Source organism: Trachemys scripta, chromosome 5, assembly GCF_013100865.1.
Source record: "Trachemys scripta elegans isolate TJP31775 chromosome 5, CAS_Tse_1.0, whole genome shotgun sequence".
Lineage (NCBI taxonomy): Eukaryota > Metazoa > Chordata > Testudines > Emydidae > Trachemys > Trachemys scripta.
Window position 1 is genome coordinate 88,865,385 of NC_048302.1, and position 72,089 is coordinate 88,937,473.

At 40.2% G+C, this 72,089-nt stretch overlaps 1 protein-coding gene across 1 annotated transcript; it reads left to right on the forward strand.

The window, feature by feature from the left end:
- The first annotated feature begins 7,764 nt into the window (after nucleotides 1-7,764).
- CHIC2 (cysteine rich hydrophobic domain 2) lies at nucleotides 7,765-55,103 on the forward strand. The gene is made up of 6 exons (XM_034771918.1): nucleotides 7,765-8,097; nucleotides 28,009-28,063; nucleotides 28,478-28,633; nucleotides 44,662-44,718; nucleotides 44,885-44,944; nucleotides 48,114-55,103. Exons 1-6 carry the CDS (start codon nucleotides 7,979-7,981, stop codon nucleotides 48,162-48,164), a joined length of 498 nt encoding a protein of 165 aa, XP_034627809.1. The 5' UTR covers nucleotides 7,765-7,978; the 3' UTR covers nucleotides 48,165-55,103.
- The last annotated feature ends 16,986 nt before the right edge of the window (nucleotides 55,104-72,089 follow it).

The window sequence follows — 72,089 nt, forward strand, 5'->3', positions numbered from 1 at the left end:
AGCTAAAGGACGAATACCACGAGCAGTATAGCAAGGCACACCGGGAGGTCAAACGCCTTGTGAGAGCAGACAAACGGCATTATATTGATAATCTGGCAACACAAGCAGAGGATGCAGCTGCTTGTAGTGAACAAGGAACCATCTACAAAATGACGCGGCTTATCAGTGGTAAACGGCAGACACCAACAAACACTCTCATCAGGAACAAACAAGGACACCTACTAACAACTGAAAAAGAACAAGAAATGCTCTGGACAGAGCATTTCAAAGAATTGCTGAACAGGAAGCCACCTAAGGAGGAAGCAAACATCCAGGAGGCAGAAGATCTTGATATCACCACAGGCACCTCAACTAAGGAAGAGATCATTCAAGCCATCAAATCCTTAAAAAATGGGAAAGCTCCTGGCAAGGATAACTCAAATACAGAATTGTTCAAGGTAAATCCTAAACTAGAGTATCTATCCTGGCCCCTCTATTTACAGCAGTCTGGGAAAGGGAAAAAGTGCCAGATGAGTGGACCAATGGGGTTATAGTGAAGATACCAAAGAAAGGAACTCTCAGTGACTGTAATAACTGGCGAGGTATCCCACTTTTATCTGTGCCAAGCTAAGTACTATATAAGATCATAGTCCAGTGTATATCAGAGGCAGCTGATAGCATTCTCAGAAAAGAGCAAGCTGGTTTTCAGAAAGGGCGTGGATGCACAGACCAGATCTTCGCTCTATGAAACATAATAGAACAGTACTTAGAATGGCAACGGCAACTCTACATACATTTCACAGACTTTGAGAAGGCTTTTGATAGCATTCACAGGACCAGCCTATGGCGCATTATGCTGGCATATGGAATTCCTTTCTGTATAATCAACGTAATCAAAAGCTTCTATTTCAACTTTACATGCAGTGTTGATCACAGTGAGCTCAGTCTGGAAGTCAAAACAGGAGTATGTCAGGGGTGTGTCATGTCTGCAATCCTCTTCAACATTGCCAATGACAGGGTAATGTGGCGTACAACAGAAGACAAGCCAAGAGGCATTAAATGGACACTCTTCTCATTCCTTGAAGACCTAAACTTCGCAGATGATGTCGCTTTCCTATCACATACCCAACACCATATACAAGAAAAAACAACTCGACTCAACGCATTCAGCCAGTAAATTGGACAGAAAATCATGCGCGATAAGATAGATATCATGACCTTTAATATTGCCTCACTATCATTAGTACAGATAGAGGATTATGTTCTCACCAATGTAGAAACATTCACATATTTGGGCAGCACCATCAGCCAGGACGATGGAACAAGCCAGGACATCCGGAACAAAATCAGTAAAGCCAGGAACACCTTCAGGAACTTAAATACAGTCTAGAAATCATCAAAATACAACACCAAACCCAAACTCAAGATTTATCAGAGCTATGTACTTTCAACACTACTTTATAGTGAAGAATGCTGGGGAATGAGAAAGTATGACATGTCCAAATTGTCTTCATTCCATACAACCTGCCTCAGAAAAATCGTCCTTATCTTTTGGCCCAGAACAATCTCAAACCAAGATCTATTGACACAGTGCAGCCAAGAGGATCTGAGTACCATCATTGCCAGGAGGCGTTGGAGATGGATTGGTCATGTGCTTCGGATGGAAACTGATTTCATCAACCAGAGTAGGAATAAGCTGGATACCTGAAGGCAAGCGAAAATGAGGCTGCCTCAAAACAACATGGTGAAGAGCTGTGGAAGCCGAGCTGAAAAACCTGGGGAACAGCTGGGGAACCATTGAAAGACTTGCCTCATTTGCTCCAGAAGTTGAAAGGTGCTTCCATAACCCACTAGTGCAGATGCAGCCTACGGCAAGAAAAGCATTTTTTCTGTCAGTGGAAGACCACCACCGCCCCAAATTAAGTTAGCTACATAGACAAACATTCTTCATTGACACAGCTGCATCTATACTCTGGGTTAGGTCGGCATAACTGTGTCAGTCCGGGGTGGGTTTTTTTCACACCCCTGACCAACATACTATGTCAACCTAACTTATAAGTGTAGACCAAGCCTTAGATTCCTAGCTGGTCTTGCATGTGGCCTGTGTTTTGAGCAGTACCTCCTCCTATCAAAGCTATCTATTCTGTAAAGAAGCTTAATATATTTATCCTGAATGAAACGCAGCTGTGTTACACCTACCATTTTACCAAGGTTTCGTGCAACCCCCAGAACAACAATATGATCAGGTTTTACAATGGAACTTATGTCACACCCCAGTGTAGCCTTTGGACAGCAGCCAACACATAAAGAACATTTCTATCAGTGACTATCATAAATGCCTGTTGAAAATAGTAGGTGAAATCCATTTCTGTGAGATACAGGCAGCAAATTGGCAATCAATATTCTCAATCAATTCATGGCAGCCTATTACACAAAGGCTACAGACTCATCACTAAGCACAGGATCTAAACATTTCTGCACACTTCATAGTTTATTAGTTTACTCTGTCCAAACCAAAGATAATTCTCCCTTTCTAAAATGTCATCCTGTTACCACTAAATCCCACACCAGCACAACAGCCAATATTCTGTTACTAAAAGCCTTATTATATTACTAGAATTTTGCACCCTTTACATTAACTTCCAGTTTTGACAAGTGTTAATGGTGCAAAGGAAAAACCAAAAGCTTTTTTTAAAAACAAAAAACCAACAAATGTATCGAGTCCTAAATGTTGTGGGGAGTGGAGAAGGTCTTCTAATTGTTTTGGGGCTTTTCTAAGCACATTATAAATGCAAGTCTTGTCACTAGTGTTCTTCCTGGAAGACACTATGTATTATTGAAGAACTAGTAAGATTATGACATCACCAGTACCAAGAAAGTGAAATCTAAATAACTGAGCGTGGAAGAGATTTTCTGTCAAATTGTATTTTGTTTGCTTTTTTTAAGGCAACTATTTAATCCAAAACCTGATTAAAAAGTTGGGAGAAAAGTTCTCATTGTTTAGAGTTGAAGCAGAAGGGTGCTGAACGAGGACTAACTAAGCTCCAGTTCCATTTCTCTGCTCCTCCAACAAGAAATCCAGCAAAACCAGCGAAGGCAAAAAACTTGATATTTTAAGGTAAAAAACAAACAGGAAAACCCCTGCCCTGCTTCATAAAGAAGAAAAAGAAGGGTGCAAACCGGGCCATTCACCTTTAAAAGAAAAAATGGTGCCTAAAAAAGGCCCTCTCATCAACGTTGCCATGTGGTCCAAAGGTTGCTATAGATAGCTAAAGGGCACAGGCAGAAGCAGATTAAGATTTATGGGGCCCTGGGCACAAAACACCTGGGATCCCTCCACCCCATTAAAAACACAAATGTATCAAAATGCATTAATACAAAGACTCCATGCATGCCCTTAAAATGTCACATTTCTTTTAAAGAGATTACATGTTGGTGTCATTTTGATTCTGTGACATCTACTGAACTGAGAGTAGTTTAGGAAACTAATTACAGCCAGATTTTGCGTATCATTCCCAGTAACATCAGTACATAGTAATGGAAAAAATGTGCTACAAGTAATATATTATAAATGTCTCTCTTTAATGTACCCATTACACTTACATTTTAATAATACCATCTATCACATTGTGTACCCAAAAATAAAAATACAAAACATGTCATAAGAATGTATGTCTTTCCTCTTAAATGACTGTTTGCTTCTGGGTTTTGAGGGAGGAAAAAAATCTTGTATAATATCATCAAAGTCCATTTGTTGAGCCAGTTCTGACTCAACTGCCATTAGAGACAAGGCATTCAGATGCCTTTGATGCACTGTTGATCTCAGTTCATTTTTTATCCTTGCCAGCTTGGAAACCGTACGTTCTCCTTCACAATTTGTAACTGGTAGGGTCATAAAAATTCTGAGAGCAATGTACATATTAGGGAATGTTGATTGAAGGCTGCTTTGCTTTAAAACTTGCAGCAAAGGGGCTGGAGATTTGTCAGGCTCATCCTGTACAAAGAATTTGAATTGTATGAGTCCATCAGGAAAATTTTGTTCCAAGTCATCAGGGTAAACTGCAGCAAGTTCAGCAGCATGCTTGTGAATGTCAGAAATGTCCAGCAAGTTGGACAAATGGTACTTCAAAGTGGTCATTCAGCAACTTATAGGCATCCTGTCAGTGATGAAGATAAGCTACATAAAAAGTCTCAGTGCGAAACTTTTGACTTTCCTCAAGTAAAACCTCAGGTCCTCCTAATTCATCTGCTAACTGTTTTCATTTTCAGTAACAATTCAGATCAGTTTGATAATTCTGTGAAAGAGTCTTGCATGGGTTTGTAGCAGCATTTTCAAAAATCTTGAATTAATCTCATAGAGAAGCCACAAATAATTGTAGTGATTGCAGTAAGTGAACTGCCGTATTCAGGTTGATGTCACTTTTCTGTAACTGCAAGCTGGTCATTTTAAACCGTTGAAGAACGATGTCCCAAAATTGTGCCATAAAGGCTGTTTTCAAATGTTCCATTTTTCTCTGAAGGGAAGCCGCTTCCAGTTGGGTGTCAAGTTATTGGTTCATATCTTTTGACATGCTTTCTAGGGCATGCTGAATTGTATTATAGTTCTGACACGGGGCCCTTGTAGAATCTGTCCAACTGCTCCATCATGTGTCAGGACTTTTGACTGTCAAGAATGAGTGGCTCCTATCATCATGGAAAAACCTATTTCCATTGATATGTAGATGTTGAACAGAAAATATAAAGTGACTGCAGAAACCAGTAAAAATTAACTACATTTGAACAACGGTTATTAATACTGTTGACTCCCACTAAATTTAAAGAATGAGCAGCACAAGGAATGTAGACAATAAGAGGGTTTAGTGGATTTAAATATGCCTGCAGATCATTATATCATCCCAACATATTGCTGACATTGTCATGTTTGTCCATGGCAATTAGGTGTGTCCAAACCCAAGCTGTTTGTCATTGCAAGTACACAATCAGCAAGGCTTGTACCTGTATAAGTCTCTAGTGGCTCAAATCCAATGAATTATTCTACAATTTGTCCCTCTGACTTGACGAATCTGCATACAAAAGTGAGCTGATCAACATGCAACATCAACTGTGTTGAATCCACAATACCTGAAAAATATTTGGCTTGTTGAAGTTCTGCAACTATTTTGTGTTAACTTTCTGGCCCACCAAATCAATGAATTCTTCACAAGTAGTCAATGACAGATAAGAGGTACTGCCTTTTCCCTTCTATCCCAATTTAGCGATCCAATTGGATCCAAAAATGTATCAAATTGAGCAACTAACACCAAAATCCCCAAATAATTACCATTATGTGGTGAACCTAACAGCCTAAGGCTCTGGAAGGGAGTTTGGGTGGGGGGAGGAGGTCTGGGGTATAGGCCTTGGGCTGGGGCAGGGGGGTTGGGGAGTAAGGCTCTGGGAGGGAGTTTGGATGCAGAAGGGGTGAGAGGTTGGGCTCTGGGAGAGAGTTTGGGTGGGGCAGAAGGTCGGGGGTGCAGGCTCCAGGCTGGGGCAGAGGGTGCAGAAGGGGGTGAGGGTGCAGGCTCTGGGAAGGAATTTGGGTGCTGGGTGAAGGCTCTGGACTGGGGCAGAGGTGTAGGAGGAGGTGAGGGGTGCAGGCTCTGGGATGGAGTTTGGGTGTAGGCTCTGAGCTGGGGCAAGGGGTGGGGGTGAGGGGTGCAAGCTCTGGGAGGGAGTTTGGGATGGGAGGAGGTGCCGAGGGAGTGCAGGCTCTGGGAGGGAGTTTGGGGGCAGGAGGAGGGGCAGGGGGAGGGGGTTTGGGAGCAGGAGGGGGTGTGGGAAAGGGGTGGGGGTGCAGGCTCTGGGAGGGGTGCAGTGCTTACCTGGGGTTCCCAGGCAGGGCAGACTGGGGGGCCTCCGTGCACTGCTACCCCCAGGCACTGCCCCCGCAGCTTCCTATTGGCCACAGGGGTGCTTGGGGCAGGAGCAGCGCACGTAGACACAGACCCACCCTGCCCTGGGGCCGCAGGGAGGGGCCGGCAGCCACGTGGAGCGAGCAGGCAGGAAGCCGCTCCGCTGCACTGCCGGTGGGGGCCCTGGGCTGTTTTAAATCTCCCAGGGTATGCACGGGGGTGGGGGGTGTGCCTGGGGGCGGAAGGCAGAGCCGAGGGAGAGACCTGGCCTCAAACATTGCTGGAGCCAGGCCCCGGGCCAGGAATACTGTTTGAAGACACATTTCTGTTAAATGTTTCTGATATAATTAGTGAAAGAAAGGGATGGTGGGGGGTTTTTCTTGGATTTTTTATTTTCTTAGGTTTATTGATGTAATGACATCCTCAATTGCATCTTCAAAGCATGCTCCACTCTCCTGCATCATGTGGGGACCTGGCCATGTTGGAGATGAGAGACAATTTTACCCTATTCATCTTGGTGCAGTGCCAAAAATCTGTACGTTTCTGAGAGCCTGGTGGAGGGAATATCTAAAAAGCTATGAACCTTCATGGTTTGGGGCATGAGTCAACCTCCAACTGTTGCCCCCACTTGGGAACCCCATAATTGCACCTTCCTCAAATCAGGGCACAGCAGGGCAGCGGTCTGTGGAGCGAGGGGCTTGGGATGGGAAATCAGGCGACAGCAGGGTGGACAGGATTCCTCCCACCTTCCCTCGGCACTGTTACCCACCTCCAGAGGTGGATTAAGAGAGGACCCTGGACCCTCCACCTGCCCTGGGGCAGGGGCACGGGCTGCTCTTGGGCTCCCCAGTCCCTCGCCCAGGGCAGGTGGAGGGCCTGGCTCCCCAGTTGCCCAGGCTCCCTAGGTGGCTCTTACCACAGCCAACGGCAGTGGTCCCCAAAGTGTGGGGTGTGCCCCCTAAGGGGGCAGAGAGGAATGTTCAGGTGTGTGTGGCAGGGCCCGAGTCAGCCCCCACAAGGGGGCTGGGGAGGGAGCACCAGCCAGTCCTGCTCTGCCCCCAGCCCCACCCCCAGCCATAGTTTTGCTCCTGGCCACACTCCAGCCGCACCTCTGGCCCCGCTCCCGGCCACAACCCCACTCCCAGCTCCACTGCAGCCCCTGGCTTCCGGGAGGATGGGGGGAAAGGGCACAGACCAGGTAAGGGGGACACACACTCAAAAGTTTGGGGATCCCTGGCTGAGGGTTAATCATACCTTCCATTTTGGCTCTAGATATCCAACCGGTTTGGCAAAACTGGGCATTTGTCTCATTTGCTCTTGCCAACGGATCACCAGTTTGCAAGGGCAAATTATACAAATGCCCATTTTTACCAAAAAGGGGTAGGGGAGGGGTGAGAGGCGGGGCTCAGTTCAGCCCTGTGTGTGGGACAACGGGGCTTGGGCGAGTGGCTCAGGCCAGCTCCAGGGGGTGGCAATGAAAGGGAGAAGAGGCTTGTTCCAGCTCCATACGGGGGACGCAAACCTACCCACTCTACCACAGGCTCCATCACCTTCCAACCTGGCTGGGGGCGGGGCCGCAGACGGAAGGAGCAGCAGGGGGCGTGGCCAGAGTGACAACGCTCCTGAGGGGGCCCCAAATTGGCCGGGCCCGGGCATTAACCCACCACTGGGCAAAGGCAACATTGGCCCATCTCCCCTAATTACCGCCCCAGCCTCCTCCCAGCCCTAGTGCCCCCTCCACACCCCTTTGGCCCCGCCCCTGCCCGAACTATCCCAGCCAGGAGTCACGCCCGCGCCGCTCTTCTCTCTCGCCACTCAGCCACCCCCGCCCCCGCCGCGCGCTCGCCGCCCCCGAGAGAGCCAGGGCCGCGCGCAGCAGCCCGCACCCGCAAGCTCTCGCGAGGCCGCGGCGGCGCTGTTGCTGTGGTTCCCTGGGCTGGGGCGGCGCTAGCGTTGGCGCCGCGGCCCGGCCCGGATGTTGTTGTTTCTCCCCCTCCCCGGATAATGAAGGGCGCTTCCTGCCCCTGAGCCGCAACGACGCCGGCTCAGCCTCGCCGGTGGACCCCGGCCGCCTGCCCGCTCCTTATCCGGACACACAGCGCGGCCCGGCGATGGCGGATTTCGACGAGATCTACGAGGAGGAGGAGGACGAGGAGCGGGCGCTGGAGGAGCAGCTGCTGAAATACTCGCCCGACCCGGTGGTGGTGCGCGGCTCTGGCCATGTCACCGTGTAAGGGCCGCGCCGGGGGGAAGGGAGGGCGGTAGGCCGCGGGCACGCGATGGGGCCGGGGCGCGGGGGGAATGTGCGAGCCTGGGCTCCATGCGGGAGGGGGCAGAGTTATACCCCATCCATCCCCTGCTCTGGGAGCTGGATCGGCCCTGGCGGTGCCCCGTGGGGTGTGATGCGATTGGCGGTGCCTGCTGTCTGCCAGCTCGTTGGAAAGGGCCTGGCGGAAAGCTCCGCTGCTGCAAGGAGCCAGGCTGCGAGTCTGGCTTTGAACTTCCAGCCCGGGTCGGGGGAGTGTAGCTCCTCCCTCCCTGTTGCCTCTTCGTAGCGAACCGTGGGGGCACCTGTGGCGTTTCCCCTGTGCCGCATCTTGCATTTTGTCACGTTGTAAAGCCCTCAGTACTGTTGGCTAGAAACCTTCACAGGCAGATATTTTATTGAGACATTAAGGAAACAAAGCTGACCTGGGTTGTGATTAACAGAGGTATGTAAAGTATGAAATCCAATGATGAGCTGTCAGGAAGTGGGACATTTGGTTGCTATTTTTTTTTTACAAGTACATGACCTGTAGTTGTTTATGCTGTTAGTCACTGTCTCAGCCTCCTCCTTTATCAAGCGTCAACGTTCTCTTGTGGTCTGAAAAGTCTTAGTAAATACAGTAAGAGCAGCCAACCAGTCTGACAAGCACACGCAAAACAATGTCATTAGCTTTTTAGCATGTGATGAGGGTTGCTGTGGCTTCCTTTTTTTTTTTTTTTTTTTTGGCCAGGTATCAGTGGGGATCTGGTGGTGACTAAAATAAAAGTGTATTTAAGTTTTCAATAATTTCACAGGCTAGGCTGTTTTCTGTGATCTGTTCTATTAGGAACTCTATTTAAAACAAATCACTTAGTGCTTATGAATGGTACTGCATATTCTTGAAAACTTAAAAAAAAATCTGCAAAAGATAGAATAGGGGAAGCACAAGCTTCTTCATGTTGTATTCACTACTGAACTGGACTGGATTTGGGGCAGCAGCATAGAAGTTAAAGGCCCTGTATCCTATTATCAGATATGATGCAAAGCTATTCAAGATATTGGGGTTAACTTTTCACTAATATTGTTGTTAATGTCAGGGAAAGTATCAATGCAGAAATACATTGATTTGCTGGTGAGAAATCAGAAAGCATACATAAGGCCTAGGTGTTCTTTGGGAGAGATGTTAGGGGTGAGAAGATGTTGAAAGGAAGGGAATGATTTGTTTGTAGGTCAGTTTGAATACAGCTCTGGTTTGTACTTGTTACCATCCAATAGCATATGTGAAATAGTCCATTTCTAGTGGACAGCTGATCATATACTATATTAAAATCATAACTGTCATTGCTCACTAGTTGGCAACCTTTTCACTGTTCTTATTAAAAAGGCAAAGAACTAAAGGAAATTAAGACACTTCTCTTTTCAGTTCCTTGATTGTGGGTCCTGTGGTCCAAGATCAAGGCACATTGGTGGGAAAGCATGGAAAAGCCTTCACACTTGTGGCTCATAGAAGGGATTTGGCTCTGGGCTGCCAGTCCTGCCAACTATTCATGTGAATTGTTTTAATAAAAAAAAAAAATCTCCTAATCTCTAATACAGCTCTACCTCGATATAACGCTGTCCTCGGGAGCCAAAAAATCTTACCGCGTTATAGGTGAAACCGTGTTATATCGAACTTGCTTTGATCCACCAGAGTGCGCAAACCCCCCCCCCCCCAGAGCACTGCTTTATCGCGTTATATCCGAATATGTGTTATATCGGGTCGCGTTATATTGGGGTAGAGTGTACTTGATCTTTTGGGTGGCCAAAAGAGTGCCTATTTTGAGTGGTCTTCATCTGGTTTGTATATCCCACCCAGTATTAAATATGCTCTGAATGTCCTCAGTTGCCCATTTTCCCTCTCTTCACCCTAAATGACATCTATTTAATGTAATTCCGTGACATCAGAGAAGACTGAAAATTCTTATTGGAGTCTTTCACCTCTTTCCTTCTAATGAAATTGCAACCCGTTTGTAATTCCTACTTCTGTATCATTGTGTTTCCTTAAATGAGGACTTTGACACTAGAGAGACATTTCAAACATATTTTGGATAAGATATAAAAGCTATTTTTCATTTAGATTTTTGTTATGCAAAGCATTCTTCTTCCTTGATTTACAGAAACATGCATTTTAGAGATCTGGAAAATTTTATCACAGATTTAGCAAGCAAAAGGAATATTTATGGTCTTCTCACTGATTCTGCAGTTTAAAACAGTTGCTGATTGTGTTTGTATTTAAATAAAGGCTTCCTCCTTCATAATCTATTGTCTGATCCTTTCTGATCTTGCATTGGAGTCATAATGTTGAATTTGTATTATCAGTCATTTTCATGACTACAGATTAATGTCACAAAGACAGAATTATTACTTGACCATCATCCACCAGGAGGAGAAAATGGGTTATGTGTGAGAGAGTCCTTAATTAAAACTGTTTTAAAAAATAACAAAGGGAATGCAGGTGAATACCCCTGCATTAAACTTTTTATTTGCACAGTAATCAATTTAGTTTTTGTCAAGGTCCAAATTTCTTGGTCAAAATATAGTCAAGGTCCAGACTCCAGAGGAAATGTTGTTATTTTTGTATTAAATCAATAAAAAGATTTTGTCGTCAAAAGTGTGTCTGGTGGTCCAGATTTGGCCCGCGGTTCACCCATTGACTATCCCTGGTTTAATGTCTAAAGACCATTTTCCAAGTTTGCTTTCTGAACAGAGTTCTCCTTTAAAACAAACTAGAACTATATGCAGAATGGCCCAAATAAAGTAAGAGGTTAAAGTCTCTTGTTATTTAAAAACTTCTCTCCCCTCCCACCCCCATTTATTTCAGATCTACAACTTTCAGACCACCAGATTCTAGTTGGTATGGTACCATAGTAAGTGCGCTGCTGGTAACACTCCTACTATTTCATCCTACTACTAAGCGTCCCTCATTTTTAAATATTACACGTTTCTCTAAAGTTCTAATATCTTTAAACTTGACAAACCATAAAAAGTGATTTAAATCAGGGAGTCAACTATTAAAGTACTTATTTTTATATCGGTAGGTCAGCTCCAGTTTTTAGTGGGTGATAGGGATGACATTGCTAGCAAAATATGCATGCTAGAGTGTCTCACCAACTAACAGCTGGTGTTCTCTGTTGGGTATGAAAACTACGTACCTGGAAAAAAGAGGAGAAAAAGTTATGTTTTCATTGACAAATTTGCTCAGTGTTCCTATTCTTTGATAATTTGAGGCATTTGTAAAGCTCAAAGCTTATACGTTATAAAATTGTTTGACTTTTTGTAAAATAGGTGTTTTCAGGTTGTCTTTCAATTAATGGATTTCAGATTATTTGCCTATTATACAGTGTATTTGAAATTGATGTATATATCAGTAACAAAGTATAGAAGGTCAGATGTATTAATTAAAAATGTGATTTAAATCAGTGAAAAAGCTTGATTTTTAAACTTACTTTTGTGTTTCCAAAAGAGAGGTTGGTTTTCATCTGTTGACAAGAGTCAAAACATTTTCATTATCTATTTCATAGAACTGGAAGGGACCTTGAGAGGTCTTCTAGTCCAGTCCCCTGCACTCAAGGCAGGACTAAGTATTATCTAGACCATCCCTGACAGATATTTGTCCAACCTGCTCTTAAAAATCCCCAGTGATGGAGGTTCCACAACCTCCCTAGGCACTTTATTCCAGTGCTTAACCACTCTGACAGGAAATTTTTCCTAATGTCCAACCTAAACCGCCCTTGCTGCAATTTAAGCCCATTGCTTCTTGGCCTATCCTCAGAGGTTAAGAACAACCATTTTTCTCCCTCCTCCTTGTAACAACCTTTTATGTACTTTAAAACTGTTATCATTTCCCCTCTCAGTCTTCTCTTCTCCAGGCTAAACAAACCCAATTTTTTCAATCTTCCCTCATCGGTCATGTTTTCTAGACCTTTAATCGTTTTTGTTGTTCTTCTCTGGACTTTCTCCAATTTGTCCACATCTTTCCTGAAATGTGACGCCCAGAACTGGACACAGTACTCCAGTTGAGGCCTAATCAACGCGGAGTAGAGCCGAAGAATTATTTCTCGTGTCTTGCTTACAATACTCCTGCTAATATATCCCAGAATGATGTTTGCTTTTTTTGCAACGGTGTTATACAGTTGACACATATTTTGCTTGTGATCCACTATGACCCCCCAAATCCCTTTCCGCAGTACTCCTACCTAGGCAGTCATTTCCCATTTTGTATGTGTGCAACTGATTGTTCCGACCTAAGTGGAGTACTTTGCATTTGTCCTTATTGAATTTCATTCTGTTTACTTCAGACCATTTCTCCAGTTTGTCCAGATCATTTTGAATTTTAATCCTATCCTCCAAAGCACTTGCCACCCCTCCCAGCTTGGTATCGTCTGCCAACTTTATAAGTGTACTCTCTATGCCATTATCTAAATCAGTGATGAAGATATTGAACAGAACTGGACCCAGAACTGATCCCTGTGGGACCCCACTCGTTATGCCCTTCCAGCATGACTGTGAACCACTGATAACTACTCTCTGGGAACGATTTTCCAACCATTTATGCACCCACCTTATAGTAGCTCCATCTAGGTTGTATTTCCCTATTTTGTTTATGAGACGGTCATGGGAGACAGTATCAAAAGCCTTACTAAAGTCAAGATATACCACATCTATCGCTTCCCCCCCATCTACAAGGCTTGTTACCCTGTCAAAGAAGGCTCTCAGGTTGGTTTGACGTGATTTGTTCTTGACAAATCCATGCTGACTGTTATTCATAACCTTATTATCTTCTAGGTGTTTGCAAATTGCTTAATTATTTGTTCCATTATCTTTTCGGGCACAGAAGTTAAGATGACTGGTCTGTAATTCCCCGGGTTGCCCTTATTTCCCTTTTTATAGATGGGCACTATATTTGCCCTTTTCCAGTCTTCTGGAATGTCTTGCGTCTTCCATGGCTTTTCAGAGATAATTGCTAATGGCTCAGATATCTCCTCAGTCAGCTCCCTGAGTATTCTAGGATGCATTTCATCAGGCCCTGGTGATTTGAAGATGTATTGGAAGTGTAGGCTTATTTCCCCCAAGACCCCAGTCCTGCCAAGAGAATTGCAGAACCTAATTTATTTTCTGTGAGTCTCTACATTGGTCTCAGGGGTCACCTGCATGCTTCTCTTGGCAAGACTGGGACCTAAAAGGTGAGAGTTTGTCTGATAATGCATACATGCCTTGTACAAGCAGTGTCTTGTTTTAATCAATAAATTATATTTCTTCATAGATTGTTAGTAAAAAAAGGGGAATTATATACTCCTCTACCCTGATACAATGCAACCCGATATAACACGAATTTGGATATAACGCGGTAAAGCAGCGCTCCGGGGGGGGGCGGCTGAGCACTCCGGCGGATCAAAGCAAATTCGATATAACGCGGTTTCACCTATAACGCAGTAACATTTTTTGGCTCCTGAGGACATCGTTATTTCTGGGTAGAGGTGTATTTCTCATTTTCTTGGGAGTAACTTATTCATCAAACTATTGCATATTTCCATCCTATAACATATTTGGGAATACACCCAAACAACCTTAACTCTGCCCTGTGATGCCAGGCAATAACCATTCAGCAATAATTAATGCAGTTTAATGTTGTGATCCCAGATTAACTGGAATTTATTTAAAAAGACACCTTAAGATTGTTGCAGAAGTGGGGGTTCATATTTCCCCCCACCATATCACTACAGGGTACTGTTAAGACTACTTAAGTTCCTTATTTTCATATTTCCATACCCTAATATGTTTGGGTTTCTTTTAAGTTTAACTTTAATTCTGAATTTCCTGGGTATTTAATGCTTGTTTTTTAGATAAATACAATATCCTTGTTGCGTTTAACCTTAAGTTACTGATACATATGCGCCACTTCAACTTAGTTTTAAAGTAGGTTTATTTTTCCCTCTGGAAATGTTTTATGATTTTTTTTTTTTAATTAAAATTTTTACACATGAACATGAACCAAAAAAACCCTTAAAATTTTGCTACAAGGTGATATTTCTAACAATTTGAAAGATGTGTAGTTTTCACCTTCAATAAAAGTTAAAATATTTTTTTTAACGAGGGCCAGATTCAGCAGTACATTCAGTCATCTTTGCACTGCTCTGAAGCAGCGCAACAGCATTAAAAGTTTACTAGCCAGTTAAATTGGGTTTACAGCTGCTTTGCAAAGCAACTGGTGTGTACAGGTGAATGTTCTCCTTATTCTATTGTCTTCTTGGTTTATCTTCTGGGATTCAGGGTAACTTTAAAAAAAAAAAGTGAGAATTTAACAGGTAAATTTACAGGATATGAAACTGTTGAATGTGACTATAGGGGTTGGAAAGAAATAAATATTTACTTGAAAAAAATTAAGTAGTGAAAACATGGAAGCACACTGGGTAGCAAGGGGGCATGAGGTGGGAAGAGAGCAAGACTGTGTGTGAATTATAGAGGGATTGTGATGGGGGATTATGAGGAAATTGAAGGGAGGAAGCATTCAGTGAGGGTTTTCAGCAGAGGAGCAGGACACAGGGATTCAGGGGCAACGTTGAGAGTAGGGAGGACTAGCCAGGTATGTACATGCTCATGGTGGGGCCTCTTCCCCACCGCATCCCAGGCAGGTTCTTCCTCATTACTGTGAGTAACCAGCACTGACCCTAGGGTAAAGTGAGTCTTGTGCTGAGGCAGGGCCAGGGCCCCATCACTGGACCAGCCCCTTGGGCCACCTCCCGGTGCGCTGTCGTTTCATGCTCTTTGTATTTATTTTTTGTTTTATTTCATCCTGTGATTACACTAGAGTTTAGTACGGGGCACCCATTGAATCGGGAGGGTACTTCCACCATTATCAGAATGTGAGGTGGTTAGGGGAACAGAGCATGGGTGGGAGCAGAGGGGGAAACAGGGATGTGTGTGAACCTGCAAGGATGTAGGCTGTGTCTATTTAGGCAGGACGGAGCACCACCTGTTGATAAGGTTACTAGGCATGTCTCATTTTAAGACCCTGTTCTCAGTTGCTCATAAGTTTTCCAGGCTTTAACCATTTGGGATGAATTTTTCCATACTGGATGTTTGCCTTAGGTCAAATTTTTTTTTTTTTTTTTTTGAAAAGTTCAGCCAAAATGCTTCTGCCTTTCCAAGAATGAGGGCTGGGGGAAAATACACTGTGTTGCCAGTGTTAAAATTCTGCCAACCTTTTCTTTTAAAAGCTCTAGTCCCCCTGCTGTAATTTGGAGCAGGGGCTTGAAATTTGGAAGGCAGGTGACCTTTGTGTCAGAGATGTGCTTTGTACCATCCCTGTAAAAAATTGGCCAGTGTCTAAATTTTTAATAAATCTTAATTCACATAGTCACAGTAGAGACTTGTTATAGATCACAGCTAAATTCTCCTGAAGATTACATTATCATGGGGCTGAGCAGGACTTCACTGCATTTGCAGTTCTGAGCTGCTCTGGGCCATGGTGCATTTGGGCACCTGAACTGAGAGCAGGGAAACTGTCCCTCCTGTGCTCTCAATGCTCTCCCTGCTGGAACCAGACAGTGCACGTGAGGAAGCTGCCTTATTTGAATGTCAAGAGGACAAGAACTGTACCTGGGTGGAGGAGTATATTGGGACAAGGAACCTGGAGGTGGGAATGGAGACTGGAAAACAAGGGAAGGAAAACAGGGACATGGAATTGGGGGATGGGAGAATGGGACTGGCTCGGCAAGGAGACGGACCGGGAGTCAAGGAGGGAAATAGGGAGTGGGGACTGGCAGCAAGTAAGGAGGAGGAGACTGAGATTGATTGAAGATCAGAGTAGAAGACTGAAACTGGCCTGGCAAGGATATTGGAACTAGGACTCAGTGGGGTGGGCTGAGGGGATGCTGATCTGAGCTACAGTGCTGGGGGAGAAATGAGATTGCTGCACAAGGAAACAGGGACAATGAGCCTGGAGGTAGGGGAACACTGAGATTGGATGAGGAGCCTGGGGAGGGAGATTGAGACTGGAGCCAGTTGGGATGGAGAATATGGAGGCTGAACATACAATTTGGACAAGGACAAGGAAAATTGGGGTTGGGTGGGAAAGGAGTCTGGGGATAAGGAGTGGCAGGCGGAGGGGATGTGGAATAGCTGGGCAAGGAGACTGCGACTGAGATGAAGAGTCGGGATTGAGACTGGCGCAGAGAATTAGACTGGGACAAAGAGATAAAGGTGGAAAAGAGACAGGACTGGGACAGGGACAGGTTGGAGAGGATGGAGTCGAAAGGATCAAGCTTAGGAGAAATTGGCCAAAGAGTATGCGACCACTAGAGCCTGGAATGGAATGCAAGATTCCCGAGTTTCGCCATTCCTCTGCTGTCAACAACTGTTTGTAAATCCCACTAGCAAAGTGGGTGTCTTATCCACCTTTAGTGTTGGGAATTTAGAGGATAACTTATTATGCTATCATTTACTTAGTCTGCTCAAGTAGCAGAGATCTGTACAGTGGAGTAAAGGTTCCAAACCTGTTGAAGGCAATATGATGCCACATGATGGAATTTCTGGTCTTACAGTTTGCTTTTTAAAAACTTAGGAAATTACACAGAAAAATAACTACATTTAAAGAACATTAAGGTTGCAATGTCGAGTGCTCAGAAGTTAGGAAATGCAGAATTAGTGTTGCCCTTCTAATGTTAATTCCCTCCCCCTTGTGCATATGCACTATGATACGGTCTCTAATTACATGATCACATACCATTTTTTCCACAGAACCCAGCCTCACTCAGTGCAGATGATGGAAGGTGCTCATCAAATGAGCTGCTATTCCATATTTTGTTTTCCCATTGTTCAGTGTGTGGCCATTGTTGTATTGAGGTCAATGTAGGAACACAGCCTAACAATTTTACTGCCAGTGGTTCTAAGGCTACCAGCTAAGATCCCTACTTCTAGGGGAGCATATCATACAGGAGGCTTTGGATTTCATTATGTAGTTAGATTATGGTAGGGGAGAGAATCAAGATTACATCTGAGATTCAGAAAGTTCTTCCTTCTTGGAATGTCAAGTATTTCACTGCTTAGTAATGATTGGTACCATCTTGTTGTTTTGTGTTTGTACAGCACCTTGCACAATAAGGTCTTGATCCATGACTAGGGCTCCTACGTACTATAGTAATACAAATAAATAAATTGAGAACAGATTGATGTAATTCAGAATACTGTTTCAGAGTTTTATTTTTAATCTTTGAGACTGAAAACGTAGTTTAGAGGATCTTTTCCTTTTATATGTTTCTTAACATAGGTGCTAAAAAGGAATCACCCTGCAGCCCCTTTCAGGATGGATTATTTAAAAAAAGAAGAAGTCAGTTTAAATGGGATATTTTAATTTTTAGAAATACATTAAATTTGTTGTAAAATTAACTTTAAGGTTAAACTCACTAATTTATAATTATTTAAATAAATTGAGAATGATAGCTTAGCAAGTTGAAGTGGATTGATATTTTGTAGTATCTACGGTAGATGTAAAAAGACCATTTTCAAAATTTGTATGATGTTTATTTTAATTGAGAAGCTGATCAGTATGGAGAAAGCAGGAAAACTAGTTTTTCCTTGCCAATCAATGCACAAAAAACAGATCTCTCAATGCCAGTTTCTCTGTTTATATAATCAGTTTACCGAAACTTGGTTTTTCTTTTGTTTTGTTTGGTTTTTATGATCTACTACATCAGAAAGTTTGAGTACAATGAAGTGTTTTGTTTTCAACTGCAGCTAATGAAAACAATATTCTGAGGAAGGCAAAGTCAACTAGTAATCTGTACTGACATGAATGCAGTTTAGTTAGTTATTTTGTTATAGATGAAAAGTATTAACCAGTTAAAAACAAACAAACAAAAAAACCACAGGCATGTGACAATGCAAGAGTGTGGAGTATCTTGTTCAATAATTTAACTCTAATCAAAGCAAGAAATTGTTAATGATAGTTGTACCTTTCTTATTTAATTATGATAATAAAGCTTATGTTACAGAGCACCAGTCATGGCTCTAGTTAAGGTTGAATTTAGTTTTGCACTTAAAGGATGTATTCATACCTTTCGGATGAATACAGGATATCCTCCCTAAAATCACAGCACTTACTCTTCAAATACCAAATACATTTTCAAGTACATCAATTTGAGTTAAAATTAATTAAAAATGGGTCCTGTAGGAAATTTAACATTCTGTATTAAACTGTTTTTGTCCCAAATACTTTAACAGAAGAAAGACTCTTCAAACTTATATAGTTAAAACTCAAACACTTGTGCATAGACTACAGTTGATTAAATTAGATACCAATCAAAGTAGATTAAAGAAAAATCAATTAAAAATAAAAATCCAATTTTGAAATCAGCTTTTTAAAATTAAATTATTTTTTTTAAATAAACCTATTTAATTTAAATATGAATTTATGACAATCTCTATTAAGGCATCAGTTCACTATAATCTACTGTAATCACTTAAATTTAAAAAATATTCAAACAGTACATTTTCTGCCAATGTTTTAAACAAAGTCAAACCACTGAACTAAAGAAAGTCAAAGTCAGTGGCTAAGAACTTGAAACCAGAGTTTGTTGAAGGGCTAACCCATTTCTGTTTCTGTAGCTAGTTCAGTTCAATGACAAGTTCATTCAAACTTGAAAAACTGATTGGGAATGAAAAAGGAAAGGTTGATTTCTTCTACCAATCTATGAATAAAAATGACGTGAGAGGATGGGGTCTACTAGATCTATAATCTTGTAGGTCATGGTGACCAGAAACAATCAGTTCAATACACTAACTACAGCTAATGCTACCTTTGTTTGATAAATCAGTTCGTTTTAAGTGCAAAACCTGTTCTGATAAATTTACTTTTTTTTGTTCAGCACATTTAAAGGAGATTTCATTAACAAAAAGCAGTTTTAAAGTGTTGTTTTGTGAATTTAACTGAATTCAAATTTCCATCCAAATGCAGCCTGACACATCACGAGTAAAAAATTTTTTAGTAAATAAGAAGTGTAATCATTTTCTAACACCAAAAAGTGTAAAAATCAAGAATTTGAATAAATGTTTGTTATATACAGTAAAAGCTGTGTTATCTGGCCGTGTGCCAACCGGAAAGCTCTATAAACCAGCATTTCTAATCTTCATAGAAAATCCGGTTTATAGTCTGGTTGGTGTGAGGCCGGCAGGCTCCCTACCTGGCTCCGCGGGGCTCCCCGGAAGTAGCGACATGTCCCTGCTGCTCCTAGGTGGAGGAGTTCGGAGTGCGGGGGGGTGCGGGACTCAGGGTTGGGGCACGGGTCGCGGGTTCTGAGAGGTAGTTTGGGTGCAGGAGGGGACTCGGGGTAGGGGGTTGGGTTGTGGGAGGGGTTTTGGGGTGCTGGATCCGGGCACTGCTTACCTCGGGCGGCTTCCCAGAAGCAGCGACATGTCCCTGCTGCTCCTAGGCGGAGGCATGGCAGGTGGCTCTGCACACTGCTTCCAACCACAGGTGCCGCCCCCTCAGCTCCCACGGGCCGCAATTCCCAGCCAATGGGAGCTGTGGAGCCAGCGCTTGGGGCAGGGCAGGGGCAGCACGCAGAGCTGCCTGCCATGCCTCTGCCTAGGAGTAGAAGGGACAGGTTGCCACTTGCAGGGAGCGGCCCGAGGTGAGCGCCCCCCCATATCCGGCACCCCAAAACCCCTCCCACATCCAAACTCCCTCCCAAGCCCACGCCCCGCATCCCCTTCCGCGCCCAACTCCCTCCCTCTTAGTTAACTGGAATTTTTTACTTACTGGCACCCCCCACTCCCCAAACATGCCAGATAACAAAGCTTTTACTGTAATTACTCAAATGTGTATATGGTGTATCCTCCTGGTTAGCAAAATACCAAATGTAGTGTAAAGGCTATGTTTAATGGCAATTCAACATGTTTTGATGGTTACCAACCAACGGGAATCAACCTTTCTTTAGGAAAATAACTAAAAAAATAAAAAATGCAAAACGAGATAAAAATAGGTGATTTAAATCACTCTGATTTAAATCAATCCAGTCTGTTAGCTACTATGGTAAATTACTAATGGTTGTTGTATCTAATTGTTATGATTATATCTATTTAGATATAATAATTACACACACAACGCTCTACATTAAAAGAGCAATAAGGTTGCAAAGTCACTGCTCAAAAGTTATGAAAAGCCAAAATTAAGGTTGCTTGTGCAACCTTGATTCAGCCCCCTTGTGTGTATGCATTATGAGAGACTTTAATTACAAGATCAAATACTACTTTTTCCACAGGACTCCTATCTAGTTCTGTGTACGTAATGGACCTGCTTTTGGGATGAATCAGGGTTATGTAGATTAAGAGACTTATTTGCCTCCTTTGTTGCAGAAGTTGGAAAGTGTTTAGTGAATAAGCTGGGACTGCAGGAAGAGAGAGGATGAACTCATGATTAAAACAGTTGAATGCTTCCCTGGATAACTGGATTCTATCCTTGCCTCGGTCACAGAGTCCCTATGGGTATGTCTACACTACCCCTGGGAGTAAGTCTCCATGCCCAGGTAGATAGAGTTGATAGTGGGGGTTGAGCACACTTAAAAATAGCAGTGTGGATGTTGCTACTCCAGCAGAGTCTCAGGTTAGTCATCCAGCTGCAGTGTAGACACACCCTATGGGGTAGGCAACCTATGGCATGCATGGCAAAGGCGGCACGCGAGCTGATTTTCAGTGGCACTCACACTGTTCGGGTCCTGGCCACCGGTCCCGGGGGGCTCTGCATTTTAATTTAATTTTAAATGAAGCTTCTTAAACATTTTAAAAACCTTATTTACGTTACATACAACAATAGTTTAGTTATATATTATAAACTTATTGAAAGAGACCTTCTAAAAATGTTAAAATGTATTACTGGCACACGAAACCTTAAATTAGAGTGAATAAATGAAGACTTGGCATACCACTTCTGAAAGTCCCCTATATGATGCTAGGAAAGTCACTGAAACCAAACTTTTTACAGGTGGTCACTAAGGCTTGGTCTACACTACCCCCCTAATTCGAACTAAGGTACGCAATTTCAGCTACGTGAATAACGTAGCTGAAGTTCGAAGTACCTTAGTTCGAATTAGTTCGAACTTACCTTGGTCCACACGCGGCAGGCAGGCTCCCCCGTCGACTCCGCGGTACTCCTCTCGGCGAGCTGGAGTACCGCAGTCGACGGCGAGCACTTCCGGGTTCGACTTATCGCGTCCAGACTAGACGCGATAAGTCGAACCCAGAAGTTCGATTTCCAGCCGTCGAACTAGCGGGTAAGTGTAGCCAAGGCCTAATTGTGGGTGTGAGAGAGATGGCAATTTCTGCAAGATCTTTGAAAAACCTTATTGAATTACGTTTAAGTATCTTTGGAGACCATTCTATTAAATGTGCAAAGCAGGGTGGATTTGATTTAAATCATGATTTAAATCACTAGTCAGGAAGACTTGATTTAATCATTGATTTCTACATAAAAGTGCATTCTTGTTGGTTGTTATAACCTTAATACATATTCGTCACAACTCAGATAGATGTAGGTTTCATTTTTAGAAGGTACACATTATACATTTTTAAAGTAATTTATTTTGAAAACTTTTCAGATTAGTTTTACAGCTATATCAGAAAATGAATGATTGTTTGGTTTTTCATTTACCAAAGGTAAATGAAGCAGATATTTATGAAGGCATTGGGAGGTGAACTATCTCCAGTTCAACAGGTTAATGATTAACATTTGGAAGATTTTCTTGCCATGCTGTATTAGGAGGAGAACATCACCAGACAGACATTTAAATTGTTTTATTTAACTAAAACAACAACGTTATGTATTCTGAATTTTTTTCTTCAACAGCAAACAATATTTTAACAAAACAAGCATATGAATTTTTTTAATTTAGTTAAACATTCAAGTTTAACATCGTTTGTTTTTGTTTAAATTGTTTTTAACTACAAAAGTTAAATGAAATATTAAAAAACAAACAAAAATTAAATTGACTATGTCAGCCAGGTCAACTTAAAATATTGGCTTCTGCAGCTAACTCAGTCATCTTCATTTTCCTGTTTGTTCATAATCTGGAAAAGAAAAACAAGCTTTCCTGCTTTTTCAGGTCCCAAGCGATTTCTCAATTTGGAATGAATTAGTTCAAAGGAAGAAAATATTCTTTCTACGCTGGCAGAAGGAGTTACTGCTGTTAAAAGTGAGATTATTACTTCAACAGTCTCTGAATCCAAGTGCTTAAGTGACTTCCACCAGCTCGCTGGTGTGACTTTCTTTAAAACATCATGAGCAAACATATTTCTTGAATGGTTCACCTTTAGCTCTGCAGTTTATTATAGTTTGCATTATGGAGGGATGATTGCTGGATGTCCATGTCATAGCCAACTCCTCTTCTTCAGCAGTTAAGGTTTGACCCTGGTACTGAGTATTGAGAATATTTGCAAGAAAATGAGCTGGAGATAGTGCTTGTCCCATCTATTTTTTCACAATTTTGTTCACAAACTGTCATCAGATTAGGCCAGTTCTTGCTAGAGGGCTCAAAACAGTCCACCTCTGAGTTCCATTGCACATCTTGTGGGAGAGTTGGTTCCTTCCTCTTTTTTCAGAGCAGCTGCTGCAGAGTGGTTGTTACGGAAGTATTTTGCAATTTCAACAACATTAACCTTTATTTCTGGAACACTGAAGTCTTTGGCTAGGGGGAACATCAAATGAGCACTGCAACCATATGTTTGCTTGGGACTCTTCACTCTCGTCTAAATAATTTCTTCTCATCTTGGATACATTTGCAGCATTGTCTGTGACCAACCTGCGTACTAGACATTTGAATTTTTTTTCAGTTTGTTATAGCTTTTATTGCTACTTCTTGTAAGTATTCTGCTGTGTGTGAGCGTTTCCTGATGTATCAATTGTTTCTGTAAGGAAGACATTCCCTTCTTCTGTTGTCACACAAGCACATACAACAGGATCATTGTGGACATTGCTCCACCCATCAAGACTCAGGTAATAATTTTACCCTCTAGACCTTTTGCACACTGCTTGATTTCTCTTTCATACACTTTATCCAGCAGTTTGCCTGCGACATCTGCTCTGTTGGGTGGACTGTATCCTGGTCTTAATGACTGAACCATGTTAATGAAGTGTGGGTTCTCAATCATATGGAAAGGAGAGTTTGTTGCATAAACAAACCAGGACATTTTTCATCAGTTACCTCTTTTTGTAATCTGCTGGTTCTTATCACAAACTTATCTATGGTTGTTTCTGGATGATGGCAATTATTTTTCTTTTTACTACAGGTGATCTACTACAGCTCTGTAACATACATGATGTGACTGAAACACTATCATTGGCAGATAACTCTGAAACTATAGAAAATGATAGTGATCTTGAAGCTGGATAGTCTTGAGAATCCTGTATGTTGAGGATGGATTCTCCTAAACAAAATAAGTCAATGCAGTTATTTAATTTTTATTACCATACTGCTCATTTAGTATTACTCATTGCATTCACTGACACTCAGTACTACTTTAACGGTGAAATTGTAAAAGGAAGATCTGCCTATTTCAGCTATTTATTTCTTATCACAACTGCATCTAAAATGATAGTACCATAGAGTAACAACTATATTTTTTGCTCAAGCATGAGAATTCAAGAATAGTCCAGAAGGAAGACAGGCAGTCCTTAAGAAAGAAGTATGAAATAAAAAAGTTTACCAACTTGAAGATCCTGCATGTTCGGACATGTTCCTTTCATCATCTTCAACACAACTTCCTCCTTAGAAGGAACACGTCTCATGATGTTTCATTCGGGCAACCAGGCCTTGCATTTCTTTGTTGCGCTGTTTGCATTTTGCACGCATGCCTGTCTTACCCACAGGTAGAGGAACTTAGTTAAAATATTCCCAAATTGGGTCTTTCTTACGGCCTGCTGCCATGATAGGTTTTCCCTTCTAGTGAGAGAATGGTATCAATGAAGGCTACACTCAGAAAGATCAAGACTTCTGGAATATGCTGCTCAAACAGTTTCACTTTTGTTTCTACTACTGACTGTCCCTCCTTTCTCACATTTCTCTCCAGACTTCTTCTCCTTGTCCAGATCTATTCTGCCCCCAACAATCTTCTATTCATTAAACTTTTTGAAACTTTGCACTTTTAGAGAGAGGTAAGGGATTGACTATGTACACAAATTTGCAGAGGGACAATAGGGTTGTGGTCTGTTATTTTTCACCTCTGTGTATTATTTATTCATTTAAAACCATTTTTGCAGTTAACAAGCATGTTATCTCTGGAGACACAAAGCCACAGTTTGAGAACTGCAAACTAAGCATCTCTGATGGTATCTTCTAGACCAGTGGTCCACAACCTTTTTTGTCTGGCAGGCAAAAGAAAGATTAACCTAAATAAGCTATACAGAAGTCCCTGGAACCCCCTAAGATTGGGTCCCTGTAGACGAGCGGACTCACCCCTGCGGCGCCTCCTCTGGTGACTTCTGGGAATTAGCTCATTCTAACTTAGGTACCCTGTCTCTAGCTCCCTGCAGCCAGGCCTTTCTCTCTCTGAACACAAAGAGAGTTGTGTCCTGGCTCCCAGCCTTTATAGGACCAGCTGGGCCCTGATTGGGGCGTGGCCCAGCTGTGGCTGCTTCCCCAATCAGCCCAGGTCTTTCTTTCACAGCCTGCCAGCCCTCTTCCAGGGCTGGTTCCAACCCTATCAGGGCTGGAGTAGGTCACCACCCTGCCACAGTCTATAATCCATGAACTATTGGAACTCATTTACAAAACTTTCCGTAAACATTGTAAGAATATATTGTCTCATACTATAGAATTAGAATTTATAATCCCGGTTCCACAATGAGATATCTTTGAGCTATAATGTATCTTAATTAAAACTATCCTTAGATAGGTTTTTTCCTCAAAAAGCATTTTAAAATCCAATTTAAAGAAATCATTGATTTTTATCCACCCTGATCCCAACCAATACCACTGTAGAACAAGAGCCTAGGTTACAGAACAGCAGACCAAAGGAGTTTTTGACTATGGATTTCCAGTTGGGTTATGTATAGTAAAACTTCTGGATCAAGGTACAGACCTATTTTTAAGCACCTTGTTCTATTCTGTATCTCTCTGTAACATTTATTTTTTCCATATTATTTGTGTAATCCTCTGGCCATTTCAGCCCACTTAGTAGGGATGTTAATCATGTGAAGTAGCAGCCATTGAGCAGATGTACTGTCACAAAGTGACCTGCACGGGGGAATGATTTCTTTAACACCTTTCCTTACTCTCAAACCTCAGGGGAACTTTTCTGCACACAGTCCAACTGCTCAAGCTTTTCTTTGGGGTCAATATTTGTGTGCTGGACAATTTAACCTCTGTCTGTCTGTAGATTTAACCTAAGGCTGTCTGTAGATTCAGTTCAATAATACTATGTAGTTTGGAAGGCTATCATAATTATAAGGGCTAGAAATGTAACTTTATAAAAAATAAAAGCTTAAATGCTACACAGGCTTCTGGGAAAGGCCACCATTTGCCAAGTAAAGTTTCCTACAGGATATTGGTGAGTGGATTTGTCAGGTTTTGTATATTATATTCTGGAATTTCTTCTACAAGATTACAGTATGTACAGTCTTCAGATTTGCCTCAAATTTACAGGAAATCTGTTTAGTAGTTTAAAGCTGGCAAGTTGAAACTTTTCTCATCTAGTTCTTAAGATCTGTTCATAGCTAGAATAGTTTACAGTGTTAGACCACCTCACCTCAAGCATTAAACATTAATAACTTAAAAACTATCCAGTCAGATTTCTTTGGAGTTGGTTGGCTTTGTAGACCTCAATGAGGATTAATAATCAAGTCAAGAGGGAAGGCTATTAGGCCTCAGTCCTGCATGTCCATGTGGGTGAACACTTCAAAGAGCCAAATGAAATCTGTAGGGCTCCATATGGCACAGGGCTTCCCCCCCATGAAATAAGTTGCCAAACTTGAACTTTATGTACTATAGCTATATGTTGTTTTTTTTTCATTTCTAGAATGACAGAGCTTTCTAAGAAACACCAATGCAATATATTTTCCTAAAATATAGCACAGCAGTGCATACCCAGTAGGACAAATTGAATTAATATATAATTGTCATATTTATGTATTGCTGTGTAATCTAATTCTATTGCCATTGCATAGTTGCTCATAAGATGTATTACTGACGTGATTCATGCAGCTTTGGCTGTAATATTTGTGGACTTAGCTTGACTTTACATATTTTGTGGGGGGTTTTAAATTTAAATGTTGACTGTTAAATGGGTGCTGTCAACTTTAATTTCTTTCAAATTGACTTAAAAAAAAAAGTTTCTGATAGTGTCCTTTAATTATGACCTAAAATAATTCTTTGAAAAATTAACTCTGGTTTTGCTCCCTTGCTTATGCATAGAACAGTTATGTGGCTGGGCCTGAATGTAAAAACCCTGAACATGCTCCCCTTCCTTTCTTTTCAAGGTGCATCCACACTAGGGAAAAAAGGTGTTTTTACCACTTGGTATGAAAATACATCTTTTTTCCTAGTGAAGACAAAGCTTCAGTGCATACAACAGCCTGTTCAGCATCAGCTTTGCCATCACTTTCACTGGTAATCACCCTCTTGCAGGGTTTGGGGAAGGGCTGGCACCATCAACAAACAGTAAGGCCTTGTCTGCATTTAAAACCTATACCAGCAAATCTGTCGGTCGGGAGTGTGAAAAATCGCACACCCCTGACATAACATAGCTGTGGCAACAAAACCCTAGTGTAGATGCAGCTGTGCCGACGTAAGAGTGCACAGGCACTGACTTTCAGTTTTCCCCGGGGGTGTTCCACTCCACTCCGCCCTGAGGCCCCACTCCCACTCCGCCACTCCCCCCAGGCTCCACCCCACCCTCCTCTTCCCAACCCTGCCCCACCACTCCCCAAGGCTCCGCTCTGCCCTGCCTCTTTCTGCCTCCATTCCTCCTCTCCCCCCCCCCCCCCCCACCGCTTCCCACCCACCACCAAACAGCTAATTGGTGTCAGGCGGGAGGCGCTGGGGTGGGGGCTGCTGAACAACTGATCGGCAGGGGACTGGTGGGTGCTGAGCACTGACTATTTTTTCCATGAGTACTCCAGCCCTGGAGCACCCACGGAGTTGATGACTATGTAAGAGTGCTTCTGTTGGCATAACTAATATGGTTCAGGAAGGTAGTGTTTCTACACTAGCAGAAAAACTCCTGTAGGTGTATGCTGTGTCTACACTGAAAGGTTATGCTGATATAGGCTCTTTAGTGTAGACATAGCCAAAAGTACATTACATTAAGCAGTGGTTCTCAAACTTGTTTTTTGCGGACCACTTGAAAATTGCTGAGGATCTCGGCAGACCACTTAATGATCTTTCCAAATGTTGTTTGTACTGTTAGCTAACTATTGTAAAGCTCTTTGGATAAAAGCACTATATAAAAAAACCCTTAATAATAATTAATGCTTTTTTGTTCTACAAATAAAAAAACACAACTTGTATTTTAATATCAGTAGTCTTATCTTTCTAATGCAGTGTGCCCTCTCTTCCCTGCCGCAGCAGCCCCCAAGCTAGGGCTGGGATGGAGGGCCATCTCTCATCGGCAGCCACAGCCCTGGAGCTGGGGAAAGTCGCCTCTTTCTCTGGCCACCGGAGCCCTGCATGTCCCAAATTCCCCCCACCCCCTCTTCCCACCCCACTGCTCCCTCCCACCTAACCCTTCAGATGGAAATGTGATTTTTTTTTTAAGTTTTTGTTTGCTTTTGCAAAAGAACCTTCGTGATGAGGTTATTCATTAATCTCTTCATTGAATGATTGTGTTTCTGATATGATCTACCTTTTTTCCCCCTTCCCCCTCCCCCAGATTTGGACTGAGCAACAAATTTGAACCAGAATTCCCTTCTTCTTTAACGGGAAAGGTGAGTATCTATGGATAAGTCTCAATTAGAAATTTACTATAATAGCCTCTAAAACTTAGAATTTGGGTAACAAGATTTTGCTACTAGAAAAGCATGGTATTTGGGTTTCTACATATAGTTGAGCTTTGCAGGAATACTCATCATTTAAATTACAGGTCTGTCTCATCTTATGCGGGGGTTCCGTTCCGCGGTTAGCGCGTAAAGCGAAAACCGCATATAGCCAAAACCCCATTGAGTTCAATGGCGGGCTACAGGTATAGTATTAAAATTGTTTGTTGTTTTTCTCTTTTTTTGTTGTTTTTGCTTTATGTTTTTGCCGACCGCGTAAAGTTGAAATCGCGCATATTAAATGCGCGTAAGGTGCGACAGACCTGTATATTGCAGTAGTACTGGATTATTTTTCTTTCTTCACAGGTCGCACCTGAGGAATTTAAAGCCAGCATCAGCAGAGTTAACAGTTGTCTTAAGAAGAACCTTCCAGTTAATGTTCGATGGCTACTTTGTGGTTGCCTTTGTTGCTGCTGTACATTAGGTTGTAGTATGTGGCCAGTTATTTGCCTCAGTAAAAGAGTAAGTTGGACTATATTCTCATTTGGTATTATCTGTTGTAAATCTGGAAATTGTGATTGGGTTCATTTGTGTATTAGTTTTTTGTTCATTTTCAAAACTCTGTACGTTAGGTCTGGTCCACGCAGCAGCAAAATGACAAAAGGTGTGAATTAAGCTTATTTAGTTATTCAGTGCAAGTTGTGACCAGTCCTTAATATTACAGTGGAAACTGTACAGAACCAGTTTAGTGTACTTAAGCAAGTATATGCTATTTTGAATGTTTTTCAGGTAGCACGGCTATATGTATACATTTTTATTAGGGCTGTCAATTGCAGTTAACTCGTGATTAACTAAAAAAAAATTGCTATTCATCGCACTTATAATAATAGAATACCAGTTGAAATTTATTAAATATTTTTGGATGTCTTTCTACATTTTCAATATTGATTTCAATTACAACACAGAATACAGAGTGCACAGTACTCACTTTATATTATTATTTTTGATTATAAATATATGCACTGTAAAATGATAAACAAAAGAAATAGTATTTTTCAATTCACCTCATACAAGTACTGAAGTGCAATCTCTTTATCGTGAAAGTGTAACTTACAAATGCAGATTTTTTTGGTTACATAACTGCACTCAAAAACAAAACAGTGTAACACTTTAGAGCCTACAAGTCCACTCAGTCCTACTTCTTATTCTGACAATCACTAAGACAAACAAGTTTGTTTACATTGATGGGAGATAATGCTGCCAGCTTCTTATTTACAATGTCACCTGAAAGTGAGAACAGATTTTTGCATGGCACTTTTGTAGCTGGATATGCTAAACATTCATATGACCCCTTCCAGAGGACATGCTTCCATGCTGATGATGCTCGTTAAAAAAATAATTGGTCAGTTAAATTTGTGACTGTATTCCTTGGGGGGAGAATTGTATATCTCCAGCTCTGTTTTACCCGCATTCTGCATATATTTCATGTTATAGCAGTCTTGGATGATGACTCAGCACATGTTTGTTTTAAGAACACTTTCACAGCAGATTTGACAAAATGCAAAGAAGGTACCGATGTGAGATTTCTAAAAATAGCTACAGCACTCGACCCAAGGTTTAAAAATCTGAAGTGCCTTCCAAAATCTGAGAGGGACGAGGTGTGTAGTGTGCTTTTAGAAGTCTTAAAAGAGCAACACTCCCATGCGGAAACTACAGAACCACCAAAAAAAAAAATTAACCTTCTACTGGTGGCATCCGACTCTGATGATGAAAATGAATATGTGTCAGTCCACACTGCTTTGGATCGTTATCAAGCAGAAGCCATCATCAGCATGGAAGCATGTCCTCTGGATGGTGGTTGAAGCATGAAGGGACATATGAATCTTTAGCGCATCTGGCATGTAAATATCTTGCAACACCAGCTACAACAGTGCCATGAGAATGCCTGTTCTCACTTTCAGGTGATATTGTAAACAAGAAGCAGGCAGCATTATCTCCTGCAAATTGTAATCAGCCTTGTTTGTCTGAGTGATTGGCTGATCAAGAAGTAGGACTGAGTGGACTTGTAGGCTCTAAAGTTTTACTTTGTTTTATTTTTGAATGCAGGTTTTTTTGGTACATAATTCTACATTTGTAAGTTCAACTTTCATGATAAAGAGATTGCACTACAGTACCTGTATGAGGTGAATTGAAAAACATAATTTTTTTGTTTTTTTACAGTGCAAATATTTGTAATAAAAAATAAATATAAAGTGAGCACTTTACACTTTGTATTCTGTGTTGTAATTGAAATTAAATTATTTGAAAATGTAGTAAACATCCAAAAATATTTAAAATAAATGGCATTCTATTGTTGTTTAACAGCGTGATTAATCGCGATTAATTTTTTAATTGCTTGACGGCCCTAATTTTTATACATACATGAATAACAATTTTACATCAGAAAATAACTTTCAACAATACAAATAAATACAAGAACTTCTGTTACTTCAGCTTTTCCATAATATCCTGTTTGTACTTGTCAGAATATTAGTTATTTAGAGATATTGGTTGAAATGAGTTTTAAGTTTTTGAAGAGCTATTGATTATGCTGACAACCTGATTACACTCCTAATGATTACAGATTTTTTAATCTCATTTCAAAAGACCTTTTTAAAATATATAAGTCAAGTGAAGTCATCTGTGATCAGAATTTTGGATCTTCTTTCCAGAGTCTAAATGACGAAAATACTTTAGTGTGTTAATATCTAGACTTTGTGCTGGGGTCCACGCTTCATTGCTTCTGTAGGCTGTGTACATTGCATACCTCAGGGGCTCCTTGTATTCCTTCCCAACTAGCGCTCTGTGTGTCACCCTCCCATCCCCTTCTATTTCAGGGACTCCATGCAAACCCCCTTTCCCATGCCAGGGACTCTGCATAGCCCCCATGTCCCTTTGCCCCCATTCTACTCCCCCATGCCAGTTGCTCTGTCCCCCCCGCCCAGGTCCTTTGGACCTCCATACCTGGGTCCCCTAATACCCACAACATGCAAAGGTTTTAATATTACAGACAGACAAATGGAAAAATGCCTTCGAGCTGAGTGTAAGACGTCACTTCTCTCAGTTGGTAAATCAAGACTGAGCTCTTAAATTACAGTACGCCTGTTTTTTGTTTGTGATTTAAGATTAAAACCAAAATAATTTTAAATTAGTTCTTCCACTTATCTCTTAAAATAGTTCAGGGTTCTGAGGTTCTGTTTTTTTCTGTGCTATGGTTGATGACATCACTAAAACCTAAAACAGTTAAAGGAGCTTGCTTGGGATTAGATGTTAGTGATATCCTCAAATATTGCAGAAGTTATGCAGGCACTTAAAACCCACATGTATTGGTAGGTAAAAAGCATTTTTAAAACAGCTTCTCTTACCAGTATTCTTAGAATACATGTTGGTGTATGTAATGAAGCCTGGAGAAGAGACTCTCTGTATTAGGCAACTTTCTGTCTTAAGAAGTGTCTCCATTTTTGCTCTTTTATTAGTTAAGCGGTGACTTTTTGTCAGTCCCCTAAGTGATTGCTTAGGACTTACTATATGCAAAATAAAATTAAGATACATTAACCATCATTAGAGCTGATCCTGCTTCTGTTGGAGTCAATTGAAAACTCCAGTTGACTTCAGTGGGAAAAGGGTCAAACCTTTGGCTTTTGTCAGGGCTTGAAACTGTCACCAGCTCCCATGGCTCCTTTCTGTTAGACTAGTTCAAGATGGTCATATGTCCAAGCCCCAAAACACTATTACAGTTGACAGCGATTAACCACTTGGATGGCAGTCTCAGTAGAGATGCCATGGACTGAATGTGCTTGATCTGTCGTCTCAGCCCAAAATGTCCTTTTACAGTCAGGCCTGTGGTGCAACGGAAGGGAAACTTGCACTGCTACTACTGAGGCTGAACTTGTTCTGTGGATAAACATATGCATGGCATGCTGACCCTGCAGTCTTGCTCTGACCCATTTCTTCTCCATATTGGATCAACCTTAGTGTGCTGTTGCAGCAGGAAGTCATTAGCAACATGTAATAGGGTGGTAGGCTCTAAGATTCTGAATAAGGATGCAGGTTTCCTTGTAATTATCCTAATGTGAAGTGCTTCCGCCCTGCATAAAGAGGCAGAAAATTATAGCTGAGTTACACTGACAGATGCATCTTATCTCTAATCAGGATATAAGAGGTTGGAGTATATGAGACTGAGGGAAGTAGGGTTTGGGAGGAAAAGGAGTCCTGCAGGGAAATCCTAGAAACTAACAAGTTTGAGGAAAGTTGCACCTCTGGTTTGTTGTGTTTATTGTTGTTTGAGTTACCAATAAAGGCAAGGCGTACCAAGGGGATAAGTTTGGGGTGTATGTATCTCTCTCTGTCTTTAATATATTCTGTTCAGAGCAGGATGGAAGCTATGCATTTAATGATGGTGTCAGTCGTAGGATAAATTTGCACAAGGAGGGAAAATGAGCAGCTTTGTTACATGGATATTTAATAGAAACAATGACAGCAAACCTGGGTTGCAGCGCCCACAGGCATGGCAACTGCAGTTTCAGGGTTGGCCCACATGCACCACTCATGCTTCCAGGAAATCCAGTCTCTTTCTTAGCAAAACTGGAACCAGAAGATAACCCAGAAACATATCTGGTTACATGAAGAGGGTTCAGCCAGGTATCTCTGTCTTACACCTGACAAGCTAAGTGACTCATTAGCTCAGGGTTGAAACCCAGAAAATAGGGACATAGATGGATCTAATAATGGATGTTTACTTACAAAGTCTGTCTGCAAGAGTGCAGATGTGGCAGAACAATGTGTTCACACTGGCAGAGGCTGTGCAGTAAACGGAGAGCATCTTGGAGGCTGATCCATCAGAGAGACCGCAGCCGCAATGTAGAACTGAGAGAGCTTCATTGTTTGTCCAAATGACTGTCATGGGGAAGAATAAAATGGCTTAGGGCCTCTGAGAGAAACTGGAAAGAACAAGGATGCTCCTCCAAACTGAGATCCTTAATCCCAGATCTGGCTGGGGGAGAATTCAGGAATTGAGGAAGACAACCACAGGCTGTCCTCCCACAACTGCCTTGCAAACCCTGGTGTAAGTTGCGTGAAAGAAAGGTGATGGGTGGGGCATGTTGGGGGCGTGAGGGGCTGGAGCCACAGTGTGTAGAGATTCTGGGCAGTGCTGCTTCCCATAGATGTCTGGTAACAGACTATTATAGCTTAGGCAGCCCTCCAAGATGAAGATGTGCTGGGCCACTCTGACCCCCTGAGCAGCCCAGAATCTGGAAGGTGCACTTTGGGTTCCCCCTTTTCCCCTAGGTTGTGAGTGTTGCACCTTTTAGCAGTTCAACACAGTATCTTGTCCCCAGACTCTAGAAGAAAACCACCAAGTCCCTCCTTTTCTGTTTCACTTGCGATCAACAGAGATACGTATAAGTATATATTCTGAGCATTGATGGAGGATGAGTATGAGGAAATGTAATCTTGCTGTGGTAATAGCTTTTAGCTTGTATGTAATGTAGCTATGCAGCTAGGTGTGAGGGATGTTCTCCTAGTAGATGTGGACTGTGTCCAAACATTAGTGAGGGAGGGTTTGGTCAGAACTGAGCAGCACAACCCATTCAGGTCATCTTTGTCCATCGGAACTTGTATACCCATTTCTCATTGTGTAATCCCCCTACAAAGAGTAAAATAAATGGGCTTCAGAGTGAGGTATCCTGCTCATTACCCTAGCTGGTTGTTTTGGGTGGTCCCACTGGTCCATTAGATGCTAAAATAGTTACCAATTAATGCTGTTAAAATTTGGAGGAAGTTTGGCAGGGAAAATTTGAGGGAAAGGGATAGAAGATGGGAGCATTGCAAGAGGGAGGTGGTCGTAAGAAGGAAGGCACTAAGATGCACAGTAAAAGATAGCAGAGGAAAAACAGAAGATAAATGTATCCTTTGCCAGAGATAGCACCTCTCTTGTCAGGCGACAAAAAAATCCAGCTTTAAGAAAAGCCAGTTCAACCACCAAGAAATAGCAGGAACAATAGGGGTTTGCTAATTCACCTGTTGGAAGGCAAGCTTGTTAGCTTTTTGTTTTTGTTTGTTTGTTAAATATGATCTTTATTTCTAAAATGTGTTCACTACTTTTCTCATTTTGTCTTTGGAGGCGTATGTTTCCACTTACACAAACTTAGGAATTAAACCTGCAGAGGACTTCAATTTTCAGGGCTCTCAATTCCCTAGAATTCTGGAGTACTAAATTTACCTTAAAACATGTTAAAAATGGGAGTATGGACTGGATTCCACTAGCCCTTCTGTGCTGGGGACTGGTTGTAGACTAGCCTTGCTAGTTCAACTGCTCATCATAGTAGTAGTAATTAAGATGCGTTAGATTGTAAATTCTTTGGAGCACGGACTTTCTACTTATGTATTTGTACAGCACCTAGCACAAAGGGATCTCACAAAAGTGGGCGACTGGGCAACAAAATGGCGATGAAATTCAGTGTTGATAAATGCAAAGTAATGCACATTGGAAAACATAATCTCAACTATGCATGCAAAATGATGGAGTCAAGTGACTGCACATGTCCATTCCTCTGTAGGTGTGTGTGCAGTGGCGTGAGGCACCAGAGGGGTGCTTGCACTGCCCTGACTGGTACTGCTGAGGGAAAAATCTCCAACCACTGTGCATAAGGTGCACACATACACCTACAGTGGAATGGTATGTGCTACGTATCTCGAAGAACAACAGTTACGGAAAGGTAAGTAATCATTTTTTACCACTCAAGAAAGAGATCGAGTCCTCGTGGACAGTTCTCTGAAAACATCTATTCACTGTGGCAGTCAAAAAAACTAACAGACTATTAGGAACCATTACAAAACGGATAGATAATAAAATAATATAATGCCACTGTATAAATACATGGTACACCCCACCTTTTTACTGCATGCAGTTCTGGTCACCCCATCTCAAAAAAGATGTATGAGAATTGGAAAAAGTACAGAGAAGGGCAACAAAAATGATTAGGGGTATGGAACAGCTTCCATATTAGGAGAAATTAAAAAGAATGGGAGTGTTCAGCTTAGAAAAGAGATAACTAAAGGGGGGTTATGATAGAGGTCTGTAAAGTCAGGAATGGTGTGGAGAAAGTGAATAAGGAAGTATTTATCCCTTTGCATAACTAGGGCCCTACCAAATTCATAGCCGTGAAAAATGCATCACTGACTGTGAAATCTGGTCTTTTGTATACTTTTACATTATATTATACAGATTTAATAGGGAAACCAACATTTCTCAAACTGGGGATCTGGCCCCAAAAGGGGTCTGTGGGAGGCGGTGTTGCAAGGTTATTGTATTGCCACCCTTACTTCTGCACTGCCTTCAGAGCTGGGGGCTGGAGAGCGGCGGCTGCTGTCTAGGCACCCAGCTCTGAAGGCTGTGCCCCACCAGCAGCAGCAAAGAAATAAGGGTGGCAATACCATACTATGCCACCTGTACTTTCGCGCTGCCTTCAGAGCTGGGCAGCCGGAGAATGGTGGCTGCTGGCCAAGGGCCCAGCTCTGAAGGCAGCGCAGAAGTAAGGGTGGCGATACCGCAACCCCCCGCACAACCCTCTTTTGGATCAGGACCCCTACAGTTACAACACCATGAAATTTCAGATTTAAATGCCTGAAATCATGAAATTTCTGGTTTTTTTGGTTTTGTTTTGTTTTTTTTAAATCCTATGACTGTGAAATTGACCAAAATGGACCATGAATTTGGTAGGGCCCTACGCATAACATAAAAACCAGGGGTCGTCAAATGAAATTAATAGGCAGCAGGTTTAAAACAAAAGGAAGTACTTCACACAATGCACAGTCAACCTGTGGAATTTATTGCCGGGGATGTTGTGAAGGTCAAAAGTATAACTGGGTTCAAAAAAGAATTAGATAAGTTCATGGAGGATACGTCCATCAATGGCCATTAGCCAAGATGGTCAGGGACTCAAGCCCATGCTCCGGGTGTCCCTAAACCTCTGACTGCCAGAAGCTGGGACTGGACGACAGGAGATGGATCATTTGATAATTGCTCTGTTTTGTTGATTCTCCCTGAAGCATCTAGCACTGGCCACTGTTGAAAAGCAGGATATTGGGCTAGATAGACAATTGGTCTGACCCAGTATGGCCATTCTTATTGTGTCTCTCTCCATGAATGTTAAAATATTATGTGGGCACCTTCTGGAGATTACTGACACATTTCACTTGTCAAAAGTTAATGAAGGAAGGTGTATTTTCAATTGTCCATATGTACCTAAAGTTTACAATTGGAGATGCATTGATATTTGCATGAATCATTTGGAAAAATGATGCAATATGCCAGTATGTATGATCTATAAACTAATGTGATTCGTGTCAACTTCTAGTGACTTTGTTTCGGTATTTTATCTTGATCTGTTTTTTCATAATTCCCCAGAGGTAAAACAGTAAGAATAGTGGAAGAAGCTTGGAAAACAGTGTTTTGGATTTCTCCAGCTTTATCTCAGCCAGATAAACACACTTGTATGGTTTTACTGGTTTTCATTGTCTTACAATACAGCTGATATTTATTAGAATATAGATTCATCACTATCTGCTTGTTCTGTCTACAACTATCTTAAAGCATCTCTAGGTTTTTCCATATTCTCAATTGTATATTGTATTTTTCTTTAATGTCCTATAAAACCCTAAATGTTTTTGGGTCTTACTGATTCTCTGTTCTTTTGATTTCATGGTAGCTGCCATCAACAGTGACTTGAACTGACAATCTTCTGACTTTTAAAAATAATGTAAAGCTGGCAGTGCATTTTTAGTAGTGGGTCCTTGGCTCAGGAAATCACTACTCCACTTCTGTAGTATCAAAGCCCAGTTTTGATAAACTGCAGGGCACTCTGCGAAGACCTGTCAGTTTTTTACCAGACTTTTTTGGGAAGTAGAAAAGTGAGTGAGGTTTTGGAGTAAATGGCTGAGGGACTGTCTTTTTTATTTTGCAACCTTTTTTTGTTAAATATTATTTTTGGCATGAGAGAACATCTGTACGAATATGAAGTAAATTGCAAGATATTCAGTGATATATAACTTTTTGTGTATTAAAGTTCATTTTTTCTCATATTTCAAAAATAATCTTCTAAAGTTGATTCAAAATTCAACATAATAGAAAGTCTATAAGGAATGCTATTTATGTGAACATTAGATCATTCATGTATTCTGAATAAAGTTTATATTTATGATTCTATTTAGGTGCAGGATATGCCTTTTAAATGTAAGAGCAATCATTTTTTGAAAATGTTATAGTGAATACTTTGAATGCCGACTTACTGATCTTTCTGAATTAATTGCATTTGGATGTTGGAATTATGCCTTTGAACACTTTTAACAGTAATCCATAAAGGATATATATGTCTACATACCGTGGCAATATTTGAAATGTTTTAGATATAAACAAACTACAATATGTAGTACATAAAAAAATAAACCAAACAAGTTTTATTGATTCTAACATTAACTTAAAAAAATAAAATCAATAAATGTTTAAATAGTGATGTGGACCTAGTAGTTTATAGTCACTAATTATGGTGATGGCTATAATCCCAGCAAAGTGCAATTAACCAATCTGAAAGTACAGAAAAGAAAGGGAGAGCAAATATACGGTAATACAGAGAAGCAGAGATTGTAAAAACATAAGACTAATAAATTTCACTGGAATGATTTATGTTTGGCATGAAAGGAAATGTCCTCTTTTGGCCCTAATGACAAGGAAGCAAAAAAGAATATATTGGTGAAAGCAGAAAAGAAAAAAACTTGACCCATCCTAGAGACACTGTAGCTAGAGCTGTGAAAATAACCTGATTTGTGTTTTTGGTTTATTATCAGTTCTGAAAAATTGGGCAGGAAGGGTAAAATTAGTTTGGCCCGAACTGAAAATGACAGTTCTTAGCATTTTTGGCAAATTGAAAAAGTTGGGAACAACTTGTTTCTGGTTGAATTAAATATTTTGTTTTGGGAGCACTTTTAACTTTATTTTCTTTACAGGGGGAAAAAAAAAGACTAGATTGACAAAACCTGTGGTGCTGGTACAGCCCCTGTTCCCCTCCTTTATGATGGCACTCACCTGGGATGTGTGGCACCCTTGGGAGCAGGGACTTGAACCCAAATTTCCCCCCTCCCAGATGAGTACCCAACTATAGGGTATTCATTGGTAGGTCTCACTTAATCTCCGCTGTGGAAATTGTTCCACTTTGTATGAAATTGTTAAATAGTCATTGGCGCAGGGACTGGAACCCTGCCAGCTCAGTGTCCTAGCCACCAGGCTATAGAGTCATTCAATCTCACTCTGGCCCAGTGACTGTGGTTCACCAGAGGGGAGTTGTGGTCTAACAGGCCAGAGTTGCAGAGGATTAAAACCTTTCATGTTGCTTAGGGAGAGGAAGATCATAAATGGCTTTTTTGTCCCCATCTTTGCATGTACATCCCAAATGTCTCCCACCTGTGCACCTTCCATGGGACAGCACAACTGCCTTGGTAGGCAGCAGGCTCCCTTCCATACTAGCCACGTCCCATGGTCCCATATGCATCCCTGCTTCTTCTCCCTAACTCCACACAACCCGTCTCACTCCTACCAGGGCACCAGGCTGTAGCCCCTGGGACATTTGGATTGGTGGAGCAGGGATGTGAAGTTGTAGGGAGACCACAGTTTTGTAAAGAGTGCATGGAGTAGTAGTGCTTGAGCTGAACGGGGAACCTGTGGTGGAATAAGCAGAGCGGAGGGGGGCTGCACTTTGACGAATGGGAGAATCCTCTGTATTCTACTTCTTTCATCCCAAGCAAGCCCAATGCGCCCTATGCCCTTACCAATCCAGCTTTTAGGTATTCACATATATCTTGATGAGGGTTGTGGTTGATGGTGACACTCATTGGCAGAAGTGTGTTGAGGAACAGGGCTGTGGGAGATTATGGGAGGAGTCAGCTCTGTGCAACGCCAGTAGGAGACGTGGAACGGGGGGGTCCGGCATAGGAAAGATATTAGAAAATCTGTAAGATTTCTCCAGAGACACACTTGCTTAGCTTACAGTTAAGGTTGCTCAAGTGCACAGTCTCTCAACACAAACCATAAAACCAAAGGAAATCACAAGTACATAATCCAACTGCACACTTCAGTTGCGCGTTCAACTTACCTGTCATGCCACCTATATCACCCCACAACTACACAGACCTCCCTAGATTCAAATGAATGACACTGTGTTGATATACTACAATGCTAAACACTAACAGTTAGCTCTCTACAATGATATTTTCACATGATTACAAAATTCTCTTTTCATAACTCTTAACTGCATTACTTTCTCGCAAATTTCCTGCACAGATATCATCCCTCAGTTGTTTTACTTCTCTCACTGTATTACCACCATACCATAGTTCAGATATAACAACCACATGTTTAACTGTTCCCACAGACTCAACCTAAACACATTTTTCTAACTAATTTGGTAAGAACTGAGGTAAGCATTTGGTTGTAAGAGGGAGGTCTATGTGGTTTTTTTGTAATCTGGGATGGTGAGGTATGTTGAAAAGTGGGGGTGAAATGTATTTAACTTGTGACTTCCTTGGCTTTCATTGTGTTGGTAGGATGTGTACCTGAGCAACTTTAACTGGAGGCTAACACATATTTGTATGGAGATAAACAAGAAGTTGTGTGTAAAATTTCCTTTTTAGGACGAAAGGAGCCTAGGTCAGGGTACAGATAAGATAAGGAGCCTTTCTGTCTAGGTATTTAGTACAACTCCTGTAAGGCCCCAGTGTTGCAAAGTCCCAACTAAGAAGTCAAGCACACGCATAAGTCTTTGCAGGATCAGGCAAAAACCATTATGATTTGATTGTGTAAAGGCTTATGTAAAATAAATGGTGGTCTTGGTGCAATTCTTTTTGGACATGTTAGCACCCTTGTTGGCAATTTCAGGAAAGAAGCCAAAGATCGAATGGACATGAAAAATGAACCTCCCTATCAACCCCAGAGGAATGTGAACAAAATTAATCGGTAGCGTGAGAAAACTGCATTACTACTGGCCTTGTCCCTGTTCTGTTTGTTGAATAGAGGACTTCATTCTCAAGGACTGTCACTGTTACCATTTATGAACAATACAGTCCTCCAAATATTTACAAAAATGTAATATGACTGATCCTTAGGAATCCACACCTTAAAGTATAGGGAGGTACTCAAATAACATGATGGGTGCCAGGTTATTATAATTTAATATTTGCATTGCAGTAACACCTAGAGGCCTCCATCAGGAATTGGGTCCACATTCAGCTAGATGCTGTAAACGTGTGTGGAGAAGGGAGTAGGTTAACTTGAAATTGAATGATACGAGAGGTTACAGGATAAGTGTTTAGCAAAATTGTAGAATGGGGTATGTTGTGTTCTTTTCTGTCTTTATTCCACAGAGACACAGAGGCTTGGACTCGTGGATGGAAGCTCCACCCAGACTGATCATTTGGAATTTAAGGGGTTTGAATTTGAAAGATCATTGTTTGGCTCCTGAGGAGAGGGGGATCTAGATTGTGATCAGCAAGGGAAACACTGCGGAGGTTTTACAAGATTGCTTTCCCTAGTGGAGTAAGAAGTTGAAGGGTTACTGAATCCAACTGTTATGTATGTTATGTTTGCTCTGGTTAAATAAGTTTAGTGGTTTTTCAAACCCAGTAGTTGGAGGCATAGTCAATCGGTGGGTTTTGAAGAGATCTTCAGTAACATAAAATTATGAAAAGCAGCCAGAATCACTGACAAGAGGAAGATTAGAGGATAAAAGGGCTATTCTGATGATCCAGAAACACCAGTGTTGAATAAGGTACATGCCCAGGAAGAAGCAGGTTGTCGCCTCATATAACAGAAAGATCTTACAGTTTATGTAATTTTGATAGATAACACTTAATTGGTGGCTGATAATGACTTGTCACACTCATATTGCACCTGAAAAACCTCACAAATTAAATAACTAAAGAAACGCAACATAGCATTTTAGCTAAAGGACTCAACTTTGCTCCCTTTGCTCCCATTGACTTAAATGAGAGTAATATCAGGCTGAAAGTGTTTATTTTGGATTTGGATTTCCTGGTGGTTGGCGGAATAATTTTTCAAAGGAGGCCATTAAACATGCACATTTTAGAAGCTGAGTCAACTCTAACTGCATGTAAGAATTTAAGATGCTATGGTTTCATTTTACTGAAATGTCTCCTTAAATTCTACATCCAGCCAGTTATTTGAAGATGAATTTGTTATGCCACTTTTTTTTTTTAATGGAGGGTAAAGGTCTTCTGATTTGTCACATCATCTGTCTGTCCTTCAACAATTTTTTTAAAAAAATTAAAATCAACATGAATTGGTAGTTTAGTTTTGTTGCAATATTGATTTTAATTTTTTTTTAATGGGGACAGTATGAAATCTTCCTAATAACTAAGGCCTTCTTCCACTTAATTTGTGCTTTTGTTGCTACTAACAAATAATTTGCAGTATGGGTTTTCTGTACACCATTGATAGGATCTGTGTGCTTGTCATCCCAGTATGCTGGAAATGTTACACTCAAATCAAGGGTTCCTTTCTGGTTTTGTATGTCCTCACCTGCTCCTCACTGTAAATCATTGAGATGTCAAGTGTAGTGATTAATTAAGCTGCACGTGCAAGTGCTTTTTTTCACCTGTCAAGTAGGAAAGAAGACTTGCTATAGACAATTGTGTGATGCTGTTTAATTCACTTCTTGTTCCCTGAGCTGTGGAGTTTGCAGTAATGTTTTACATTTAAATTTTCATTCACATTTTTATAGCTGTAATTCAGTGTTGGTTTACGAATTTTAAATCTCACAAGGCATATTTACAGGAGGATATAAAGTATTATAGTAGCAGTTTTACATAAGTGAGCAAGACCAACTGTATATTATAGTGTTATCAAATGTTATATAGTCAAAAGTGTATTAGTTAGAGTAGTTCTAATTGGAGACAATAGATTAGTTTTTAAATAAATTGATTAAACCTATGCCACTAGTCTAACAGGTTTAATATTTGTGGTGATATTTTTACTGTAATGAAGGATTTTAAAATATTTTATGGAAAGTACTTTTGGTCCATTCTGTGTGCAAGATTTTAATATTCTATGCTCAGTTTCTTGTGTGTATGTATTATATGCCTTGTATAGTACACTATCTATCTATATGTGTGTGTGTGTGTATGCGCACATGTGTATGTGTACAATTTTATTGGAATTTGGAAAGCTTGAATGTTTGTTTCACTCTTTTTCAGGCAAGTAGTAAAATTAAATTGTATTGTGATCTTAATCTATTATTAAAAGGTCCGGGAAAGGAAGATTACAAGGTAGATTCAGGTTTTGAATCAGTTTTGCCATTGGTTTAGCAGCGGGTAGGCAGGCAGATGCCTGCTCAGAGTAGAACCTATTGCCATTTTTCACCATTGATAGAGTAGCCTTTCAGAGTCAATGAGCTCTGTCAATGTGAGCTTGTCAAGGCTACAACTTCATAGACCTGAGAGGCGGTTTGAGAGGTCAGCCCTTTTCAGGTTTGCTGTGATGCAAATGAACTTTAATGCTTAAACAACTATTGGAATTTTTATGTCTGCTCCTTGTTCTTTTTTCTTCACAAAGTCATTGACGAGACATTCAGTGCTTTTTAAATTGGAAGTTGCATTGTGCTAAAGACCTAGTACAGATTTACGGAGGGCTGAAAGCAGTTAGATCATGTTCTTTTCATGGTGCGATTAGAATCAAATCGATTTCCCTACAGCCTTCAGCATTCAGATGGCAATTTTAACAAAGCTTGGGGGCTAGACAAGGGACAAAACGACTGAACTGAATGTTAATTACACTCTGCAGCCTTATTTTCTTTTGATTTGGAGCTGACTGGCAACTAAATTAACAAAAGTGTGACCATAACTGCTGCCCTATTTTCATTTAAAAGGAGAGCAGACTCTAAAAGGCTATCTTTACAAAGAAACAAGTTAGGTCTGCTGATCATAGTTAAAGGATACTGTCTTAAAAAATAGTACTAGTTATAATAATAATAATAATTAATAATAAACAAAAAGAAACCCTGAATTCCAAAAACTGATTAAATAAATTTAGTCACTGACAAAGCCACCTCTTCTTGTAATGTCTGCTTTTAAAATATAATGTAGTAGAAACACAACCCAATAATGATTATTCATAGATTATAATTAATTTATTTTTAATCATATGACCATAGCTCAGGCTTAAACATGTTTGATGTTGAAAGATTGTATGGTAACTAGGGAGCAAGTAGCTGACTTTAAATAAATATTAACATTTTGCATTTGAAATGCCAAGCCAATCATTTGAAAACAGTTGTTTAATTTTTATTTTATTCAGCTCATACTTGCTTGACACACAGATTTCTAGTTTGTGATTGTTAGTGTTTGTTTATACTACCTCTGTTATTTTGCAATAATAACAGCAAGATGCTTCCCACTTCATCCCCATTGCTTTGTAAGGAAGCTGCAGCTGCACTAAGTTGCAGTTGATCCTTGTCAGTACTGCGTCCTTTTGCACCTGCAGCTCTGTTGGTCTCATCTTAACACCTGGCATCATGAATTATCCTCTTTTATTCGTACTTGCTAGCAAATCCCATTAAGGGCTGAGCAGTATACATTGCGGCAGTCAAATGACCATAAATGTCAGAGTACATTTCTAAAATGTAAGTATAACTAAATTATTATACTCAGATACTCAAAATATCTGTAGGCGTGAAGCTGTACTTCAAAAAGATCGCTGTTTTTCATTACATTTTGCATACATGAAGATTGATTGAGAAGTTATTAGAATTGCATAGATGCAAAATTTCAGTTGTAAAGATTTATCAAGGTTTAGATTTCAAAATATCAGAATTCTTTGCATGAAATGTCAAATGTAAAAGCACAGATATCCACATTTTCAGAATCTGAAATATTGGTATTGCACTGCATTTTTGTGTAAATCATAGATTTTTTTTTTTTTTTAACCACTTAGCATTTGTGCAAGTTACCATCTTAAGTTTCTGTATCTGGATTTTCCTGGCTAGTTTTCAGAGCTAAAGATATAAAAGATTTTCTTTAAGGTGTTGGTTAGATATTTATATTTGATCTCTTGCATTACAAAATAAAGTTTACAGCATCTTTCAGCTGTTCAAATAGTGATGTTTTGGAAGGAGTATATTCACATTCTTACTGAGACTTAAAAATTGTCTGAAAATTGCTGTTGAGTACTCTTAGAAGACATTTTTAAGTCCAAGCAATTAAAACATATGTATGAACCATTGTGCTCAAAAGTTGTAATGCTTTTTTCACATTGTCTTTTTACTTTTTAAAAAGGGTCATTTCTGCTCTAGTTACTGTTTAATACTACAGAAGTTTTGATAGTATTGCAGACCACCCTGTACTCAGTCACTGTCCTATACCTCTCCCCTTTTCACACAAAAGCAGCTGCAAAACAAAGTTTTTCTAAAACCAGTCAAGAGTAAAATTCTTTCTCATTTGTCTTCCAGACACGAAGATCGATTGAGAAGTTATTAGAATGGGAAAACAATAGGTTATACCACAAGGTGAGTGCCGCAGGGAGCAGCTTCGTACTGTTGGAGTCTGAATTGCACAGTATGGAAACAGATGCTTTTGTTGAACGAAAAATATGAAAGGTGGACAAATGGGCTAGTCTGTGTGCTGCAATAAAATACAGCTCATTTTTCTTCTTTTTCTTTCCTCCTTGTCTAGCTGTGCTTGCATTGGAGACTGAGCAAAAGGAAATGTGAAACGAATAACATGATGGAATATGTAAGTTAAAGGGCTGTTTTGTGAGTTTCTCTATTAAATGATCATTTATTTTGCTTCTGATCTTATTCTTTTCATGATTATTAATCAGTAAAGGTGTCAGGAGCTTAATCGCCTGAGTGCAAGGATTTTCTACGGTTCACAGATGCATGGTTTCATGTGCAGGACTGATTTATAAAGTTATGAATGACTTGAAAACAAGGCTTCACTGTGTTCTGAAAAATAATAAATTAATTGCCAAGATAAAATAGCTTGAACGTGTGTTGATGGAGTGTGAAATTTTAGATGCTGTATAAAGAATAACCACAACTTTGGTTACGCAGCAAGTCAGATATGGCTGTTTTATATAATGCTAATCAAGTCTAAAAGTATGGAAGAAGACCTTTCAGCTAAGCTGTTGGAGCTTAAGAAACCTTTAGCCTTTATAGATATTAACTGTCCCATATCTCAACTGTCTTGAAAGTATCTTTATCTTTAATAGGGTTACTAAAATATTTTTAAAATCAGTCTTATAAGTAAGCTACAAAAGACACTTGGGTTTGGTTTTTATTCCCTAAAAAGTTCTCAAGTTATAGAAATATATATGCTGAAAAGTTGCATCCCTTCTACAGTCAGTCAGTATGGGATTTCAGTTTGCTCACCTAGCTGTTTTCTTGCTCTTTTATTTGTTTTCTGTTTTATTACTGTTTTCAAAAGGTTTTGAGTGCAGTCAAGGGCGAATGAGTGTGGTGAGATGAGTCTGTTAAATTGATTAAATCATTGAAATATGTAGGATTTCCTTAATAGGAGAAGCGAGTGGGCCAGGAAGGGGTTAACTATTGAAAATAAAGACTAACCTGGGAGAAATACTTAGGGTAGCACTTCTTAAATATGCATGGCCTTTTGTTATGTGATATTTTGTCTATTCTTTGAAACAATAAAGCCATCATAGACAGCATATAAAATAGTGTTTAAATAATTAGAAATTATCTTAAAATCATCTTTTCACTGCTAGCATTCCCCTTTCTTCCATTTTCACACTAAATCCTATTTCTAGCCTGAAACATAAAAGATTTTTAATGTCTCTTTTCACAGAATAGCTCTATTCACTAAACTGAATAAGTAGATTTTTGTATCATTATCTATTATATAAAACATGTTAATTTATGATGAGATGCATGATATTTCACTATAAAAAGAAAATTTCAGTAAGCTGTTTTGAGCTGACCTATATGACGATGTCCTGCTTTTTCATCACTGAATGCTTCTGTTTTTCTACAGAAGTAGTTAGCATTGTCACCTCAAATCCTTTACAGACTAAACTGAAACTAAGCAAAAGAGGCTACAGGTCTTTTTTATTAATTTTGGAAGGTGGCTTATTAGAGTTTAAACAAATGTTCACCTTTTATTAGGTGAACTTGTATAAAATTATAGTCACTTTTTATATAGTGGACATTCTGTTAACTAAAGATTTTAAATCAATTGGTCTACTTACAGGAGTAAAGTTAAGCTTGTGCATAAGTGTTTGCAGGATCAAGATCTAAGAGTGAGAAATATTTTTAAAAGCTTCTAACAAGTTAGCTGTAGAAATATTTAATATCGTTATTTTAATCCAACATTGATTTTCCACAGAACTTGTGTTCTATTCTTTCATCTGTAACTAGTTAAGATGCTGGTCGTATTAAAGCTGTTTTGAATTTTCCATTTATAAGTTAACTTTAAAAAGAATTGGGGGGGAAAAATTAAGCTAAGACTTTAACAAATGAATGCCAAAAGTGAGGCTCCTATATCCATATTTAGGTATCAAAACCTTCTTGTAGACAAGCCCTATTTAATCTGTTGGTTTTGATGCTAAAGAGTATACAAGTTGTTTCACTCCACCAGTATAAAAAATGACTTGCACCGCTTCAGCTTATTCTAGTTTGAAACATGGCCTGAATTTCAAAAGCACTCAGCAGCCCAATTGAGGGCAGTGGTGCTCAGCATTTTTGAAAATCAAACTATTTACTTAGGTGCCTACATTTATATTTAGAAGCCTAACTTTAAGGTTTTGAAAATCTTGGCCTCAGTGATCAAATCCGTGGATTAAACATCCCCTCCCGCTCCCCCCCCCCCCCACACTCATACACACCTTTTTATAAAAGACAGATGAGGCATTTATCCTTTAAACAGCCAGCTAGTTTTCTCCTATACACCCAAATGTACCTACTGTTTCAGGTAATAGGCTTTTTATATGATAGGTTTTTGATGATGAAACATTGTATTAGTTCAGAAACGTTTAGGAATGCAATTTTAATTGATTAGAAGAAAGGCTACCTCTTTTTACCAGTGTGCTTTGAATTGCACAGTTAGAAACCAATAAAATTCAATTACATTCCTTTGTTGAACAGAGTAGAGTGTTAGGAGTCCCAATCTTACTGATGTGTCAGTAATTTTATGGACAATTTTATGGAGGAGGAAAGTTTTGAAAGGGTAGTTTTTCTTAAGATGCCCTTCAACACACACTAAGGGATAGATTATATTCAGATATGTTATATTGATGGCCTCCTATAGCAAAATGACTCACACATTAGAATCTAGGTCTGAATATTCATGTTGAAACATAAGTCAAGTTTCTTTTTACCTACCTGAGAATTTGTTTGATATGGAGATGGCCTTGAAATATGTAAGACAGAAGATTAGTGGAATAGTAATTAGTACTTTTTATGGAAAATCATTGAAACTATAAACATTTTTTTTTAATTTTCAGTTGTTGCAAAACTGATCTGAACTGAGAACAACTGTTGATAGTTTGGTTATAAAGTTATTCTTGCATGTAGTTATCTTCTCTTTTTAACATTCATGACTTTACATTTTGTTAGAAAAAAATTGAGGCAGTTAGCTGAGTTTGTCAATGAATAATTAGCTGGTGGCTTATTTTAACATGACCTGTGAGCCATACGTTTCTCTATCCCATCTGATACTCTGGCTGTTAAGGTTTACTGCCCTTAGATAGGCACATGATGTGTATGTCATTTCCTAGTGGTCCCTTACCTAAAAAGGGTACCATGGCCCTTGATTGTTCATTCCTTCCTCTCTCCCCACATTTTTAGATAATTGCAAACAAATTTTTTGAGTGGTTGCTGTGATGAATTTCAGTTAATGGATAAGACTGATGCCAAGTTTCATTAAATTTGTTTTTCTTTTTATACAGGTCATTCTGATAGAATTTTTACCAAAGACACCGATTTTTCGACCAGATTAGCATTTGCTTTATTTATAGAGACTTATCCAAGTATGTTGTCTTTCCAATGGTGCCTTGCTTGGTGCTCTCCTGGTGGTGATATAGCATTGGTTCTACAAATTATTGTGGTGTTTTTTGTTCTTTTTGTTTTTTAATAACAGCATGTTCTAAGTGCATTTTGTCAAAATTTGCAAAAGTCATTTCATGCAAATGTTAAGTACTACTTAAGTTATTACTTGTACTTATTATGTTTGTTAATGTATCTTGATTTTCAGAGAGTCCTTTATATGTGTGTGTGTGTATATATACATAACATAAATATACAGCTGAAAATAGCCTACAAGCGAGCAGACTTTTTTTAACCCATAATACGCATAATGAATTGACTGTAAATTGTGGAAGTTCTTTTAATCTTTAACCTGTATACCTAAGTAACTTCTATGACCCTCTCCAGATTTTGCCTGTGACATTCTAGTTGTATATTTTTATTTTCCCTTTTTTTGCGGTGGGTGGGGGAACGAAGGTAATATCAGCCAGCCACCTCTACTGGAATAATAAGCTATGCGTGTTTGAAACTGTCCATTTTGGAACCCAAATGTCAATGCACCATTAGAAGTCTCTGTGCTCTTTTGTGAAGAAATCTATCAGCTGGTTCTGAAGAAATTGTACCTTAAAGGTTAATAAACCAGAATTCAAAGTATTTTACTTAGACTAGAAAAATAATGGAAAGGTTTGCATGCATCTAATGATTACTAGAGCTCAGGATCACAAAAATACATTAGTATTGCAACTTATAATGTATATATCTTAATTCAGGTTAATGCCATGTAACAGCTTTACTCTTTACTTCTTATTGTTTACCAGATCTTGTACACAAGGGTGCAAAAATATTTGTTTCAGTAAATTTATTGTCCCAAGAAAATATTTTTCGGGTTTTTTAGGGTTTTTTTAAAATGCATTTATAACCTCACACAGGCAGTTGTTTGAGAGAAATCTTGAAAAATACAGTTCCAGACACAAATGCAGATGGATGCCATGTATCACAAAATTAGTCAAAGCAGGGTACACTGGACAATAGTGAGAACTTAAGAAATGTATTGGATAAATATTTATTGCACCCTGATTTCTTCCCATTTAGGTTTACAAGGTTTATTTTCTACACAAATACGATTTAAAAAAAAACTGGATATGTGATGTATGCTTGGGTCAGGCCAGTTCTGTTTCATTCTGTTACTTATCTCACTTTGTTGTACATATCTTCATATATGTTTGTTTTTAATAGCTACTCAGAAATCTTATTTTTTAGTTTGTTCTTTGTATGTCTGGAATTACCATACATGAACATTAATGTATGCTAAGAAACTGTTCCTCATACATCTGTGGTAGCAAGCAATAATGTGAATTACTATGACAAACAAATATACTCTGCATAATATTCATATGAATGAAAAGTTGATATCACTACATGAATACCTTTCTCTTTTTACTCTTTTAAATACAAGTTTCATTTCTCATTAATATATACAAGTACCTGGATGTTATGAACTATTTTTGTATACGTCTTCAAAATAGTTATTCTCTAGAAATCTTCACTAGCGAATGTCATATTTATTGTTTGATATTGGGAGCTGTCTAGAAAGGTCAAGGGTTTTCTCTGAATTATCTTAATCTGTGTTCTCTATATATGCCCCAGAATAGAGATCTTCCATTACTCATCTTTTATCTATTGAAGAAAGGAGCTCTTATGTTTTTTGTGTAAGCTGCAGGTATGCTTTACTGTTATCAAAGTTCTCAATGGACTGTATAAAATAGCTTTTTCATAGACGTATTGTTGAGTATCTGTTATCCCTTCCAGTTCTCCATTGGTATTTCATTAATGAAGAAGTGGCTGAAAGATTTTCACTTGAGGTATATCTCTTGTAAAGTTTATATGTGGTACTACCCTGTGTTAACACAAGAGCCATGACTGCTCAAGGTGTCAAATTTGTATTAACCAAATGGATGTCTGTCTAATTTTATCAGACTTTGCAGCTCATTTTTGAAACTTCTGTATCACCCTTTGAATATCTGTTGTAGAAATCCAAATTAGAGCTTTTGTAGATCAAAAACTTTGGAAATTCCTTGATATGAAGGACAAGTCAAAATATATGAAATGCTCTAAGAAGCAGTTCTTATCACACTCAATGTCTCTGACTTGGGTTGGCCTCCAGAGAGACTCAGGAGTTTGGAATCATTGAGGCAGTTATGGCTGACCAAGATTTTTAAATCTTCGTGGTTTCTCCTGTCAAAGTAGACCATTCATCCAGTAGTAGTTATAAAACTTCTTTACACGAAACCCTTAACCCCTGAAAAAAAATAATAGAAATTGGAGATGGTAAAGACCTTAAAAAGTCATCAATTTAATCTCCGTAGCAGCCAGTAGGGATTTTTTTTAACATAATTTCTAGTGTTTTGTCCAACCTGCAGTAGGTTTACGTGTCTCTAGCAATAATTTCATTTCCTATGAGTCCAACTACCAAAATTAAACAATTTATAGTTTGGGCAGGCCACAAGACAATGGTAAGGAGAAAAGGGAATCAAAATGCTACTTTCTTTTGCAGGATATTTTCAGGCTGCCCTTTTATAATTGAAAAGCAATTAACACACTAGACTACTCTGTGTGTTAACTGCTTTACAATTATAAAGGATAGCCTGAAAATATCCTACAAAAGAAAGTAACCTTTCTGATTCCCTTGAACTAGTTATCTTTGCTTGAACTGTGAAGGCTGGATATGCACTTAAGATTTCTCATTTGTATTCTTTTTAATTAACACAGTATCTAGTTATACCTATTTAACCTTTAGCGTGAAAAACTGGTGCTAAGGGCATCAGTGACTGTATTTGAAAGTTATTTTAGATAGTTGATTGTAAATGCAGTTGCCTTTAATGGTTTGGCCAGGATTTCTCTTTCTTTCCATAGAATAAGCAAAGAAAATGAGTTGTCTCCATCATCAAAAGATGCACTGTAGTTATTGGGGAAAAGGTTCCCACTCCAGAGGGCTTTGAATCAGGCCCTACGTGAGAAGTCCTGATGGTATAATACATCTGCAAGAACCCTTAACAGTTGGCCATTGGTTAAGGTTTGAAGCTTCCAGTGCAATTTGCAGAGTTTGCAGTGGGCTGTTAATCAGAGGAGGGAATCTTTATAGATAAAAGTTACATAAAGCTATTAAGCATTTGAAAATCCCTTTGGTAAGGGTACTTTTTAATTTTACAAGTAAATCCAAGAGTCCGTTACACCCATCAGAATAACAGAACTTTTCATTACCATATGCCGTGGATTCTGAGGACTTGCAGTAGTAGAATTCTAAATATCATAGGAAAGGGTTAAAAACTGTTTTCCCCCAGATAGTTACCAATTTCAGTGTTGCTAACTCATGATTTTTATCACAAGCTCCTGGAGGCAGGTGATTAAGTTAGAATCTCAGCTTTTTTTTTTTTTTTTTTTTTTTAAGTAAATTTCTAGCCCTCCTATTTGCAGGTAAAAGTTTGAATATATGAACCCTAAAGGCTCAGAAACTAGAAGGAAAAGGAAAAGAACCTCAAATTTATTTATTTTTTTAAATCAAGAGACATTTAAACAAATCTATCTTTGAGGGGGAGTGACTCATGATTTTTGAATACTTGAGGTTGGTAATCCTGCAGATTGCTGATCCAGAAAGCTTAATACTGAACAATTTAAAGAGATACATATATGGGACATGTACCTCTTAAGTCTGATAACCTGCGCCTGCAGGAAAAAACAGTGATGGGAAGGACTTTAGCTAAATAAATAAATAAATATTAGTGGCTCTAGTCTACACTTCAAAGCACTGCATTTTTGTAGATAAGGGCTTTCTCCCTTATCTGAGGTCAAAATTTTGAATGTGAAGGATACTTAAAATAAAGCAAGGATGCATCCTAGTCTCAAAAGATGTCTTGGATTTATTGTAGCAGCCCAGTAGTATGGGTAGTGGCCTTCAGCTGGCTGGCTTTGGATCCATGACTAAAATCAAGTTCTTGCTTAGATAATTTGCTATTGAAAGGACAGTGTTTCAGAAGAGAAATCTGTATTCATCATCATTACTAATTTGCTCCAATTTCTGTGATTCTTTCCCCAAAAGCATCCTTCCCATCCTGTTAAGTGTACACTATATAATGATTTTGTTGGCCACACTTAGATGAAAATATAATTCTTGAGGCATTAATAGGAAAGATAACAGAGTTAATAGGCTGAATAGGCCTGTCTCCATGAAGGCTTATTTTACAAATTGCTTCCCAGAAGGTTACTTGGATTTTAGTATGCATGACTATTTAAAATATAATCAGCCTGTGGCCAAGGTAGCCCACTTCACTGTGTGGTGTGAGGATGTTAAACACAATGAGCATTTTAGATCACTAGATAAGGATAGATGAATTCCCTTGCTGTAAATGCAGAACCTGAATGTTTCCAAGGAAGACTAGTTCTACATTGAAATGCTTTCCATATGCTTCCCTTTTCTATGACAGTTATGTGTGTAAACTGAGTGAACCAGGATTTTCTGGTATTGATAAATGCAAATGTTCTTTTTGCTGGGAGACTTAATCAGTGAGTGCCAGTGGAAAAAAGTGCAGTGGAAGCAAATGCTCTTGCTACTGTGTGATGGGACTCGTGTGCCATATCCTTAGTTAATGCAGTGCTCTAGTTTGCCGCCAGATTAATATATTCAGCTTTGTTAGTAACAGCGTGTCTAACTTTGGACTTTGTTATTGTCCACTGATATAGCATAATTCTTTGCCCCTGGAATCTCCTGGAAAAATGAGAGTCAGTGTGATTTGCTATGTTTTGAGACTGGTTGTTAAAAAAAGAATCCTCTAAGTTCTGTGTATTAAATTTCATTTTGTCAGTGTATATCCCCACCACATCACAGCTGGATGAAATGGATTTTTTGTAACCTAGATCGTTTTGTTTAATTGGAAGACGCTCTTTTAAAAGTTCATCCAGGCTTATTTCCTTTGATATTGCTTCATTAAAATCAGCTTGTCTTGGAGAAAATGAAGTTACACTCTCCCATTTACCCTCAGGAGTCAAGCATTTGTGAAAGTTACAATGAGGCAATGGTGCAATCAAGGTAATTGTAATAAATTTTAGTTAGGAAGGCAAGGTGCAAAAGGCTGAACATAGAGCTTGGTAACAGAACTCTGAGTGTACTTCAAAATGGGTTTCTTTCTGTATCAAACGGTATTGAAGGATGAAGGTTATGTCAAGGCTAATTGAATCCCTTTCCTGAGCTTTTGTAGACAGTGTTCTAATTCCCACTACATTTTGGGTCTCCAGCAAGTGCCTCATTAACCTTTTTGGCTGTGCCCTAATTGATAGAGATTTCTCCAGCTATGCTACTTATGAGAAACACTTCCACCTTAAGGATAAAGCATCTTCTACCTTTCTGTTAACTGGGTAACTTTAGTTTAAAACTTAAGATATCTAGCTCAAAAAGGAATCATGGATAAAAGCGGGGCAGCCTTAATTACACACCAGTCTTTTCCAAAGCTAGAGCCTGTAATGCATGGTTAATTGTTTTCAAAGAAAAATCTTAACTTGTGCATACAGCTTCTGTCATGTGACAACATATATAAAACCCAAGAGTTAGGATCCAGTGAGGATAGCTTAAATTCAGGTAAAATAAGTAGATTTTGTAGCTGGTTGTCTTTATTGAAAAGGAACTGTTAAATGTTCACCTTTAAGAGGCAGATATTACATTTTTAATGGTCCCTGCAGTTTATTTTTCTCTCTCTAACAAATATTGAAAATTACTTTGCCTCGAATGTCAAAAACTAGGATTCGTCATTGTAATCTAAAAATTTTGTTTCAATCATTTTTATTTTGTAAAAATGGGGTGGTTGATCTATTTTATAGACCATGCTTTAGCAGCCTTTTATAAATCAAAATATGGTGGTGCAGTGTAATCCTAAAATACTTTAAGGTGGGTCTGCGTATGGAGGAACTTTCTTAACAAGCTTTAAAAGTTGGTTTATGATCTCTTATGTTATGGTTGCAACACACTGTCTAATCCATCAGAATATGCTTTGTATATATTTTAAAATAGAAGGTTTTTTTCAGAGAGTAAATTGTTTCAAGGAAATTCGAGTAGTTGAGTAGTTCAGCATTAAAATGTGTAACTTATTCGGTTTCCTTAAAAGACCTAAATTTTGCAGTGAAAATGCTGACCTAGGTTCAACTAAAATAAAGACAATTTACTGTAGATTGTATGGGCTAAATTAATCCCTCTGTAACTCAGCTGATTAAGTGAAGTTCCAGAGAGTTACCTTTGGCTGTATATGGTTAGTAAAATCCTGTGAAACACATTATAAATCAGTAATCCTAAAAATGACATAAGAGATCTGTCAAACTGGCCAAATAAACAAACTTGTTAAAGTAACCACACTGCATCAGTCTATGTTAAAAAAAAAAAAAAGGGGGGGGGGGCAATACATGTACTTTACATTAAGATTTAGTAGCAGTATCCCAAATACTTAAATTCAAAAGTAATCATGTCACTTAAGGATATCCTGGTAATAAACAGTTGAGAATATTAGAAGGATTGGATTGCTGTGACTTGACTATATTAGCATTACTCTTCAGATATTTTAAATCCAGGGTGAGTGACTGAAAGCTTAAAGGCCAGTACTATGTTAATAGTGAGGGGAGGGAAAGGAAATGAGTGAGGAGAGGATAGTTTTAAAACTGCACAGTTGTAATTACGCATATTTAACAGTATTTAACCACGTCTGCTACTATTACTGAAGTTAATCTCTTGTTGAATTTTACAACTTTGATGCATTAAATAACCTTCTGTTAGTTTTTTCTGGCCTGACCCAGGATTGGAATGGATTCAAATACAAAACCTTTTTAAAGCAGTTAAGTTGTAGGTATTACAAACTAATAAAATAATTGTGACACTATCTAATCAGGCTTATTTTCTTTTATAAAATATGTGAAAGCTGTTTTATGGCATAATAGCTTATTTTAAGTCTTGAGAGACAAGGTGAGCGAGGTAAGAGCTTTTATTGGATCAACTTCTGACAGTGAAAGACAAGCTTTCCTTCTTACACAGAGCTCCTCTTCAGGTCTGTTTTAAATCAGTTAATACTTCAAATCTGATTTAGAGAGAATGAAAAATCAATTTTGAGTGATTTACTGTTCATAAACTCTCTAGAACTGCAGTATTCAAACTGGATAGACTTGCTTACACTGAATTTTTCAAACTAGCTTTTATTTAACTCTGTGGTTAAGTTCTTAAGTATTTCATACCAGAGTGCTATTGGTATTACTTGGTATATATATTACCATTATGGTGGAGTAAATAACACCATAGTTAAGGCTGTGTTTCAACTTTGTTTTATATACTACTTACACAGTTAATATATAATTTCCATCCAATTGACAAAGTCACCAGCTGATTCCCATAAGAATCATTGTTTCATTACTTCATATTAGGCAAGTCTCCCAGACTGTCTTACAAAACCTAGTAATGTTCCTTAAACCGAACCTTAATAAGCAATATTAACTCTACTTCTATCCAGTGCTTTGAGGAGAGCATTGAATTTAATCAGCCAACTTATTTCTTTATGTATGAAACATTTTACCCTCTTCGGTTACTCTGCTTAGGAAATCCCTAACAGCCTCTTTTTAGATATATTTAAAAAAACGCCCTGGAACTATTCTGAAGCATGCAGGGTGTTGTAATTTCAGCTTGCAAAGCGGTATGATACAATGTTGCTGAGCAGAAAAGCGCACGATAGATTTAATGTAGCCAATTGTGTACTTTTGAAAAAAAGAGTAACTGTTCAGTGTGAGTTAATTTTGGATTTTTTCAGCATCTCTCTTTTAGGCTTTGTGCTGCATTCTTCTAGACAAATGCGTATTCCATGTGGGCCACTGTTCTGCTAAATGCTCTCAGTTCTCCCTTTGCAATCAAGATTATGTTGCTAAGGAGATTTTGCTTTTATTGGTGCCATTGATTTGTGTTAATACGTTTTGAATACCTCTCGGTATTCTTCCGTAGACAAGGCCAAAAGAAAAACTTCCCCGAGTTTCCCGATTTACATTACAAATGGAGCGGTGGTGTAATGAAGCCGATATAAAGTGGGCAGTTGAAAGGGAACTAAAGAAGGGCACTCAAGTGAGAAATGAAGAAATGTGCCGAGTGCAGTCTGCGGGCCGCCTTCGGCCCAGCTGCAGGAACTGGCTAAGGCCAGAGGCAGAGGGAGAAGAGCGAGCGCCTCCCTCCGCAAAGACCACCCACTCGCTGCTCTCCGGGGATTACCTCACTGCGCACAAAGCGCTGCTCTGCCGGCCGGGGCAGGCTGGCTCTAGGGCTGTGCCACCGCTCAGCGCTGGAGCTTCCCTTAGGGGTCCCACAGCCAGGCCGCTCTGCTCCCCCGGCGCTTCCCGGGCTTTTCCTGGAAACACCCTTCGCGCTGCCTTCGGGCATTTGTCTTGGCGTGTGACCTCCCCATCGGACCCCTCCGTGCTAAGGGCTGCGGGGACCTTCTGGAGCCCAGCGAACTGCCCCCCTCATGCTGCTAGGCAGCGTCCATTCGCTCTCGGGTGGGGGCCAAAGGATTGGCTGTGGCCGTATGATCACTGTTGTGAATACCAGGGCAGGAGGCAAGCGGGGAGAGCGGTCACCGCTGTGTGCCGATGCTTTCCTTTAGAAAACGGATTCGCGTCCGATCCCCCTGGCCAGCCAGACCCCGCTGTCCTGGGCCTAACAAACAGTGAGCTGACTCAATAGAGCAAAGTAACCAACGAGACCCAGTCTTGCCGGAGTGTCGTGTTTGGCGGTCTGGCTAGGGCTCACACTGCAGCAGCCGTGCTACAGAGTAGCTCCAGTGTGAAATAGCTACTCTGACTCCTGCAAAATCAGGAGCTGAGGAAGGGCCCCACCGGTTCCCATTCCTCCCAGGAGGAGGTTTGTCAGAGGCTTGAGCAATTTGAAGGCAAGTGCTCATCTGCCCATGACAAACGGGGGGATCTTTAACGTTTGCACCAAACCATCAAAACCCCAGGAGAGTCGGTTTTGGAAAAGAAACGGTGGTCGCAACTCGTTCATTTTCGAGCAGGATCAGTGCACGGTGTAGGGGATTGCTGCAAAGGTAGGACCTGGTCAGATCAGGGACAGAGGGGTTCTTCCCCCCCCCCCCTTCAGCTTTATCGTTATTTTTAAAAGAGCTGCTGGGCGAAGCGGGAGTTGGTGGCGCTTAGGTTGGTTGGGGCGGTGGCGCTGCCAGGCAGCACTGGTAAAGGCGGACCAGGCACGTGTGAAAACTAACACACAGTAAACACTGCATTGGCAGATAAGCACTAGAGATTTGTCCTCAGGATCTAAGCCGTCAGCTCAGTTTCTAACCCGATGCAACCAGAGGACTGAAAATAGATGTTTAGTAAAGTCTCCAGGCATTTGCGCTCACTTCCTTCCTTTTCCCTCGTCACATCAACTTGTTTGTTTTTCTCCTTCCTATATGTGCACAGCTGAGGAGCGATGTGACCCTTAAAAAATATTTGACCATCGTATACACAGTTGGCGTGCTCGTCTTTTGGGGACTATGGGCTATCAGCAGTGAGTAGCTCACTGCCCTTGCTCCTGCCAAGAAATTCGTACAAAAATGCAATTTATTAGCCAATTCCGTTTGTAAACATTCACCAGGCGAACTGTTCGTTCTGCTACGGAAACCGCAGGGCTCAAGCGCCGAGTTAGGTTTTGGTTTATTTTATTGGTTTTTTGGGGTTTTTTTTTTTTTTTTTTTTGGTGAATTGGACTAGAGGGGCCACACTCCGAACTGAAGAGACAGTGGTAGGAAGAAGCCCAGGGCAGTAGATTTCGACTCTTTTCTGGGAGGCTGCTCCCCCCCGCACCCTGTTCAAGGGTTGATGCACCCAGGGCTAGGGGCTTGAAGCCTGTGGAGAGAGATGATCTGGGTCCCCCTGTCTCCCTGCCTTAAAGACTGAGGCTCCTCAACCAAGCAGTCGTCTGAAAGTCAAACATTCCAACCACTAGGCTGTTCGGCACCCCAAGCCTCCTGCTACAGCAACCTTCAAGAAAAAGCTGATGAAGATAATTTGCCTGTAACCCCTGTAGATTGGATCTACTGGAAAATCAGATCTCAGCCAAAATATTTAAATATGTGGTATGCCGTCACATAAAGAACACCAGGACCTGACAGAATATATGGAAACAGATTATCTTGGGTTCATACATGTTGAAAATCCCAAAGAATGTTCACAGAATCCAGGAATGCCATCACTTGGCCTTGAGTGCTCTCTACTGCAGTTATCAAATCTCTCACCCACAGTTTCACTTCTGAAAGTTACAAAATAAAGATCTAAGCCCAATTACACAATCAAGATTAACTCATCTCTCCCAAATTATCCATGTATATAGGAAAATTTCTTGGTGTTTGCACTGCAGCATATGCACCTGCCGGTTAATGTAGAGATACACCATATATATTTTTGAGAGAGACACATTTCTACCTGATTAATGAATCAAATTAAAATAGCATTCCAGTTTTCAAAAGTGTTGCTTCCCTAAATAAGAATTGCCCTTTCATGACATTTAATAGTGTTTATCAATATCTTAGTACTTTCAGAGGATATCAGTACTTTACACCCATTTTAATTATTCCACACCATCTCTGTGAGACAGGTAAGCATTATTATAGCTATGTTAACCACTAGTGGGTAAATGAGGCTAGTCCCAAGATTACAGAACTGGTAAAAGAACCGAAAAGCATCTGGACTCCCTGCACTAGAGAACCCTATATCCTCGTATAAAAGAGGGCTGTTTATCACTTGCACCCTGAATGCCTGCGTAGTCTTTTTGTGGCTGGAGCTCAGACTGTTCTCCCTGATATCTCATATTCTACTTGTTTTGATTTTCAGTTTGTTGTTCCATATTGTGCAAATAATTTCATTCTAAGGTTTAATGACAGCTGGACACATTGCAACCTCTCTCTTCGCCCACTGCTTTCTCCAGTGCAATGCAATGGGAATGCTAATAGTAGAAAGAGTGATGCCTCATAGGGTTGGACCTTGAGTTTATAACATAAACACACTTAGCAATTTTTTAAAGTTGTAAGTACTACTTTTCATGATTGGGTACTTAAAGACAAGAGGGCAAATCTTTCATTAAAAATGTTGCCAACATTATTTTACCACTAGACCTTATTTACAGCATATTATACTATTTGAGTGTAACTTTATTAGTCTCTCAAATTAAATCCTTCCATAAACATTCAGAAGTCTGTGCCTGGGTATCAAATGCATGGTATGTAAGTCCTTCACATACTTTAAAGGCGTATCTTTTCCAACATGCTCTAGGTAAATCCTGCTCCTGGAGAAGACAATGAGAGTTTTGTCCATTACATCAGTGAGAGCAGGATGAGGCCCAAAGCTCCTACTGTATTGCGCTCCATTGCATATAGCATACATCTTTTTAAATCCTCTTTTTTGTTTATATATTTAGCATTCAGAATGCAACCCCATTGCATGTTTAGCTGATTTAATGAATGTTCTCTAATCAGTTAAATGGGAATGTGTGGAAAACCTGAAGAGTTACTTCATATCTGCAGAGAACGTCTGTTTACATTGTTGCACCTCAGCTCAGAGGATACTTGGCATGTACAATGCATCTAAAAGAAAAATGTGGAAGGCCAAAGAAACCCTGAACAGGATTGGATCCAACTTCGCTTCTCCCGCACTCCACAATACAAGCTCTGATGACTTAGTATTTTAATTAATGTCAACCCTTACCATCAAGGCTCATGGGAGCAATCATTAAACTAACACAAAAACATTTTAAATGGTTGGCAACCTACCAGACACTGAGCTAAGCATTCCCATGGTAGACTGGATTGCTTCATCTCCAACTCTGCATCAGATTAAATACATTCTCTATTAGCACAGACTCTAAAGCCTATTATTTTCATACTAAATAGTGCAATATGGTTTCAAAGTTTTCTATTTTAGAATGTTTTTATATTGACTTTCCAGTACTGGAGTCCATGTTATTTATGTGGATGTGGTTTACTTTGTTTTTTGTTGTTCCTAAAAGTTATTTTTCCTTTCATATTTTTTTTCTGCTTCCTCTCCACTAAACCAAAACATTTTCTCTTAAGAAAGTCACACGATCATCAGACAACGTATAAACCAAGGATGGTTGTCTATGTAGTTCTAAAAATTGCTAGCTGAGTAGATTTTAAAATTAGACAAATTTATGCCTCTGGCACCTGGTTTCACATTATTTCACAATAAGATCATGTTAGTATCCTCCTCTATCTATCCAGGTCTGTATGTGACCCTCATCACTGTAATCTCTGAGCACATGGTATGCTAAATAATATGTTCTTTCTCATCCCTCACAGGCTTTTTTCCTCCCACCTTCTGTGTTTGCTGTTAGCTCAAATTGTTTAAATATGGTGCTCAGTGACAGGCTATTAGTGCTTGTTAGAGCCACACATAATGTAGCCATATTTTGTGTAAGCTTCACAACTTGACTGTTAAGTCACCTCAGTTTTGACCTGAAATACCCCTGCTATTCCAATCTGTGGACTGCTTCCTGAGCAGAGACTGTCACCCATTCTAAGTTGCGATGAACTGGTGAAATCTGATATTGGGCCAAATCCTGCTTGGCTTTCTCACAGGGGTAGCCCCAGTGCATTCAGTAAGTCTGCTTTGGTAAGGAGGGCAGGATCTAACTAACCCTTTGTCAAAAATGTTATAGGAAAGAGATAGAGACCTGTTCTCTTTCACCTGGGATATCTCTCTCCCCAGGTGACAGAACAGCCTAATCCACTGTGGTGTCTCCTTCCCTCAGCCTTCCATTTCTTCATGTGTGGACACCTCTTGCTTAAAGGCCTGAGGACATACAGTATACATTTAGTTTTTGATTTGGCAGTCATGTAAATAAACAGATGGCAAAGGCGTTGGCTTCGTGTTAGGCAGCTTATTAAAAAGAAAATGACTTCCAGGACCTGGGTGACAGCAGAAGATTGCAGAGGGAATCTTCTTGATGATTCTGCCTGTGTTGAGATCAAATGAAGCAAAAAAGGAGCAGGATAACAGAGGCAAACTGATCTTGGTGGAGTGAATGTAAAGGGGGGGTTGGTTCACAAAGCACTGCTCTTCCTTTCATGGGGGTGTGATGGGGTAACAACCCCACACAGGACTGAAAGGGGTTAAGGTGGCCAGGCAGGCCTATTAACTCCACAGGCTGCACCTGGAACAAGAGCCAGGAAGTAGGGAACTAATTAGAAGCAGGTTCAGTGTGTAGGAACAGGCAGGACCAGTATAAGACCAGGTAGTTAACATCAGACAGGGGCTGCTGGGAAAGGCTGTGTAGGAAAAGGCAGGACCTGTATAGAGCCAGGCAGTGACATCAGACAGGGACTGCTGGGAAAGACTGCAGGGAAGCAGGCAGCAATCACTCCTTTGGAAAAGGGTTTGGAGTTGGTACACCCAGAGAGAGAAGGGGGACCAACTGTGACAAGAAGTGGTCCAGGGAAGGAGCAGTGAAGGAAAGCCCAGAACTGCTGAGCTGAGGGGCCCTGGACTGGAACCTGGAGTAGAGAGTGGGCCTGGGTTCCCCTAGCAGCTACTAAGGGAGTGGCACTAAGGCAGTGGCAGGTAAAACTGCCTAGAACTGCTGGGAGAGGGGACTTTGTTACCCTGGAAGGGAGGAATACTGATTCACCTGGCCAGAGGGCTGTCACGAAGAGAACACTGTGGTTCCTGGGATGAAAGAGTAGCTGCAGACCTGTGTGAGAGACAGTGACTGCATGGAAAGGGGAGTTGACCTCAAGAGATAATCCCCAGAGTGACCAGGAAGAGGTGCCAGACCAGCAGTGAGTGGTGCACCTCGTGACGGGATTAGAGAATGAATGGGCCCAACTGTAGCTAAGGGATGGGAATGGCAGACAATGAAGTAGCTGCATTAGCGCATAAGGAGCTGTGGCTCAGAGGATTCATTTGCTGGGAAAAGGGCACTGGGTACTAATGGACAGGGGATGAATTGGATTAGTAGAGTTTTTTGGGGGGAGGGCTGAGGACAGCAAATGTTTAAATAGGTAGGAGGTTAGGGTCAGAAACGCAGTTGGCTGGAGGGAAGGCCTGGAGGACAGAGGATGGCTTGATTGGAAACTGGTGGGGAAACAGGCTTGATGGGGCTGGAGGGGCAAGGTGCTAGATGAATTGATGTGGATGAAGCATGCATGGAAATAAAGGGAGGAACAGGACAAGAAGGCTATGGGGGCTCCAGCAACAGTGGATGGTAAGAAAGAAACAGTTTATGGAAACTTGAGAAAAGAGAAGAAAATATAGGGAAGTGATGGGAGCAGCCCAGCAGAGCATAGGGAAGCCATTGGTGGAGTGGGGCATAGATTGGTGAGAACATGGGAGAGTAAACCTAAGCAGAAGTCAGAAGATTACTAGCAAGGGAAAACAAATAATGTGGGAAGGGTGAATAAAAAGAAAGAGCTGCTGGGAGGGCAATGGCAGAGACAAATAACTAGAAAAGGAAAGATTTGGAGGAGGAATAGGAGATATGGAAAATAGACATAGGGAAAGGAGACAGTCATGGAAAGAAAGTCAAATGAAGATAGAAGAGACATCCCTATCTACCCCATCTCCTCTCAGAAGAAAGACAAACACATACTTAATTTATTATTTGTATTACCATAGCACCTAGGAGCCATGATTGTGGACCAGGACCCCATTGTGCTAGGCACTGTACAAACAGAACAGAAAGACAGTCCCTGCCCCAAAGAGTTTACAACCTCCTAGAAAGCAAGAAACAACAGATGGATACAGGCAGATGGGGGTGTACAAGGAACAATGAGACAGTATTAGTCAGTGTAACAGGCAGTGGTCTCAGCACACCAGCAGGCTAACCATTGTCATGGGTTTTGTAGGTATGAGGATGAAGGAGAGTTGTAAAATGAGATTTGAAGGGAAACAATGAAGTGGACATGCAAAGCTCCATTCAAGCAAAATGACAGAAGGTGCATCTCTCTTACTTTTTTTAAATAAATAACCTGCCCCAGAGTTCTCCCTACATCCATTGTCTAGGACTGACCCAGCCAGCTCCTTCCACCATTGCTGACCAAATGTGTCACCCTTATTTCAGCCTGCTCAATTGTGGGGGGAGGAAGTCTGATTTTTTATAAACTCTCAGAAGCCTTCATATTTCCTGACTCCTCTTCCCTTCAGAGAGGCAGTTGTCTTTCTCAGTTTCAGTGTGACTAGAAAGAGGGAGTAAAACATCTTTAGATGTCATAGAAGAGCTGTATCTTTTCAACTTAGCCCGCTTTGTGTTGCTCCAAATGTTGCAGCCAGGACAAGGGGGTCATCATCATTCTTGCCACATTTTGCCTCCTGCCAATGGCAAGCACATGGTTGTTTTTTTTCTCCTCAGATTAGTTTAATGTGCAGGGTAAATTTGATTTGAAAAAGACTTCTCTTCTGTTGCTCTAGTCAGCACAGAACTGATTCAGTAGCTCCAATAACAAAGCATTTAGAGCAGTCACTACTTTTGAAAATGTTGATTCAGCTCTGTGAGCGACCATGGCAACAAAGATAGGATGGAGACCTTTGAAGAAAACTTTGAAGACTATTTAAAAGAGGAAGAATGGATAGGGGTGACAGAGGGAAAGAGAATAGGATTCATTTGCTTCTTAGTGATGCTATCATTTTAAGAGGCTGTACTAATTCCTATAATAGATTTCACTCCTGGGCAAAGAATGCTACCAAAAAGCCTAGCATGAGTGCCACTTCCCATTGAGATAATGTCTAGGATTGTAGTCAGGTTTTTTGCTATATTTGTTTTGACAAGTAGATTCCTTTGCTTTATCTCTCTTAAACAAGAGAAGTTTTAAGGCTTAAAGATTTGAGCCCTCTGAGAAATCAAAACTTCAGTCTTTGAGGTTGTGCTAAGTATATTTACTCAAGATTTATGACAAATCCCACAGAAGTAAGGAGAATGCTTAATACAATTCAAATAGGCTGGAATTTACCATCTAAATAAGTACTAATCTACTGCCTGCCTGTGCTTCCCTGGTAAGAGACACCACTACTCTCAATGTAAAACAAAAGAGGACTTTAGGGAACTAGAAAGTCTGAAAATCCTCATCTTCGATTCATAGGATATTCCCTTTTAACTGAAATTTCAAAGGTTAGGCCCGCTCATGACAAAGGCATTTTTCAGGTTTTGCAGCAGTTTTCTTTACCATTTTTAGTCTGTGTGAAGAAAATCTCATCCCTTAGTTCTGTATCATGTTCCTGCTATAAAGTAGTAAGTTTCTTGATCCGCTAGCCTTCTGCATTTCTAACAGCTATCTTTCACTGCACTGTGTTTTCGTATCAGTTTCATCTACTGTGTTTTGAAGACAAACAGAAGTCTTCTCAGGTTTGGGGTGAGATACAGTGGAATACTTTATATCTTCTTGAGGCTTTATCTCAAAGCCCTGATGAGGCAATAAAAGGGGTGTCCTGCAGCAGGAGCCTTTAACTTAGTTTAAAGAAGGGATAACAATAGGTTCTGCTTTTGTATTTTCCTTAGCATTCCCCAACTGCCATGTCCAGCTGTCCTGAAATGGAACTTTATTTCCTATGAACAAATATGGACAGGCATTAGTTACAAGGGAAGGGGGTTCAGGGGATACACTGCCCTCCTCTTTCTCTAAAAGCAGAAGGAGAAGTCCCCTCCTCCTGCCTTTTCACTGGCTGGTAAAGAGACAACTCATTAGGCAAGAGAAGCAGCAGGAGGAGCTGGTACCTGACTGGGGAGCCTTCTCATCAGTAGGTGCAGTAGTGGCAGTACTCACATTGTCCCAACTCAGAGTCACTTCTATGTCTACTCTCTGTAGGAAGATTTGTTGCCTCGCTGCCTTTTTCATTTCCTTTAGACTAGTCTATTTCAGTGAAAAATCCTTGTGCTGTTGTTGAATAGATTTAAAACACATATTTTATCTGTTGAAGTTCATTGATCAGCTATGGAGTTGTTGGGGAAAATGGTAATTTGAGGCCATGGCATCATGGTTGATGCTACCACATGGTTATATTGCTCCACCAGTTCATCCATACATGGGTCATGCTGTTAAATAGGTTCCCTCTAAGTTCTTGGTTTGCTGGATTCTGAAAATTTCAAAGTTCATTGGACTCAAGAGACTTTAAGAAGGAACCATTCTAGTCAGTTTGTCACCCAAGAAAGATAGTGGGAAAGCTATGATTTTCACTTGGATGAGGTGATCATCTTACTGAGAGAAGTATGGTTTTTATGTTCCCAGTATCCCCTTGGCTAAAGATAGTCTAGTATGTGTCTGGCTGCCTGTCAAGATCTGGAGATAACTTGGAAGAAACCAAATGTTTACCATACAGGTCAGGATACTAGGTTGTTGATAGAATTGTCTAGGTGGGTATTTAAGTCTCCAAGGACGACAACAACAAAAAATCTAGAGGACTCCAACACCATACCTGGCTCCCTCTCTGGTAATTCCTCTAAGGCTTGAAACAGTAGGAGTCCCATGTTTCTTGTTCTTTTCTACAAAATAGAGTTCTCCATACATACTTTGTTACTTATAAAGCTGGCCACTAAAGGGATTTCTGTTTTGCAAGAAATTTACAGGTTGTCAGTGTTTCATTTTGTTCCACATCAGCATGAAACATTGACAGCACAGGATTTCTGGTAAAACAGAACAATCCATTTCAGGGGCAACCAACCCACCCACCAACTGAGGAGCTAGCTAGCTGGCTTGCTGACTGTCTAGCAAACAAGCCAGCAAGCTCCCACCACCAGCCAGCAAGCTGAGGCAGCCCAGGAGCTCACCAGCAGGGAAGCCAAGAGCTAGCTGGACAGCAGATGACATTGGGTTCCTACCAGCCCAATGGCTGGCTGGTGGGTGGACTGTTAAAAAATCAGTTTGAGAGTGTGGCCATGAGGCAAGCAGCCTGGCCAGTCCATCAGTTAGCTTGCCTGCTTGACAAGTTCCCTCTAAACTTGTGATGGAATTGACATGTTTCCGTAAAATGTTTAAATTTCACTGAAAACTCCAAAGGAAAACTGTTCCATCAGAAACTCTTCTATCAACTGTCATCACGCATACATGGTACTGTGTTGTTTTTTGCATACAGGTCTGAGTTACGTTTCAGCTAATTATGTAAAATAACATTGATTTACGCATACAAAACCTTACATCAGGGGTAGACAGCCTATGGCATGCGTGCCAAAGGTGGCATGTGAGCTGATTTTCAGTGGCACTGCCCGGGACCCGGCCACCAGTCTGGGGGGTGCTCTGCATTTTAATTTAATTCTCAATGAAGCTTCTTAAACATTTAAAAATTTTTATTTATTTTACATACAGCAATAGTTTAGTTATATATTATAGATTTATAGAAAAAGATCTTCTAAAAACATTAAAATGTATTACTGGCACGTGAAACCTTAAATTAGAGTGAATGAATGAAGACTTGGCACACCACTTCTGAAAGGTTTCAGAGTAGCAGCCGTGTTAGTCTGTATCCGCAAAAAGAAGAACAGGAGTACTTGTGGCACCTTAGAGACTAACAAATTTATTAGAGCATAAGCTTTTGTGGACTACTTATGCTCTAATAAATTTGTTAGTCTCTAAGGTGCCTCAATATATGTTCTATTCTATATGCATCCGAAGAAGTGGGCTGTAGTCCACGAAAGCTTATGCTCTAATAAATTTGTTAGTCTCTAAGGTGCCACAAGTACTCCTGTTCTTCTTTTCATTTCTGAAAGGTTGCCAACCCCTGCCTTACATTTTATTTAGTGTAAATTACATTATATTAGAATTTCAAAGTATCGGAGGAGGAAGAGTTTGGTGGATTATTTTATTTACATCAGAACCACAGGCTAGCTAAGTTAAGTCCACAGGATAAATGCAGCTGACAGAGTTCTAAATGTTGGCCTCTTGGAGTCAACATGGAGCATTGCATTCTATGAACTGTAGTTTCCATGGCCATGCCACTGGATTAAAATGGCCGCTCGAATTTATGGAAATTAGGTACGGTCATTGGTCTTTGGCATATTGCCAATGTAGCCCTGAGTTGGCAGTCCTGGTATAAATGACATGCCCGTGACTTGCTAAAGGTCATCAAATGCATAAACTTCTAACCCTACCAGGTCTCCTCCAACAGAAAATCTTCTTTCAAATGTTGCTTGCTCCAACCAATTCAGTAACACTGTTTGCTTTCTTCTGTGTTGACATGATGGCTTAGCCTTAGCTTCATCATGACTGTTTTATTGTCTGCTAGAGCTTTATTTTCCTTTCCAAACTTCCTGTGAACAAACCAATTGTACATCATCAGATTCAAATTTTGACCGTCTGCCAATTGCTTTCAAATCTAAAAACAATTAACCAAATTTAAGATCATTCAGAAAACAGTCAGAGATGAACACTTCCACTTCACAAAGGTTAACCAAATGTTTGGTCTGTTGTTTTTTTTAAACCTTGTAACGCTGGCTTTTCAGCATCTCGGCTCTGTTTATATGTCAGTTCTCATTTAAAACTCAACACTTATGCCTGACTTTCCCTACTATACATGCACACAAACACTCTGCTGTTCAGCTCATCATTCAAATTCTGTCCAGTGCAGACTACAGATTCCAGTCTTATCAGCAATTGCCAAGAGAGATGCTTTTTGAATTCATGTGAAGGATATCTGCTTTCACTGTTGCTGATTATTATAAATCAGATGTCTACAAAAATAGAGGGACTGTTGCATCCTTTCACAGACAACTAATTTTGCTTGTTTTAAAGAACTAAAGAAAAGATGTCTATAATAAATATTTTTTCAAGAGTCAGATTCCAATCAGTTGCGTATCTTGGAAGCAAAGAACACAGCTAGCTCATACAAGTATCAGGGCAAAACTCATCCCAGTTTTAATACCACTAAAGTTAATGGAGTTTCACTATAGATATACTTGGCCCCAAAGTTTTATTTAAACCTTAAGAACTCCAAAGAAATATGATACAGTGTAATAACCTACCATTGTCCCTCAGTTTTCAGTGTGTAATTTTTTCATGAGTTACTGCATGTAGAGCCCAAAGTACAGCCCCTTATTCTCCAAGTGGATCCATGTTAATAGCCATCGCATCAGCACAGTCCCATTGACTACAAAGGGGCTCCATGTGCTTGCAAAGGGCCACTCATTTGCATCTAACTAAAGGTTTGAATGTAGCTTTGTACACAATATGTACTGATCTCCTGATTTGTGTACTTCCTCAAACTGTGTTCTACTGTGGATTTGAAAAATAAGTACTTCACTATAATAGTTTTTGAATATTTTATTTTTGTCTTAAAAACAAAAAAACCAAAACAATAGAAAACAGTGAAAATTACCTTGGGTTATTTATTCAATTTACAAATGCTTTCTTGCATCTGAGATGGTCATATTGAAAACTAAAGGGAGGGGGCTAAATTCTGCTGTTACATCAAAGTCACTCCACTGACTTAAATGAACATACACTATATTTAAATCACTGTACTTGGGAGGGGAGCAAAATCTGGCCCAAGAACCTGTGTTTTCTACAATACTACATAATTTTGCCATGCAATCGTTGACATGCCACAGAATTAGGATACAGAATATAACCTTCCCTTAAAAAGTCTGTAGGCCTCATATTTGTGAAGAAAATCTTCTAAATATAAAAGGTTGCAGTATTGCACATCAGTTTGCAGACATGCAGCAAAACAATATATTTGAGAGGCATCAACTGTCACATTCTTCTCAAGGGGGTATTAACTCTAAAACGCAATTATGACAATTTAAATGTCATTTCAAACTACTGATCATTTTAGCAGAAATATATAGATAATGTTCTAATCCATCACTGTCGATTGCCGTAACAGATACTGTTGGAGAGGTGCAACAGGGCAAATGGTTGCTCTTAAAGGTTACAGGGGGCAGAGAAAGAATGGTTGCTTACCTTACAATAACTGTGGGTCTTCCAGAGATGTTGTCCACATAGATTTCTCTTGGTGCATCTGCAGCCAAGATTGGATTCTTTTGGACAGCAGTGTACAGTGGTCTACATTGCCTCTTTGTCTGTTTGGCTGCCTTTTGACTGTTGAACCCAAAACAACTCAGACACTTGCTTATTCTTGAGTCTCAGGTAGGCACCAGAGAGGGTGACCTATACCTCAGATCCTCTCTGGAGCTGTGTTCCTTCCTTCTGCTCTCTTGCTTTCCAGAACGCTAGCAGACAACTGGGGACTCTTGTTTGACATATCAAAGGACCTTGGGCTGGAATCTCTTGGCTCACTGGGACTCTTACAGCGAGGGACTAACCAAGGACTGAGATTTATATATTGTTCTTCCTGTTGATGTCTACCAAGGCTTGCATATTGCCATAGGAACAATTTTTGAGTCTACTTAGAGAAGGAGCATTGCTCCGGAAAATCATCTTTTACTAAACAAACAAGCACCTTTAGTGCCTGTCATTAATCAGCACTGAAGCTTCAAACAAGGGTCAGGTTTGAATCCCAGGGATTTCACTTATGCCATACTGCTAGAGCTCCTGTACAGAGGGTAGGGTCTAGTCTATAAATTGAATAACTAAATAAAAATGTTAGGGGGTTTTGTGCCAACAGGCAAAAAGACTAATGCTACTAATTAATTAACAATGCTACTAACTAACACTAATGCTAGCACAATGCTTAAAGAAGCAGGCAGACAATACAGGGATTCTGTCTCACTGCTAAGATTGGTAAGGAACCGAGGGATGGTTGAGCCTTTTATACTTTTGGGTGGTCCAAGCATGAGCTGCAGGTACTGGCCAAAAATATAATCCATGTGGACAATCATTTGAGAAACTGAGTTTAAGCGCTGCTAAAAATGCCAAATTATCTCCACCCATGTCCAATTGGGGGAGGAAAAAAAGAGATGCATCCCTTCTCCAATGCCAACAACATACTTCTCAAGTATCAAAAACAAGCTGGCTTCTACCAACAATCCAAGATTCCTCCCCAGTGTTCAGATCCAGCTATAGTCTGTCTATATGATATTTTCTGTCTTATTATCTATCCCTTTCTTAATGATTCCCAACATTGTTCGCTTTTTTCACTGCTGCTGCACATTGAGTAGATGTTTTCAGAGAATCATAGAATATCAGGGTTGGAAGGGACCTCAGGAGATCATCTAGTCCAACCTCCTGCACAAAGCAGGACCAATCCCCAGACAGATTTTTGCCCCAGATCCCTAAATGGCTCCCTCAAGGATTGAACTCACAACCCTGGGTTTAGCAGGCCAATACTCAACTATCCACAATGATGCCAAGATCTCTTTCTTGAGAGGCAACAGCTAATTTAGACCCCATCATTTTATATGTATATTTGGGATTATGTTTTTGTGCATTACTTTGCATTTATCAACATTGACTTTCATCTGCCATTTTGTTGCCCAATCACCCAGTTTTGAGAGATCCTTTTGTATCTCTTTGCAGTCTACCTGGGACTTAACTATCTTGAGTAGTTTTGTATGATCTGCAAATTTTGCCACTTCACTGTTTACCCCTTTTTCTAGATCATTTATGAATATGTTGAATAGGACTGGTCCCAGTACAGACCCCTGGGGACACCACTATTTACCTCTCCATTCTGAAAACTGACCATTTATTCATACCCTTTGTTTCCTATCTTTTAACCAGTTACCAATCCATGAGAGAACCTTCCTTCTTATCCCATGACTGCTTACTTTGCTTAGAAGCCTTTGGTGAGGGACCTTGTCAAAGGATTTCTGAAAATCTAAATACACTATATCCACTGGATCTCCCTTGTCCACGTTGGTTGACCCCCTCAAAGAATTCTAGTAGATTGGTGAGTCATGATATCCCTTTATAAAAACCATGTTGACTATTCCCCAACAAATTATGTTCATCTGTGAATCTGACAATTTTGTTCTTTACTATAGTTTCAACCAGTTTGCCCGGTACTGAAGTCAGGCTTACCGGCCTGTAATTGCTGGGGTCTCTGCTGGAGCCCTTTTTAAAAATTGGCATCACATTGCTGCCCTCTTCTTATTTACAATGGCACCATAATGTGAGAACAGTCATTTGCATGGCACTTTTGTAGCCAGCATTGCAAGGTATTTACGTGCCAGATATGCTAAACATCCATATGCCCCTTCATGCTTTGGCCACCATTCTAGAGGACATGGTTCCATGCTGATGATGCTCATTAAAAAGTAATGCATTAATTAAATTTGTGACTGAACTCCTTGGGGGAGAATTGTATGTCCCCTGCTCTGTTTTACCTGCATTCTGCCATATATTTCAAGTTATAGCAATCTCGGATGATGAACCAGCACATGTTCATTTTAAGAACACTTTCACTGCAGATTTCATAAAACACAAAGAAGGTATAAATGTGAGATTTCTAAAAGTAGCGGCACTTGACCCAAGGTTAAAGAATCTGAAATATCTTCCAAAATTTGAGAGGGATGAGGGGTGGAGCATGCTTTCAGAAGTCTTAAAAGAGCAACACTCCGATGCGGAAACTACAGAACCCAAACCATCAAAAAAGAAAATCAACCTTCTGCTGGTGACATTTGAGTCAGATAATGAAAATGAACAATCCACACTGCTTTGGATTGTTATCAAGCAGAACCCATCATCAGCATGGACGCATGTCCCCTGGAATGGTGGTTGAAGCATGAAGGGACATATGAATCTTTAGCGCATATGGCACGTAAATATCTTGCGATGCTGGCTACAACAGTTTCAGGTGACACTGTAAACAAGAAGCGGGCAGCATTATCTCCTGCAAATGTAAACAAACTTGTTTGTCTGAGCAATTGGCTGAACAAGAAGTAGAACTTCGTGGACTTGCAGGCTCTAAAATTTTACATTGTTTTGTTTTTGAGTGCAGTT

Excerpts from the sequence above, each read along its gene's own strand:
- CHIC2 (XM_034771918.1), top strand. The coding sequence starts at position 7,979 with ATGGCGGATTTCGACGAGATCTACGAGGAGGAGGAGGACGAGGAGCGG. Across the intron at positions 28,634-44,661 it reads TTATTTGCCTCAGTAAAAGA|ACACGAAGATCGATTGAGAA; the intron begins GTAAGTTGGACT and ends TTTGTCTTCCAG. Across the intron at positions 44,719-44,884 it reads ACAATAGGTTATACCACAAG|CTGTGCTTGCATTGGAGACT; the intron begins GTGAGTGCCGCA and ends CTCCTTGTCTAG.